This window comes from Cyprinodon tularosa, unplaced genomic scaffold, assembly GCF_016077235.1.
Source record: "Cyprinodon tularosa strain WSP-4 unplaced genomic scaffold, ASM1607723v1 ctg35, whole genome shotgun sequence".
Taxonomy (NCBI): Eukaryota; Metazoa; Chordata; class Actinopteri; order Cyprinodontiformes; family Cyprinodontidae; genus Cyprinodon; species Cyprinodon tularosa.
Window position 1 is genome coordinate 1,680,511 of NW_024039063.1, and position 72,089 is coordinate 1,752,599.

The 72,089-nt window shown below is 37.3% G+C and overlaps 2 protein-coding genes across 4 annotated transcripts in view; one reads left to right on the plus strand and one right to left on the minus strand.

Annotated features, from left to right (window-relative positions):
- Nucleotides 1-3,790: 3,790 nt before the first annotated feature.
- On the minus strand, nt 3,791-42,764 carry tie1 (tyrosine kinase with immunoglobulin-like and EGF-like domains 1). Its single transcript, XM_038295072.1, has 24 exons — nt 42,481-42,764; nt 36,709-36,999; nt 36,511-36,621; nt 36,232-36,387; nt 29,421-29,552; nt 28,957-29,103; nt 28,739-28,867; nt 28,077-28,222; nt 25,191-25,335; nt 24,952-25,110; nt 24,182-24,322; nt 21,364-21,666; nt 20,785-21,075; nt 20,114-20,307; nt 19,874-20,020; nt 19,719-19,782; nt 18,992-19,102; nt 10,871-11,061; nt 9,689-9,802; nt 7,524-7,594; nt 6,602-6,642; nt 5,859-5,955; nt 5,629-5,728; nt 3,791-4,785 (listed from the first exon to the last, which is right to left on the minus strand). Exons 1-24 carry the CDS (start codon nt 42,539-42,541, stop codon nt 4,714-4,716), a joined length of 3,414 nt encoding a protein of 1,137 aa, XP_038151000.1. The 5' UTR covers nt 42,542-42,764; the 3' UTR covers nt 3,791-4,713.
- Nucleotides 42,765-66,170: 23,406 nt separating this feature from the next.
- Nucleotides 66,171-72,089, plus strand: part of cunh1orf210 (chromosome unknown C1orf210 homolog) — a 26,836-nt gene continuing 20,917 nt past the window's right edge. For 2 of the 3 annotated variants that reach the window (XM_038295016.1, XM_038295019.1), the window contains exons 1-2: nt 66,171-66,325; nt 67,822-67,914. The gene's annotated coding sequence lies outside the window, so the exon portion shown is untranslated. The remainder of the gene's footprint in view (nt 66,326-67,821; nt 67,915-72,089) is intronic. The other variant, XM_038295018.1, reaches the window with a different exon arrangement.

Below are 72,089 nucleotides of genomic sequence, written 5' to 3' on the forward strand. Positions count from 1 at the left end.
TTCCAAATCCTTACTTGCATAAAGGTCAAAATACTAAGATTAAGAATTCTGAGGAAAAAAAGTCAGAAATCCGACTTTTTTCCTTCAGAAGTCTGAGTTTTTTTCTAGCGGATCCTCTTTAAAGGTAAGGTCATGAAAGCTAATTTATTTAGCGCATTTTGGTAACAAGGCATTTCAAAGTGAAAGAAGAGAGAGAAAAGTTAATTGTAGTGGCATAGGTTGGATTCATTAAAAAAATTAAAAAATAAATAAAATTATCATATGGAGAAAATCTAAAGAATTTTGACTACAAATTTAAACTAATAATGTTTAGATAGCAGAGTCACAGGCCACTCTAACAAAATACTAAGTTTTTAATTCGGATTTAAAGTAACTCAGGTTTCAGCATTTTTTTCCAGATTAGTGGAATAAAAGAACTAAAACCTCTTCACATTGCTGGGTTTTGGGGATGAAGGGTAAACTTGAGCCAGAAGACCTGAGAGGTCTGGGCAGTTGTTAGACTGAAAACAAGTCTGTAATGTAATTCAGTACTAAGCCATTATGTGATTCAAAGATTAACTGAAGTATTCCTTTATCACCGATGCAAGGGGAAGCCAGGGTAAAGACTTCAGAACTAGGGGGATGTGCTCCAAGGCACTTTAAAGATACAATACAACCAGTTCATAAAGTGACTTTGGTTCAAATTTTTCTATTCAAGGAAAAGCATCCGATTACATCAACTTCTTGAATCTTCAGCAATCCCTCACACCGAGCACGCATTTAGCGCCAGTGGACAGGAAAACTCCATTAGGTGATTGGGCAACTTTGCTACTGTTGTGGCAGTACAGAGTGGCAGGCAGACTTCTAATTGAGGTTTAAGTTCTGATTGGCTTCTTGCTTTGTCTTCCCCGGCTTTCCACTTCCATGTTTATCGGTACCTCACAGCAGACCTAATATATTGCAGACCTGCACCCAACGCCTGTCGGAATTGACTGTAACCTGTATAATAGTCTTTCCCTACTAAGCTAAGCTGGACTGCAGAGTTGGAGCAGCAATAGGGCTATAGACTGCCCAGTTCAGTCATCACAGAAAGGCCATATTAAAATGGGCTAAAGGAGTGTTCTGTTTTCTTTCTTTTCTGTCACACCTGTGGTAATGGATTCCCTGGTAGTAGTTTCTTCTTCTATACAGGTGTTCCTTGACAGAAATACAACCAAACTGACTATATTGCCCGTATAAAGGGAGTTCAGATGGCATGTATTGTGAATTGGTACTAAATAAATAAAATAAATTGACTTTAATTGAATTCTTTCTTAGGTGCAAAAATAATTCCTTTACTTTAGATTTGAGTCAGTAAAAAAAAAAAAGGAAAAAAAATTGCCATATACATGTAATTTTTTCTTCTATGCATTTTCCCACAACTTTAATGGGTTCATAGCCACCTGGTTGCAATGTTGAGCTGTGGGTCATTTGCATATTTATCTCAACTTAAATTGTTGTTTACAGAATGTAACTTAGGAGGATCACTTGTTACTGTTTAGAATTATCTCTAAAAAGAAAACCAAAATTGTTGGTTAAGAAAAAATGCTTTCATGAGATGACTGTTTATGGTAAACTGATTAAATCATCCATGATCTGTTTTCTGAAAACAACACATTTCTCATTGCTATCTTTTCATAAGTTAGGCAACTATCTCTGAAAGGTATAGTGGAGGATTTTTGCGAATTTTTGAAAAGACCACTTAAAGTCCACTTAAAACTAAAAAAAGAAAAATGCACATGCACAACCCTGTGCCTGCTCCAGAGAGGGAATGACTGTTAAACATGTGTAGAGCGTGCACAAAGCCATTTCTCCTCATGCACGCTCTGTTTAAAAGCTGCTGTTTTTATTGCTCATACAAGCTTACTTTCTAAAAGAAGATTTGCAATTTTTCCACTATGTCAGACTCACCACTGGTAAGTGAAAATGGGGACGTGCATGTACAACAGCCTTACGTGAACATATCACCAGAATGATTGAGAATTAGGAGGACCATTAATTTTGATGATCCACTTGGAAAAAGAGCGTCCTCCACTTTACCTTTCAGTGGTTGGTTATCCAACGTAGACGTACTGTTTTACAATATGATAGAACTAGAGGATATTTTTATTAAATGCATTTACGAATGAGATGGCTCTGCTAAAATTATCAGTGTCACCAATAACCCCTTTAGAATCATTTTCTACCAATTATGCTGGTGTCTGTTTCAGTTCCTGAGCTACTTTTTACTTCTTATCTATAAGAATGCTTTCAATTGTTTATTATATTCTGTAAAAGTAAAGGCCTCTTTAACATTTCATACATCACAAACATAATTGTATTTTATTGGAACTCATTCAAGTATTGTAATACTGTGACATATGAAACCTAAAACCTCCATGTCTTAACATGTGGGTGGTCTGTTCATGGCAATGTGCCGTGATGATTTCCATCACACATTTGCAAACGGGTGACAAATTAGGTGTTGGTTTGACCAGAGCCCTCTTTTCCATGTGTTTGATGAGGGAAATGGCTTCAGGCAAACTTTTAAACAGGGAGCTAATGATTTTTTTATGTGGTTTTTGTCCACCCACTCATCCACAAAAGCCAGAATTTTTGGTGTTAAAGACCTATTTTTCTGCCTACTGAATTCCTTTGAGTCTGGGATTTCTGCAGCTTTTCTTATGTTCTTATCCAATCTGAATTATTGATGCTATAAAGCTTTAAGTGTTTACATATAACCATTTTGATTCTGTCATCGTGATTGAATGATGCAACATGGAACCCCCTCCTCACCAATTGTTATTATTCCACTTGCTCTATGAGACCATGTTAATGCAACCTTGTGGCTAGTTCTGTGGGGTTTTCTGAAGTATTTGTTTTCAGCACTTATTCAAACCGCTTAGGTTATTTAAAAAAATTCTTCTACTTTGAACATGCAACTTGTGGTCTAAATCTATTAAAGAAAATATTTTTTAGGCTCAGACTACATGCTAAACAGTTGGTATAAAATATTCATAGAGATAACATCATCAGGGTCAATAGTTCAACTAAACTACTACAAGTTTTAAAACATAGATTCCTGAATGACAAGGGATAACAATAATCCAAGAACCAATGCTGTTTTGTTCACTTGTTAGAAAACCCTTAGGAAGCTTGCCCACAGAAACCATATTTGACAGACAGCTCCATGCATACGGTTGGTGTGTGGAGGAAACCAAGTGACAGATCAGCCTAGTGCAGCTGGGCAGTTTAGTCTTCCTCTTTTTTTAAGTGTCCTGTCTCTGCATCTCAGGCATACTATTTTAAGGAGTTGGTTTCCTACCGATGCCAGGGTAGTTTTGCTCTACTAAAAGAATATCTTAAAATGTAACCCTAATTGTGTAACTTACTTTACTAAATGAAAACTGCAAATCAGTATTATTCAGCACTATACCATCCCCTTGTATTCTGCCTACTTTTAAAAAGAGAAAAAGATACAAACCTTGTCAACAACAATCTTCCATAAAATCTTGCAAGCTCCTGATTGACTTGTAGATAGAATCTAGTGGTTGACAGCTCATAGTGACTTCTGTTTACCTTAGTTCCTCTTTGATTGTTTTTTATAGGTGATTTTGTGTACTTTCCTTTATCCATTAGACAACATTGTGTGTGTTGGCAGGCATTTATTTCACAGGGAACTGTTGAGATTGCCAATAAGTATGATAACAATTCTGTAAAAAAGAAACCAGAACAAACCAAAACAATTACATGTACGTCCTAAAATGGGACCCCAACCCCCCAACCCCCCCCCCCCCCCCCCCCCCCGTTAATTTCAGACTAATAGCTTGCAGCTGCAATTAAGTATAATTCAAAATGTTTTATACATAGTTACCAGGAATGCAAGTCAGCGTGGAGGATGCTTCACCGTATGAAGATTTTGAAACAGCTTTCTCGGTGGCTGAAAATGAATATTTCTACTATTTTTACTAAACTGAATACATTGCTTTAATACTTTTTAAAAAGTCTTACAAATATATAAAAATACAAATAATGGTACTTATTTCCACATGGCAGTGATATGCAGTAGATAGATAATTACAGTATAACATACCATGCTACTGCAAGTGCTACATTCATAATTCACACTCAAAAAAGCTGAGAAGTTCTGTTTGCAATCTAAGCCATCCTCTAATCTCCCTTCTTAACTTTGAACCCTATGCTCAACACTGTTTTTATTTAGTAACAATGATGAGGTACATTAAAAGGTACCTCTCAGGTTCAAAGGGTTTAAGAGATCCCCTCATCCACATGAGTTAAGAAAAAAAAAGAAATCCAGTAAAGACACCCCACAGACCCTTAGGTGTTTCGGCAAATCACATAGCTCCATGTTTGCAATGTAATCAGAGAAGAAAACAAAATCTATACGATCAGCTAGGGCGATTTTAACTGTGAACATTTGCATGTTTTTGAAGAGAAGGTTATTTCCTTCAGACAATTTGTAGCCGGTGCGTCTCTTCACTGAAGGTCAAGACATACTCGGCATCTCCTCATGCTTTTGATGCCTCAATAAAGTGTCCTGTCACAGTCCTACATCTATAGCTGGGAGGTTGCAGCAAAGCGTCCTGTCTTCCTGTGATGTTGCTGACTGGCGGGAAGGTGGCAGTAACGTGGCAGCCTGCCACTCTGCTTTCTCTTGGAGCTACGGCAAATGGAAGGGTCTGGGGGGGCTGGTAGTCAGGCTTCCTCTGCAGTGGCATCTATTCCAGCATAAGTGAAGTTCTCAAAGAGGGCCATGTTAACGTAGGCCTGGAAGACAGGTGATGCTTATAATATCAGGAATGTGATAATGTGGTAAAACAACAAGACAAAAAAGGAAAAACATTTCGACTGAATTTAGATAACTGCAGGGAAACAATTCTCCACTTCTGGCAAAAATATGGTGCCTTGAAAAAGTTCTTATACCCCTTGAACTTCTTTGAGTTTTGTTGAATTGAACCCATAAAATCCTGAGTATGTATCTAGTATGTATCGTATCAATGACAAATTGATATCATCCTAGCAATGACTCAAGAGTAATAAAAAAATCTTTGTCATTGTGAAATCACAATAAAATGTAACAATTGTTTTCAACTCGGTCCTAAGGAACCACAGTCCTGCATATTTTAGGTATATCCCTGCCTGAAGGTACCCAAGTTAAATAAATGGGTGATTAAAAGGCCTTTGCAGCTCTAGGCGGCTGCTAAGGAGGGAATGCAATCATTTGATACAGGTCTGCTGGAGCAGAGACACATCTACAACATGCAGGACAAAGTGTCCTGAGGACTGGGTTTGAAGATCACTGCTCTAGTGCATGTATGGGAAGTGGAATGAAAAGAAAATGTAGGTTTTTGAAAATGTATAAATTAAAACAACAACACTTTTATTTCCTGAGCTTCATTTTAAAATCTTTTCCTTCTTACAACATTTTCTTATTTAGAATTTTCCTCTATTAAGGTCCACCATCTTCCCCTCAACTCTCAAAATCTGCCCTCTCATTGCATGGTGGTAGCATCCCCAGACCATGGTGCTGCCACTACCATGTGTCAACAAGACAAGTATTTTGGCATTATGTATACCATTTAAGGGAACTTTATGTGAACCAATGATTACCTTCCTGGCCTCCTGCATCCTGCTGAGTTGAACAGAGATTTGTGAGAAGGGGGGTCTCTCATAGGGCCGATCCCGCCAGCACTGCCTCATAAGTTCATAGCTTAACATAAAAAAAAACATTGATGGTATTATCTAAACTGTGCTTGAATAAACACATTAATACCCAATCATTTTAGTAAAACATAAAAACCAAGAAATATGCTAGCTGCTATTTACAGCAGAACACTTACACCTCATCATCACAGTTTTTGGGTTTCTCCATTCTGTAGCCCTGGGGGAGTTTTTCATATAATTCAGCGCATGTCATTCCACAGTATGGTGTACCACCTGATTCAGACACAGATTAGAAGCAGATATGTAATGCACATCCTTAGACAATCACACGACTAGTAACTTTTAAAGTATTTCTACAATCTATTCATTGGTATCTGCTTAAAGGAATAGTACACCCAAAACATGATTAGCCTTCATTTTCTACTCACCCCCATGCTGAACAACACTCTGGAGTACTTTTTTGATATCTCAAATGCATCTGGAGATCTGGGAGGCTTCTTGCTGTCTGCTGACATTCAAATAACTTGGAATACATTGGACGAGCAGTATGGAGGAATATTGACACGTTTTTTGTGGACTTTTATGGACCTTTCTGCCTCGGGCACCATAGACCTCCATTATTTGAATGTCAGCAGACAGCAAGAAGCCTCCCAGATCTCCAGATGCATTTGAGATATCAAAAAAGTACTCCAGAGTGTTGTTCAGCATGGGGGTGAGTAGAAAATGAAGGCTAATCATGTTTTGGGTGTACTATTCCTTTAACGGCTAGCAGTGGAGGTTGTTACTCTTCCTGAACATTTGGGTCAGGCACTGACAATTCTGCAGGTTTGCAGTCTGTGCTTAAGAAAAAAGTAACGTAACATCTTATGATATTGTTTGGCAGAATTTTTTAAGCCAAGTAATACAGTTTTCATCTTACCCAGGCTTACAATTTCCCAAAGGAGAACTCCAAAAGACCACCTATGTGGAAGATGAAATATGACAGGTTAGTAAAGTAATCAAGTCTAGATGGGTGAGAAAGAATAGAAAATGTTTTGTTTTTTTGTCTATCTACATTGTCAAAACAACTGTGCTTTAGTGATCATATCTGGTGCCTTGCAAACAGAACACAGCGGTGCTTATCTATGAAATGAAAACTATACAAATGGAAAATGGCCATATTTAACACTAATGTAAGGTTTTACTAAGAAAAATGCACCAACCAAAACTGCATAAATTAACATGTAAAAAAAAAAAAAAAAGATTCTTTCAGGTAAGTAGTTGAAATTGTCTCTTGAAAATTAGTCTGTTTTTGCCATTCAGCTTGAACAACATAAAACCACAATTTTTTCTTGAATCTGATAAGAAAACTCTCTCACGAAAATAACCACCAGTTTTATATGTCACAAGCAGGTGTGGTAGATCACACAAGCAGACAAAGTGTTGTTTGTGCTCAGCCTGTACGTATTTTAGCTTCATATGTACTTCTGCTGCACTTGCCTCCATCTTGCTCCTTTTTTCATTTTTTCCTAAGCCCCTTTCCCTAATACTGAAAACTGTTTTGGTCCACACAGGCATGTTTTTGTCTTCTTCCACATAATGATCTATGTTCTGCAGACCTGCTGCCCTCTGTTGTATAAATAGGTTCCCGTTGATGGAGAAAAAACATCTAAGTCTGTTTCCTTGGCTTCCTTGTTTACGCTTATCAGTTACGCTGTGCACTGTTATCAGTCTAACACTGACAGGGGGATGATTTGTTGTTTTCTGTGGCAAAAGACTGTGGTGTATATAAAAAACTGCTTCTCTTGGTAGTGAAATTCTCTTTAAGTATGATTTTTTTTTAATTCAAATAAAAGACTTACACATCACTTTTGCTAGTATACACGCTGTAATTCAGGGACTCAATGGCCATCCAGCGTACAGGCAGTCTCCCCTAGAATCAAACCAGCAGATTAATGAAAATGCTTTTGTCACACAATTACATTTTTCAGAGCAAACTAAATATTAACTCTAAAGGATCTTTTTAATCTTTTAAAACATTTTCTTTGTTAAAATAATGATTAAAATAATTTATCAAGCTATTTAGTATTAGACACTGTAACATAGTTTAACAACACTGCCCTCTATAGAGAAAATATTTATTATCTGAACTAATTTCTTTATTTGATGATCTCTCTTTAAGAAAAGGGACATAATAGTAAATTAAGAAATGTTCGTTATTTTGTTTTAAGTTCTTGGCCAAACATAAAAGTTTACTTTAAGAGTCCTCAGCCATTCATACTGTATATGCCCTAAGCCTTGAGACTTCACACCTCACAATATACATAAACATGTTTTGTTTTTCCTGGGGTTTATTTTGTTGATATAACAGTAAAAAAAAAAAAAAGTCATTCTATCTTTTTGTGCCCATATTATGCTACTCCCCCCCTTCCACCTACTATTGGGTTATTTTTTTTCTTTGAAGTGATTTTTGTTACTCTGGCTCTACAGTTAGGAAATGTTGTAATACGACTCAAATATAGAATTTCTACCAGAAATAGGCTGGATTTTTGTTAAATTTGTTTATTTAAAGGCAGAGATGGGAAGTAACGAAGTACAAATACTTCGTTACTGTACTCAAGTAGATTTTTCTGATATTTTTACTTTACTTTACTACTTATTTTTATGGTGACTTTTTACTTCTACTCCTTACATTTTTACACAAATATCTGTACTTTCTACTCCTTACATTTTAAAAATTGGCTCGTTACTTTAGTTTTGAATCATTTCAATGGAGTTACCGTTATTATTTTTCACGTCATCAATACCAAATTCAATCTAATTGGATGGGAATCTAAGTTGCATTTGACGCACCACTACAAGATGAATCGACAGATTCGGCGGTATTCATTGGCGGCAAATCATTGCAGCTTGGTGGCGGTGGCGTTAGCATAGTAGCATGGACGACGAGATGATTGAAAATGAACACAACGGAGATCTAGTCCTATTGGCAGACATCCATTTAAAATGTAGGCAACGGCATGAAAAAAGTGGTTTCTACTTTTACTTTTATACTTTAAGTAAATTTACAAGCCTGTACTTTGTTACTTTTACTTGAGTAAAGAAGTTTAATCAGTACTTCCACTTTTACCAGAGTATTTTTTAACACAAGTATCTGTACTTTTACTCAAGTACGGAAAGTGAGTACTTTTGCCATCTCTGTTTAAAGGTCAGTACCTGTCCTTAAAGCTAGTCAACCAGCCTTTTCTGCCGTTAATGTTGGACACTAGGACCAATGCCTATACTGATACTTACTTTGAACATTAGTGGAGGAAGATGTAGTTTTTTTCTGCTGAAGTGTAATTCAGACTTGGATTCAAAACCAGGAGGCCTCAAAGCACTATAGGTCTCTTGGTCAGGCCATCTAAACATAAACATTCCCAAAATATGGAGACGCCTCACCTTTCCAAAATAGAGATAACCGAGGCTACAGCTCTGGCAAATTAAGGGAATACGTTTGTAGCTAAAGAATTTGATCATTTGATGATTATTAATCATTTGACATGTTTGCTTTTGTGTAAAAAAAAAAAAAAGCTAACAAGAAGCTAATGGTGACAAACTTTATTTCGTTCATTGCCAAATATGTTTGACTTGAGTTGAATGATTTTTGTTTTTAATAATATTTTTAATAAATTTGTGAATATATTTCATACGTGTGCTGAGTTAACTGACCATGATTTGAGCTATTGTAATTGATATTTATTGGTGTAATCCCGTGTCATTCAACTTCAGTGATCAAGGGTCAGTGTCCTGCATAATTTATATGTGTCCCTGCTGGAACTCACCAGAATTAAATGATTAAATTAAAATGCAGTGCCTGAACTATGTACTGGATTTTGGTGTGTTGAACTAGAAATATCTACAAAACATGCAGGACAGGTTCGATACGAGACATTGCTTGTCATTCCTTTACAAAAAGGCATGTTCCGTTTCGTCTTGTTAATGCATTTAACCAAAAACACCAAAAACAAAAGTAAATCCAACTCACCATTGTTTTTTTGACATAAACTTCCTCCCCTCTGGACAAACCAAAATCTGCTATCTTTGCCACTAGATTGTCACCTACAAGGACATTTCTTGCTGCCAAATCCCTGTGTATGAACTAGAACCAGGAAAGCAGAGAAAAGCAATGGCATTAGGGTATATTTTTAATTTAACATCCATCCATCCATCCATCCATCCATCCATCCATCCATCCATCCATCATCCAAATGGTGGGGTACATCCTGGACGGGACGCCCGCCCAGAGACATACAACTATGCACACACAAACACACACATACTCGTTCTGCCGTTGTAGTGAGGACCATGTGTTGACTCACATTGCCTTTCATTGATTTTCAGTAATTTTCAACCCTTTCTATACCCTAACCCTAAACCTAACCATTACCAATGCATACCTCACCCTAAACCTAACCAATTGACACCTTAACCCTAAACCTAACCATTAGGAAAATAGCCTGTGAGGACCAGCAAAATGTCCAGACTTTGCAAGAAATGGTCCTCAATTTGATGGTGAAATTGGAAAAATGGTCCTCACTCTGTGGACTACACAGGTACTCACACACACACACACACACACACACACACACACACACACACACACACACATACCCAAGGGCAATTTAGAGACATCAGTTAACCTAACAGTAATGTTTTTGGAATGTGATAGGAAGCCGGTGCACCTGTACAGGCAAACAAAATGGAGAAAGATCTTAGGCCAGGGATGAAGCCCAGGAACTTGTTGCAAGACAACAGTTTTACAAACTGCACCATGATGAAGCCCCACATAAACTTTTGTAAAATGTAGACATCATTTACAACAATACTTGTTTTTTGAGGCAATGAAATCCTAAATAGCATTAGTTAAGTGGTAGGGATGACCATCATATTTCATAATATATGTTTTTTGTTTGGCTCCTTCCTGCAGTTGGTTTTGATCAATCAGATCATGGGTGCTTATACAAGTAGACACAAAGTCTTTTTGCACAGATTATTGAAGTATTTCATGTAGAATATTGCTTAGACTGAAACCATATGTAGTATAATATTCAAAAGATTTCTAAATGACAACTCAAACTGGAATATGGTATTAAAAAGGCCGGAGCTCAATTAAAGATGTATCTTTCAATAACAAGTAAGTATATTATCAAATTTTCCTCAATCTCACCTGCTTATCACTGAGGTAATGCATGCCAGTGGCCACATCAACAGCAAACTGCAGAAGTTGCTGAGAGGTGAGGGTGGATGCGGTACCGTGCTCTTTTGCAAAAGCAGGATCGGTCTCCAACACGCGACTCTTTCTCAGAAAGTCAAGGAGATTTCCGTAGGGAGCGTATTCTATGGCTATGTACAGGTAGCCTGAAAAAGAGACATACAGTTCTGGTTAAAAGTTCAGTTCAGGATTTTAATGATTTATTATCTTATAATAGTTGAAAAAGCAGGGGAAAAGAATTCAGTGACTGCATCTAATTAATAGTAGAGTTTTTTAGTTCATTCATTTTCAAGTTAAACTGGAATGTGCAGTTGCCTACACAATGCATCTGCAAATAAAAGTGAAAAAATGTAACCTCTGGCTACAGGGGTGGTGGTGGCAGTTCTGTTGTGGTACTGATGCACTGAACCATAGAACAAATGTAAGATCTGTATTCAACACAGTATTTGTTGGGAGCTGGAGAAATTCCACCTTTCTCCAGCAGAGTCCGCCGTGGATCCTCTGAGGGAGCCTCCTGCACAGCTGCAGCTCGTCAAGATCATCAGAGGGTCCACTACTTAAGCTGTCTTCAGACCTTGCCTCAACGCCGCAGTGTTGTTCCAGTTGGAAACCTGAGCCTCCTCTGTGTAAGCTCAGGAAGAGCTAACCTGCCGAGCCGACCCTCAGAGCCAAACCTGAAGATTCACAGTGAACCTCCAAGCAGCTCTGGACTAGAGCTAGGAAACCCAAAGCCAAGGTCTGTTCAAATAAGACGTGAGACGCTGAAGCAGCAAACGGACTCTGCTGATGAACTCATCTCCAGAACCAACAGAGACTCTCCCAAAGCTAACCTCAAGAACCCTCAAGGTACAATCAGTAAACTACAGGAAATCAGACCTCTGTTGGCAACGCTAACTGAACTGTCTCTCACGCAGACTCCGGTGAACCAGAATCCAGGCCCCGAACCTGAACCAGTGAATACTGTGTGCTTGTGCATAAATAAACTGTTAAACTTTCATCCTTGTGTCCGTCAGTGGTGTTCTGCATTCTTGGGTCGCTTTTAGTAAACCCATCATGACAGAACACTGCGGCCAAACTCAAGGCCCAGCAGATCACCTCACCAGTCGACTGGAGGAGCAGGATGCCCAAATTCAGGGACAAACCCAGACGCTCCGTGAGTTATACCGTCTAGTTGACACTCATAACCAGATGCTACAGAGCTGTGCTAATTATCTGAACAGCGCTAATGCTGTACCACAACCATTTCCGGGTCCAGTTCCACCTCCGAGGTCACCTGCAGTGACGTCATCAGAGTTCCGTCCTAGTCTCCCAGAAAGATTTTCTGGTAACATGAAAGATTGCAAAGGATTTTTATTTCAATGTCGGTTGATTTTTCAGAACTCCCCTGGCTGTTTTTCCACGGATCACAAGAAGATAACTTTCATTCTCTCGCAGTTAACAGGAAGAGCCTTGGAATGGGCTCAGGCAAGATTTGCCGCTGACGATAGCTTAAACTGCTACTACTCTGATTTCATCTCTGAATTTACCCAGGTATTCAACCAAGAAACTGACCAAACTATTGATTCTAGAGTTCTTTTCAACCTTAAACAGGGAAACTCTTCGGTGGCTGAATTTTCCATTAACTTCCGGGTTAAAGCGGCAGCTTCCGGATGGAACCAAACCGCTTTAAAGGGAGCCTTTTTCATGGCATTAAACGAGCACATAAAAGATGAGCTCGCAACCCTCGACGAACCTGCTACCCTCGAAGACTTAATTCGCCTCTCCATTAGATTGGATAATAGAATTCGTGCCAGAAACAGTTCAAAGAAGCAAGGTACACTTTCTTCTGCCTCACATAACATGACTGTTTGTTCCTGCTCTACCGAGCAGCCGCCCATTCAGAGGCCTAAGTCCCAGTCTCTACCGTTGCCTGTTCAGGCCTCTCATTCGGGCGAAAGGGATGTCGAACCCATGCAGGTGGGACACACCAGGCTCACTCCAGAGGAGAGGCAAAGGCGTTTTCTAAGCAAACTATGTATCTACTGTGGTGAGAGTGGACACTTCATCGCTTCCTGCCCGGCTAAATCAAAAGCCTGGGCCCGCCAGAGGATCTGAGGAGTCTGGCGGGCCAAATAAACACTAAGAAATCTCCTCGACTGTTACTGCCTGCCACGCTTTTCTGTGCTAATCAAAGCCTCTCTTTCTCTGCATTCATCGACTCAGGCTGTGAATGTAACCTAATTGATTCTAACCTCGTCCAGCAACTCCAAATTGAAACCATTCCTCTGTCTCAGCCTCTCAGTGTATCCGCTATTGACGGGAAAAGACTCCATCAAGTTACCCACCAAACTCAGCCCCTCGAGCTACTTCTGTCAGGTAACCACCGAGAGACTATAACATTTTTTGTTTTTCCCTCTGCATGTTCCCCGCTGGTGCTCGGTTTCGAATGGTTGGAGAAGCATAATCCTCACATTAACTGGACTGAACGTCACCTGGAATCATGGTCCATCTCTTGCCATGAGACATGCCTGCGTTCTGCTGCCCCCTTGGTGGGGTCTCCTAGAGGTGGGGGGGAGATGGACTCTCCTGACCTTTCTTCAGTTCCTTCTGAGTACCATGACCTAGCCCCTGTCTTCAATAAGGTCAGTGCGACGTCCCTACCTCCACACAGACCATACGATTGCGCCATTGAACTTTTACCTGGTGCTCCTTTACCTAGCAGCAGATTGTACAATATTTCCAAGCCCGAGAGAGAAACAATGGAAAAATACATCAACGAATCATTAGCTGCTGGAATAATTCGCCCTTCATCCTCTCCATTGGGCGCCGGATTCTTCTTCGTGGGGAAGAAGGATCGTTCCCTGAGACCTTGTATCGACTATCGAGGTTTGAATCAGATCACTATTAAAAACAAATACCCACTGCCTCTCCTTGCCTCTGCTTTTGAGCCCGTACAGGGAGCTACTGTGTTTTCTAAACTGGATTTAAGAAACGCTTATCATCTCCTTAGGATCCGTGAAGGCGACGAATGGAAAACTGCCTTCAAAACACCCTTGGGCCAATTCGAATATCTTGTTATGCCCTTTGGTCTCACTAACGCTCCAGCCTGCTTCCAGGCCCTCGTAAACGATGTTCTAAGAGACTTTCTCAATGTATTTGTTTTCATGTACATTGATGATATACTCATTTACTCCAAGAACCTCGATGAACACAAGAAACATGTCCGTCTTGTTTTACAGAGACTGCTGGAGAACAAACTGTTCGTGAAAGCCGAGAAGTGCGAATTTCATCCATCTTCAGTCACCTTTTTGGGGTTTGTGCTCGAGGGCGGCCAGGTTAAACCATCTGAGGACAAGATTAAGGCAGTTTTAGACTGGCCAGTTCCAGAGAACCGCAAACAGCTACAAAGGTTTTTGGGTTTTGCTAACTTCTATCGTCGGTTTATCAGAAACTACAGCCAGACCGCCCTTACATTAACTTCTCTGACCTCTGTCAAACGCAGTTTTCAGTGGACTCCCGAGGCTCAAGCAGCGTTTGAAAAACTAAAGTCATTATTTTCCAGAGCACCTGTCCTTATGCAACCTGACCCAGCTAAGCAGTTTATCCTTGAGGTGGATGCTTCAGATTCCGGTGTTGGAGCAGTCCTTTCCCAGAGACTCGACTCAGATCAAAAGATACACCCTTTTGCTTTCTTCTCCCGTAGACTTTCTTCTGCAGAGCAAAATTATGATGTGGGTGACCGAGAGCTTCTGGCCATTAAACTGGCGTTGGAGGAATGGAGGCATTGGCTGGAGGGAGCTGAGCATCCGGTTCTTGTATGGACAGACCACAAGAACCTGGCTTACATCCAGTCAACCAAGCAAGCGAATCCACGCCAATCCAGGTGGTCAATTTTCTTTTCTCGGTTCAATCTCATCATCTCCTACAGACCCGGATCCAAGAACGTGAAGCCCGATTCTCGCTCTCGTCTCTACTCCGTCGATCATCCCGAGACACCTGAACCTGTTCTTCCGGCTTCCTGCACAGTGGGAGTGGTCAACTGGGAGATAACTGACCTCATCAACTCAGCCCTGGCCACTGAACCCGATCCAGGTAACGGTCCCACTAACCGAACCTATGTTCCATCTTCCGTCAGGTCCCCTCTCATCCAGTGGATGCATGCCGCCAAATTCTCCGCTCATCCAGGTGTCAGTAGAACTGTCGCTCTCATTTCAAGACGCTTTTGGTGGCCCACTCTCCACAGGGATGTAAAGGAGTATGTGTTGGCTTGCCCCACATGTGCCCGTAACAAAGCCTCACACCAACCTCCTTCTGGCCTGCTTCAACCGCTTCCTGTTCCCTCGCGTCCTTGGTCCCATATCGCCATTGATTTTGTCACCGGTCTCCCAGTCTCTCGAGGTATGTCCACCATATTCACCATTTTTGACCGTTTCTCGAAGTCCTGCCATCTTATTCCCCTCAGAAAACTTCCCACGGCCTTCCAGACAGCCCAGCTTCTCATCAAGCATGTTTTCCGGTTACACGGCATTCCCCAAGAGATCCTCTCGGACAGAGGTCCTCAATTCATCTCCCAGGTCTGGAAGGCTTTCTGTTCTGCTCTCGGCTGCAAACCCTCTCTCTCCTCTGGTTACCACCCCCAATCGAATGGTCAGACTGAGCGTATGAATCAGCAATTGGAATCCACCCTTCGCTGCCTCACGTCAAACAACCCCGTGGACTGGAGCCAATTTCTCCCATGGATAGAATACGCTCATAACTCCCTCAGATCTGCATCCACTGGACAATCCCCATTTCAGGTCAGTCTTGGCTATCAACCACCTCTTTTTCCCGCAGACGAGAGAGAGATTTCGGTGCAGTCCGTCAACCAACACATCCGCCGTTGTCAAAGGATCTGGAGGGAAACCATCGCCACCCTCAACCAGTCTTCTGAGTCAATTAAACGCTTCGCCGACGCCAGGAGACGTCCCGCCCCCGAGTATACTGAAGGCCAGGAGGTATGGCTGTCCACTCGAGACATTCCCCTCAAGGGGATGTCTCGGAAACTCTCTCCTAGATTCATCGGACCCTACAAGATCACTCGAGTCATCAACCCCTCAGCCGTCCGTCTCCAATTACCTCAGTCCCTCCGAATCCACCCCACCTTCCACGTGTCTCAGATCAAGCCTGTCTCCTCGAGCCCTCTGTGCTCACCGTCCGACTCCCCACCACCCGCCCTGGAGGTCGATGGTCATCCGGCCTTCACGGTTCGCCGCATCGTGGACTCCCGTCGACGAGGTCGCGGATGGCAGTACCTCGTCGACTGGGAGGGCTACGGACCGGAGGATCGCCAGTGGGTTCCAGGCTCGTACATCCTCGATCCAGCCCTTATCGAGGAGTACGAGCGTTCCTGCCCATCAACCTCTTCCGGACCGCCAAGGGGCGGTCGTTGAGGGGGGGGTACTGTTGGGAGCTGGAGAAATTCCACCTTTCTCCAGCAGAGTCCGCCGTGGATCCTCTGAGGGAGCCTCCTGCACAGCTGCAGCTTGTCAAGATCATCAGAGGATCCACTACTTAAGCTGTCTTCAGACCTTGCCTCAACGCCGCAGTGTTGTTCCAGTTGGAAACCTGTGCCTCCTCTGTGTAAGCTCAGGAAGAGCTAACCTGCCGAGCCGACCCTCAGAGCCAAACCTGAAGATTCACAGTGAACCTCCAAGCAGCTCTGGACTAGAGCTGGGAAACCCAAAGCCAAGGTCTGTTCAAATAAGACGTGAGACGCTGAAGCAGCAAACGGACTCTGCTGATGAACTCATCTCCAGAACCAACAGAGACTCTCCCAAAGCTAACCTCAAGAACCCTCAAGGTACAATCAGTAAACTACAGGAAATCAGACCTCTGTTGGCAACGCTAACTGAACTGTCTCTCACGCAGACTCCGGTGAACCAGAATCCAGGCCCCGAACCTGAACCAGTGAATACTGTGTGCTTGTGCATAAATAAACTGATAAACTTTCATCCTTGTGTCCGTCAGTGGTGTTCTGCATTCTTGGGTCGCTTTTAGTGAACCCATCATGACAGTATTACTATTTCACTACATTGTCCTATTTGTTTATCCTAAATTCCTGACTGAGGCCTTGGCTGACTTTTCCAAATTTGCACAGAGAGCCAACCTACTACAGATGGTAAGGGACTTGGCCTTGAAAAATTAAAACTTGACTCAGGAGGCAGACCGGACCTTTTTATTAAATCCTCACTGAACTCAACCAGATGGCTAAATCTTTGTCAACAGATGACAGCTTTCAGCCTTTTCCACAGGCTATTAGGCATTTGTAGCTGTTGGAGAGGTTTCATGCTGATTTCACCAGGATCGACAAGCATGCCAACACAATTAGTGAGGACCGTATGGGGAAGGAAGGAATAACAGTTTGAGAGAGAGGTTGGGTAAATATCTCACACAGACTGTTCTGTAGTTTCAGCAGCAAATTCCTTCTGAAAGATAACTTTAACCAATCATCTCTGTAATACAGAAAATAAAATAAAATAATGGAAGTGTCCATGTCACAATATATCTTTCTATTTCTCTCTTTTTTTTGTTTGTTTTTCCTGCCATTTATTAGTTAGTGGCATGGACACTTGAATTTGTCAGAGGTTTAAACTGCAAGGCTAAATTGGGTTAGTACTGCTCGCTTGAATGCACTTACTTCTAGATATCCTCTCTCAAATGTTATCTATCTTTTATCAAATGAAACTAATCCAGTTATTCCACCTAGAATGAAGTTAAGAGACACTGATACATCAAAGTAGGAATTGGCACCGCTTCAGCCCTGTTAAACAGATGCTAAACATGTTTGACTGTGAGGGGCATGGACAAATCAAACAAAGAAGGTTCAATTTAAACTTCTGAAGGTTGAGAAGTATTACTTTTCATTCACTCTGTTTTCCAGTTTCAGATGGTAAAGAAAAACTCAGGAAAAAATTAATTACAATTTACCTCAAAACATCTACATATTTACCTCAAAACATCTATATATTTATACATTTATTTTTAAAATAATTTTTTTAATGGAAAATTGTTGTATATACTCTTATACTTTCTTACTTCATAAAATCCACTTCCTCACAAATGTAATGCCCTCCCTCAAACCTATTCACATTATATCACATTACAAAATCCCTCAGTGTATTAATGCCTCTCCATGCATTATTTTTCAAGGTATGATGCTGCCAGTGTTACGTTTCAGTGAGGGGATGATGGGAGCAGAATGATGGGTAAAGTTACATTTGCTTTACACGGCACTTTGTTATGTGAACCCATACTATGGGCTTTCTGCTTCTTCCATAAATGCTCTACATACTTACTTACATGGCAGGGTACCTTTCCAGCAACTAGACTCTTTTTTTGTAGTTTGAACATACTAAGATTAAAGCTTGCTTAACTGCATAATAGCCAAAGACTTTTCAAACTTCTTCTGTGTGTTTATATTACACGCAATTAGATTCTATTATATTGGCAAGTCATGAAGGTGTTTAGGTGCTCCTGATTTTTCCTAAAGGGCTGCACAATAGAACAATTGCTGGCGCTATTGCTCTGCAGCACTAAGGTCTTGGGTGTGCACCCCATCCTGGGGTCTTTTGCATGGAGTGTCTGTTCAGCTACTCTGGCTTACTCCTTAAGTCCAAGACCATAAATGAAAGGACAAGCAGGTATACATAGAATATAATGGATAACTGATTTTATTTAGGCACCTCAGAATGAACAGGGTTGAATAATTTGCATTCCATTTTTGATAGGATCCACAAAATAACTTAAAACTTTGTACTCTAATTTACCCTTAGGTATGTTGTCCTAACCTGACAAAATGTGAAAGAAAAAAATCATATAAATGCTCAAGGGACATGAAGACGTGTTGTAGTGTTTACTGTAGACACCACATTAGATTTACTGGATACTGTTGATTTGTGTTTTATGACAGATGCTGATCCAAGATGAAATACAACATTTATGAGGCCAGTCAACAAGTCTATGTGACAAAAAAAGGTTTCTCAGTCATGACAGCATCACAGGTGATCAGCTCCAAATCGGTTTAAGACCAAAACACACCAGTAGATGTCGCTCACTCACCTCTGTTCTCACAGGCTCCTATCAGGTTGATGATGTTGGGATGCTGGCCCAGTTTGCACAAGACTTCAAGCTCACCAGCAAAGTCTCTGTGATCATTCTCTGAGGCAAACTCTGCAGGCAGAAAAGCATGCCCCACATTGTTACAAAATATGCAAGCAAAGCAGATTTTCCAGGATAAATTTCACCTACATTTTATTCACTCTCACCATGTGTAAAAGTGAGCTTGTGCATGCTACGTAAAACACAGTCAACAAGACAGAGTCATCCCTTATTTAACTATGTATACCCTAAAAACTGTCTTTTGAATATATTACAAGCTTATCTCTGGATCTTTGCAATGATTCAAAACCCTGTCTAAACATGTTTGGATAAATATGTGTTTAACTTCTTAATTATAAACCATCTATGATTTAGCCATTGAAAAAAAGACTAAATCATTGGTTGCTGCTCTGTTATTTCTATAATTCATTTAAAACTAAGCAAAAAAAACAAAACTATTTTAATCCATTCCAATCTCTATACATTTTCTTTAGATAGTTGTTTTTGATGTGTCATAATTAGTGAAAACAAAACTGAAATGTTTTTAAAAGCAGCTTGACTCAAAAGGAAAACCTGATTTTTGGAAAGATTTGTGGACTCCTTATCAAGAATACTAAACCAATCTGCCTCAGTGATACAATAGTATAAAGAAAATTTGAGTTGATTTAAAAATTTGGAGAGTACTTACCTTTTAACATCTTGATAGCTGCACTCATTTTGTTGCCATCTTTTTTGATCATGGCTTTAATGACCTGTTATGAAACTGTGCTTTAATATCATGCCAAAATTATTGGCCACCATAGGAGAATTATTCAACATTAATTGAATAAAAATTGTCCAAACCTGGCCAAAGTTCCCCTCTCCAATGACATCTTCAAATTTTATGTTCTCCCATTCAAGGATAGGATAGGTGAGGGGTTCAGGTGTGGGTTTGGGTCTTCTTGTGAGGGTTAGGGTTCCTGAGTTAAATTGCAGAATAGTTTCTTCACCCTGGTCATAAAAGGTTTGAAAGTATATAAATAAATATAACTGTGCAAGATTCTGATTCCATAAGTCCCAAGGTCCAAACTGGTGCACCCTTACCGATCCAGATTGATAGGTAAATGTGCGCCGACGGTTAAGCAGCGTTCTCCTGATATAGAAAAGAGCCAACAGGGCGAGGAGAATAGTCACACAGGTAACAGTGACTGAGCCCACCACTGCCACCAAGAGCTGGTTACCGTCACCTGATGGCTTCCCGGCAACACCTTGGGTGGTTGGCGCCAACATTTTTAAGTCTATTTTTATCGAAGAGAGAGAAAGAAAAAAAAAAAGGAAATGGGAGAGGCAGGCATTATTTCTATTTATAAAGTGATAGATGTGGTTTTAGTATAGCCATCTTAACTACTTTAGTAAATCCTATTCCAAATGTAAATTTTTGCCAAGTATGGCATAAAGGTTTTCCACTATACGCTGCTTCTAAATAAGAAGAAAGAAAGAGATATATCTTGAAAGGGTAATTTTTAATTCATATTTGTGTTTTTAGCCTTTTTTGAAAAGGATAACCAAGGACATTAGGATTCTCTCTTTTTCGGTCCCCTGAGTTGCCATATTTTGGTGGCTTTAGTGTTTACGTAACGTTGAAGTCAAAGAATGACGAGTTCATAAAAATTCTTACATAACTTTCAAACACAGCATGAATTTGTCTCACATTAATGCATTAGTGCATTAATACACTAGAAACATTACATTAAAACATTTAAATTTATTCTCACCATCCCCTTGAGTCCTCTCCTCAACAACTGCACTCCATTCTCCTGGAACACTTGAGCAAGCTCTTACTTTGAACTGGTAGAGGGTGCTGCTGTTGAGTGCAATTACATCTTTTGAGGTCTTGTTTAAGTCATCGATGTCCAGCCAGTAATGGGGGCTTCCCTGACCAACTGGTTGGTACTCTATAACATATTTAATTATGCCCCCATTTGGGTTCTCAGGGGGCTGCCATCTCACCTGGATGGCTGATGTGGAAAGAGACTGAGCTTGCACGTTGCGGGGGGGTGAAGGTCCTGCAAAACAGACACACTGGTAGTTATGGAACATTATTAGAAGACTTTAGAAAACAATTGTTGCAAAGCAGGCATTAAACACAAGGAGTATGTCATTTTTTAATATTTATGTTAAGTTTGGGTTTTACATTTTTTGGTGGATCTAGCTTCCTTTAGTGTTGTCCTTGTTATTCATAACACAAAAAGAATGTTTTGGAGCATCTCAGAATATCGGCATGCTGAATTTATTTATTTTACCTCAACCTGCAAAAAATGGAAAGATAAAAGAAGCCAAAGGTTTCCATTTACCCTGGCTGTTGATGCGGAAGAGGAAAGGTTTGGAGGCTGGCCCATGGCTGCCACAGTTCATGAGGCGCACCACCACACTGTAGTCCCGATGGTACGTCAGGTTGTGGAACTCAGTAGAGAACACATTGAGTGGAGTTTTCTTTTCCAAAACTTTCTCATTGTATGGTGGGGGTCCGAAGAGCTGCACTAAGAATTCAGTTGCCATGCCAAGAGTGTGGTCAATGCTTGTGGGCAGTCGCCACCAAACTTTAGCAATATGGCCATCTACTGTCCTATTTTCAATCTCGGGCTGAACTGTGGGCTCTGCAGCAAATAAGAACAGAAAGGAAGGGTTGAAAGGACCAATTATTTATGTTTTATTTTTTCAGTATTTCTTAATTTTCATAATAAGCTGCCTTAAACTGGGACAGCAAAGATTAATGCTTTTAGCTTGAAAAGGAAAATTTTGACACTGCTGCAGTCATTTAACTCCTATTTAAAACATAAACATCATTACATGGCCTCATAAAACCAATTCACATATAGAAAAGTCATATTGAATGTTTTATTAAAAACCTATTATTCTGTGCCAATTGTCTTCGTGTTTTGGGAGTTCAGGAAAGGCTCTAAGCATCATTATGCTGTGAATCATTTCGCATTTTTTTGTGTTGTTTATAGAATTTATTTGACTTGCGTTTAGGCTTGTTCCTGTTTCCCTAATCCATTTGTTTAACTAGTGTTTTTGTTCAGTGATTTACTCCAGTCAGACTTTCTTGATTGTTTTGGCCACTCTCAATTTTTGTTCGAGTTTGAGTCAATATAGGGCTATGTATACAACCGCAGCAGTGTGTCGCAGTTAGCTTATGATGCATATATTTTGGATATATGCCCAATTTTGAAGGGCGGTCTCTGCTATGTTATTCCATGCCATAAAGCAAGAGCTACGGTAACTATGAACTAGCTAGGATTGTCGGTGTTCATGTGTCAGTTTGACAAGCTTGTTAGCCTTCTACAACCACTAATCCAAAGCCAGACGGCACAGAGTTCACCTGTAAGTGTTCCCAAAAGACTGGCCGTGGCGCTGCGTGTTTTGGCTTATGGGTTGGGGGGGGCATATATGCGTTAACTGTGCCACACACACAGATGACCTGGTTTCTGAGCATAAACCAGCCTTAAGGCTCTTGAGGAATAAAAATGATCTTGCTGCTGCCTATGACGGTTATTTTGAGCTTTAAGCATTTCAGCAACAACCAAGCTCCGACTGTTTATCTACTTTGGTACTGTTTCATGCAGACCCGGAATCAAAGTCGTAGTTTAACACACCTCTCCGAGTGTAATTTTATCAAAATTAAAATGACTCAAATTTAGAAATTAAATCAAACAATTAAACATGGTTTATTTAACATACAATGTTTCTTTTCAAAAAGTTTGTACAAATTGATTTATGCTTTCTTATAGAAACCTGGCTGCAGCAAAAGGAATATGTCAGCATAAACAAGGCAACTTCCCTGTCCAGCCATGCTACTGCGCCATCACCTCCTTTGATTATAGACCATAGAGTTGGGCCTGTTTCTTTTTTGCTTTTCTTAGTGTTAGTGCTGTTTCCTTCCAAGACATAGCTACGGGCTCAACTTTTACTATGACTTATTCTATGTCCTCTCATTTATACCTTTGATATTGAAGAAAAAGGTCAGTGCTTGTCTGCTTAACATTTTAGATAGAGTCACATGTGTCACTTTAAAGTTGCTTGAGATGGCATTTTTTGTGAACTGGCTCTATAAATAAGCTGAATTGAATTGAAATTCATATGGCCAACAATTTGTCCTCCAGAGCTAACTCTCTGATCTCTGAGGCCCTAAGTATGTATTATGTATGTCACTCTGTGGTTCTAGAGTTACCAGGCCAGGACAGCCACTACTATTTGTCCCAAATCCTTAATATGGCCCTCCAGTGCTTCATAGTTAGACAGTGTAGCTCCCCCACCAGAATTTCATGCACAGTTGGACTGGCCTCAAGACACCAATCTAAATCTTTGCTTCATTTTCAATGCTCTATAAGAGGAAGGTCAAACTTCTATTTTCTTTTTTTTTTTTTTTTTGCTTTCTTCTTAAATGCTTTGCTTTCACACAGCTTTATTTGTTAATTTTCCAATTATCTTCAAAATGACTGTAGTTTCCTGGGTTTAGGTTTAATACTTTTTGTTTTATTGATGTCCTCTCCTATGTCCTCTCATATGTATGATAACACATATTTCAAGTTAAATACCCATTTCAAGTGAAATCTAACAATGCCTATTTGTTCAGTTGGTATCAATTTAACTCAAATCAATTGTATAAGCAAAATATTCAGTTAAATCCCTGTTTGTAAAGCACAAAGCCTATTATACTATTAGCCAAAATATACTGATTATTTAATAATTAAAAAAATAAATTACATATTGCAAGTACCACCTTTTATTTTCAGGTCTTAAATTACATAATTTTGTTAATTTTGGTATAACTTAATCTAAAAGTGGTGCTAATATTTTACTGAATCAACCTATTTGGTTTTACTACACCATTGTCCTTGGAAATTTACCTTACTAGTCATTCGAAGATATTGAATATTATTTAAAATATAACTTTTTTCCTAAAATCCAGATATATCAGATCAAAATAGTTTAATTGAAATGTATAGTGGAAAACTGTTGAACAAAACAGACACTTCTTTCTTTTTCAAGCATACATGTACTGTACTAAAATAGCCATTTCTGTTACAATCATGGTAAACGGGTTAACATTTTTTTTTTGACATGTGAAGGCATTTTCTTTAATCCAGTACAGTTATAAAATAGTCTCACCAGGACAATCTGTCTGCATGACACTCTCCGGTCCCGGGGCTCCCTCTCCTCCCTCCCCAGGACGACTTAGCTGAACACGTACGCGGTATTGAGTTGAAGGCTCAAGATTCATTAGAGTGATGGGCTCTTTGTCACTATAAACTGCAAGAAAATGAAGAGTCATGTTAGTTTTTGCTGCAACACTTATTTTCAGAGGTGGGCAGCCTTCGTTCTTTAGGTTGTTTTGCCTCTTGAAGACGTTCTGATAAACCTGAATGATGGACTTTCTTTTCAGCCGGTGCTTAAATCTGTGGAAGCTTCCTTATAAATATTTTCAATTTGGAGAGGCAGGGACACATTTGAAATACCCAGAATGAGGACCCTCAAAGAGAAGTGTTGTCCACTCTTGGAGGATTTACTGTAGATATCAATCTTAAGATTTTAATAAGCAAATAACCTAAACATTGGGTCTTTTCCTGGGCATCTGTGTCTGCTTTCTTTAGTTTTCTCACACAGCAACATTTTTGTAAATAATTTTTGTGTTTGTTTGTAACTACTTACTAACTACAATCTTACTATTGAATTTACTTTAATGACATTTAAAGCAACATTTTGTTGCTTTAAACATTCTCTCTAACTTTACCAACAATTTAAAGTCTTCTGTATTTAGTGTTTTACAACTGTTGTGCTTTGTTTTCCTCTTTTTTTCCATACAGAAAACCAAAATGAAGAAAATCCATCTCCAAAAGAAGCAATGGTAATGATTATTTTCTTTTTTTTTCTTATCTTACCTATTATTGAAGACCAAAAGTTTCCGTTCTCCACGGGCTTATATAGGAGTTTGGTTGATATTATGGGGCCATCACCTTTGTGTGACTCTGCTGGCATCACCAGTAACTGCTTACTCCTCTTTTGAAGTAGTTTTGGAGCTGTAGTTGGCACTGGGGGCACTTTGCAAAAACGTGAGATGATTAACCCATAGATCGGACAACAAAAGCCGACTGTAAACATTACCATACCCCACTCAGACCTTTAATGGTGACATTGAATTTGCGGGAGTCCTGGCCTCCATTGGTGGAGACCCTGCACTCCCACAATCCCCCTTGTTGAGCGCTCAGTCTTGGAATTTCAAACAAGGCGGTGCTCCTATTCGACTCCTGGATTGTCTGAGAGGCCTACATGTAAAAGATGGAAAATAGTTAAACAAAGCAGGATGAAAGCCACATGTTCATTTCCCCAGCCCAGTTCGGTTCCTGCTTCATTTTTCCTCAATAATTTCCTCACAAAGAAAAAAAAAAGTTTCTTTCCTGTCAGACGTGCTGGCACAACTTTTCATCAGATTGTTTCTGTTATTAAGGAAACAGAGCAGTAACAATAACAAAGGAACTGAACATACAGTATCAAATCAAGGCAATGACTGGTGACTACTGCAATGTAGAGTGATACAGCCTTATCTGGTTGGACCATTGTTGTGTTTATTTCCTCAAAATGTTACTCAGCATTGGAGACATCAGTTCAGATGTAAAGAAAAATAATTTTCTTATTTCAATTTTTAAGGTTCGGATGCTGTCTTTACTGTATTTGTTCATGCATTGTTTATGTTTATGCATTTAGCAGACGCTTTTAACCAAAGCGACTTACAAAGTTAACCAAATGTTACAGTTATCATCGATATGACGATAAGTTCTCTAGAGGAAATTCCCCACTCAGAATCAGTGGTGACAGCAAAGAGATAGAGGGAAGTGCAGAAAGAGTAGTAGAGAGGTACAGAGCTATGGGTAAGAGTTACAACGGGAGATGCTCTTTGAAGAGGTGGGTTTTTAGGAGTTTCCTGAAGATAGACAGGGATGCTGGTATTCTTGTAGCACTTGGTAGGTCATTTCACCATCTTGGAACAAATCATGAAAACTGTCTGGATTGTCTTAAGCGTGGTGTAGGCACTGCTAGATGACAATCCATTACTGTATATCCAGTGTTGGGCAAGCTACTTGTCCAGTGTAGTGAGCTAACCTATCAGTTACTCAACAATAAATTAAGCTTCACTACACCAAAGCTACCACCTAAAGAATTATAGCAAGCTAAGTTACACTAATGTGTTAAAGAAAGCTTAACTACATCAGAAGCTACTTAACGTTGTACCAACCTAATAACAATTCAAAATGAGTCTGACACACTGGTTAAAATATTTATTAAAGATCAGCCAATGACATAACACAGTGTAAAAATTGTTTTATGATCAGCATAATAAAAAAAAGAAAGTATTTACTAGTAGACAAAAAAAATAAACAATCTGCTGTTATTAGAACCAAATGAAAGATACTGTATAGTGTTCTACACATCGAGACATGGCTATGAGTTTGCATTCAATGGACATCTCTAGGAAAAACAAAACCCTACAAAAGGTATCTTATTTCTTTAGGGTCTCCCTTAGAGAAAACTTCTTCAGACCTCAATTAAACAGTCGATTCAAGTAACAAATGAAACTGTTTACAAAAAAGGTGAAAAAATAAAGAAGTTAATTAAGAGATATATATACATTTATGTCTCACTGTATAACTTAATTTCTACCTACATATTTATTCATTGTATTTTGGGGGGTAATTAATTGAATGTTTATTTATTTATTGAGCATGTATTTATTTATGTATTTATTTTTATACATGGGAGAGCTGTTCCTCCATACCTAAAAAGACCTATCTGTGCAAATAAGCCTTAAAACATCTGAACACGTACTTTTTATCAGAGGATTCAACAAGTTTCAAAATCTCTGAAGATAAGGCGCTCTGCTCCTGTCTCCTCCTCCATCCTGTGTGTGTGTCTGCGTGTGTCTGTGGGTGTCATTCTTTGAGTTCCACTGCAGTGCTTATGCGCATGTTTCGTAGACACAGACAGGAGAGGCAGAATAGAGGCTCATGCGTGAATGTCCAGCAAATAACTCCAATTGTTGTTTCAAAAATAGAAAACCTGGTTTCATTACTTAGTTTTGCCCTGGAATTTGTAGCATTTGTGGACGCTACGTCGCTACTTGATAAAAACAATAACGTCACTACTGGAAAGTTACTTGATAAATAAAGCAGCGACGCTACGGTCAAGCTACTGAAAAATGTAGTTAAACTAATAGCTTCGCTACATGTAGCGGCACTACTGCCCATCACTGTGCATATCACTGTTGGTTTGTAAGCCTTTTTTCTGAACATCGTTTTACTTCAAACTTTTAAATGCAATATCTAACACACAGTGGTAGGTAGTACGGAATGTGAAATTAATAAATTTTTTTTCCAAAACACATTTTGCAGCAGGACTATTTAAACTTCATAGGAATGTGACAGCTTTTTGACAATCAGGAACCAAACCAAAGACACAATCAGTTTTTGAGGTCCATATTGGTTTGAAGGTAAGATGTGTTATAAAACAAACTAACAACAACAACAACAAAAAAAAAAGGTTAATTAATTGAAGGTCTCTCCAAGAATTTTGATTTGAAAGCGCCCCAGTCACGTAAAAACAAACAAGGTCCTGAGTGTTACCGTGCCTCACCCATAAAGCACCTAACTTGTTCTCACTGCATCTACCAAGTAAACAAGCACCCACTCTTTCCAATGGTGCAATTAGAGGCACGGTGTAACGATTTACGCTCAAGTTCGAGATGATGTGGGTCCTTTCACAGCTGATTTACGTAGTGACAGTATCATGGTTTGAGCCAGTGAGTTTGTTGAGCCTTCCTACAGAGGAGCCTAATTTCTTAGACGTAGCGTGATAATATGCTGCAGTGGCTTTGATAGGACATCATAGAATAGGCAGTGCCCACACAAGGCATACATTTTATATTTTTATATTTCATACATCCTTATCTCTTCCAGGTTTATATTTGCTAGGCCTTCAGTATGTTATCTTTGCTTCTTTCTGGTCTACCTACCTTGAGAACAGTGTTGTCCAACTTTCGCAGCTCAAAGTTGTTGTGACTGGGTAAAGGGTTTCCGGTAGCTGAGCATTTGACCTTGGGACTGGAATTCAGATTACACTCTAGGTTACAATCCAAGTCCAAAATCTGAGGAGCCCTTTCTACAACAGATAGGAAGCAGCAAAAAGAAAAAATAATATTAGGATTAAGAATTTATACCTAAAATAAAAACCAGCAGGTTAAAATCAAATGTTTAGCAACACAAAAGAAGCCAATTAGCAGCTTAAAGGTCCAGCTTTAAAATAGCAGTTTTTTATGGATTTAACTTAAATATATATATTCTTTTAATATTTAAAATATATATATATAAAACTCTACTTTTTTATGTGTTGTAGATCAGTGTTTTTCAAACCTGGTCCTCAAGGCACCCTGCTCTGCATGTTTTGGATATTTCTGAGGTTCAGCAAACCTGATTCAGATTATTGCAGTTCAGCAAAGCCTGATAATCTGCTATCAATTGAGAACAGGTGTGTGAAAGCTGGGAAACATCTAAAGCATGCAGGGCAGGGTGCCTTGAGGACCAGGGTTGAAAAACACTGTTGTAGATTATTACAATGCAACATATGTTTTTTTTTTTTTTTTACATAAAGGTTTAATGTATTAGTTATGATGCCCACCCGACTTTTCACAGTTTTGTCCTCTCCATCCTGTTGGACACTGACATCCAATAAAACGGTTGCAAAATCCTCCATTCTGGCATTTGCAGCTCAACCGACAGTCTGGCCCATATGTGTCATTAAAACAAGCTAAAAAAAAGAAAACACATAAACAACACTTAAAATGCATATATATGAATTATGATCTAAAATTCTAAGTGGAGTGAAGTTAAGTCAACCTTCTTCACAGTGCTTCCCAGACCAGCCGCTGGCACATGAACAGCCGTAAGGGTCTGGGAGGCAAAAGCGAATCCCTTTGCAGGTTCTATTCGGGTCAGTTCTGCAGGACTCTTGGCAGTTTCTCCCAAACATTCCTTCCCTGCAGGCTGTTCACCATCAGTGGAGGTAAAATCACAAGAGCATTTATTTGTATTTCTAAATCTGTGCTGCATCATCTCTTTAATATCTTACAAAACACAAAGACTGTAATCAATCTAGATATGTGGCTGGGAAAAAAAGCTGCTTTTTGCTTATTTATTCTTCTGAACATATTTGTCAGTTGCATTACAGTAAAAACAGCAATCAAAAACTTTACAGATCATAAGATATTTATAAAGAACAGCTGTTTAGCTGTTTAGAAGAAATTAAAGCCAGTTTCATTAACTGTATGTTCTTTATCTAAACAACTAAGCATAGTACAGACCTGTTTCACAGCGTGTCCCCATAAAACCAGGAGGGCAGACACAGTCCCCATAAAAATCATGACAAACTCCACCATTAAGACAGTCTGGGCAGTCTCTGTTACAGCGAGGACCCCACTTGTTTCTTGGACATTCTGCAGTAAAGATAAAAAAAAAAAACCTAAGAAAATCTTTCATATAAGACTTTTTTTGTGACTTCATATCTTTTTGATATGGATAAAATGTAATCACATTGAAATACATGTAGACTTTTGAAAATAACTGACTTTAGGCAGGTGATAAAAAAACTTTTCATTGAACTCACATTTTATTGATAAAAAACAAAAGATGTGTCTGTGTTTTTGATTTTTTTTTATTGTAGGCTACTTATTCTAATCATGGATGCTGTTTCTTTGTCAACTGTAGTGTATGTCTTAGTGTTACTACATGGCATCAGTAACTGATTAGGAGTATTAATTACATAAATTATTGAATGAATGAATAAACAGCTTTATTCCAGAAAAAAAAGAACTGTAAAAAAAAAATGATCAAGTAAATATTTTTTTATTGAGATATATAATTGTTATATATATATATAATTTAGAGCTTCTGTCCAAAAAGGGGTATGAAGAAGGTAAACTTATGTAATCATACCCCTTCATCTTCCTATATTCCGTAACAATAGAAATATTTCCATTTCTTAAGTAACTTAGGAGTCCATACTGCTCCAAAAATCAATCAGAGAAGCAACTAAATGTATGTAAATATAAAAGATTTGCACCTTCAAAGGTACGTACACACATCTTCATTCATCTTCATTGCGAAAAATATGTATGCACCCACATACAGAGACTAAGAGAACTCCCTGATGTTCAACACCGTTCTTCCATCTCAGATATTTTTAAGAAAACCTGTTTGAGCTTGTTTCTAAACAGTCTCATGCTTAGACATTGCTTTAATTCAATACTGGATTTGTTCCATAATTATACTGTATTCACTGAGGTGCATATTCTTACCATATTTGTCTGAGCACAATTTATTTTTTGTATGATGCAAGCTGGCTGTTTATATCTAGGTTTAATTTTCTTGGTTCACCTATACTCCATCTATTTTGACATTTATATTTCCTCTCGAATTTCCAACTAGCATTAACTTGGTTTTTTTTCTTAGATTAAAGGAAAATGTGTTTTGTTTTTTAACCATTTTTCTTTTATCTTATTCATCTCCGGTTTGATATCATCCAGGATCATCCAGGAGTTGCCGTAAGCTCTGGACTGTAAAGAAAATATGTGTAATTTGCCAACAAAATAATCTGAATATCTTTAAATATGTAATTTATGTGGAGATAAACAGTATTGGTCCCAATACTGACCCCTGAGAAACACCAACAGCAGCGTCCCAGCATGATGACTTACAAAACTGGAGAAGATTCTCAGTCATCCGGGTCATACTCATTTGTGGTGGATTGTTTTTTTTTTTTAAACTTTTTTGGGATGACTGATTATCTGCCATTTTTACATATTGTTGCCTGCTGCTGAAATTTATCTTTATCCACTCCCTAACTGCCCCCAATACACCATAGTGCTAATTTCCTTATTAATATAATCTGATCAATTGTGTCAAATGTTTATTTTGATCAACAAACAGACCTACTAATTCTACAAATACCTGTGTTGGATATTTTTAATGATTTTCAGAAAGTAGCTTGTGTTTATAGATAGTGCAGCTTTAATTACTTTTTTTTCCAAAATCTTGCAAAAATGTAGAAGTACAGAAATAGTCCGACAGTTTGTGAATTTGTGTATATTTATAGTTTTGTTAAACATACAAATTTTACTGTTTTAATTTTTTCTGAATTTTACGGTTTTGGTAAGATATTTTAGAAAAAAGGATCAGTGCTTTTAGAATAGCATTAACAATTATTTTGACTGTCATATGAATGTCATTTAAGTCTGTGTACTTTTTATTTCTACATTTTTTAACGAAAGCTTTGATTATTTCCTTCTAAACTGGTGCAGGAAACAATAAGTTGTGCTGCTTTTTATGAATACCTTATTGCCACACTCTGTTGTTCCAGTATCAAGAATCTTTTTCTGCTCTTTTGGGCCAACAAATTTCAAAATGCTTGTTGAATTTCTCACCCACTAGGTTTTCTTTTTCCCCCCCCCCAGCTTTTGAATTTTGTTATTGCCATTACACTGTCTCAAGTACAGAGCAATGAAATTAACGCTTTGCATTTAACCCATCCCCTTGGAGAGCAGTGGGCTGCCATTGTGCGGTGCCCGGGGAGCAGTGTGAGGTTAAGAGTCTTGCTCAGAGACCCAGAGCAGCAGTCTACGGGAGTGGGGCTTGAACTCAGGATGTCTGGATTCCAAGCACATTGTCCTAACCACTAGGCTGCCACTCTCCACTACGAACACAACATGAACATCTAAATTTTTTCTTATAAAATATAGTATATTAATTTATTTGAGTCATTTCCTGAGAGCATTAGTTAAAATATTCCATACATGTTAAATATTCACATTATTATTATTATTATGTAATTTACTATTATATTCATGTTTAGATCATTTGTATTTTTGATTAATTTATTCCTGTATATCTTGTATATATGAATAGATTTAACTATGAGTATCAGTACTTTTACTAAGTTGCTACCGCCAAGTCCACTATTGTACAGTATATAATACACAGACATAAGCTAAGAGCAAAAAAAAAAGATGAAAAATTAACATCATCAGAGGACATTACTTTCTATTGGCAACATAAATAGAAGATGTTGCCATTAAATTTGACTTTCTGGTGGTTGTGTGAAGAAAAGTATGGAAGCCCGTTTCCGCCACTCTGTAAAAAAAAAAAAAACTATCTCAATATAATGAGATAGTAACTCAATATAATGAGATAGTATCTCATTATAATGAGATAGTATCTCAATATAATGAGATAGTTTCTCATTATAATGAGATAGTAACTCAATATAATGAGATAGTTTCTCATTATAATGAGATAGTAACTCAATATAATGAGATAGTAACTCAATATAATGAGATAGTATCTCATTATAATGAGATAGTTTTTTTTTATTTTTTAGCAATTTTTTAAGTTAAAATTGAGTATTTTTCGTCAATAGCTTCCAGGTCATGTGACCTATTGACCCAAAATCAGTGTGAAATTGTTCTACTAGTCTCTGTAGATGGGGCACACTCATTTGTTTTTCATTTTAACTCCTTTTTTTTTTATTTTTTAGCAATTTTTTTAGTTAAAATTGAGTATTTTTCGTCAATAGCTCCCAGGTCATGTGACCTATTGACCCAAAATCAGTGTGAAATTGTTCTACTAGTCTCTGTAGATGGGGCACACTCATTTGTCTTTCATTATAACTCTTTTTTTTATTTTTTTTAGCAATTTTTTAAGTTAAAATTGAGTATTTTTGGTCAATAGCTCCCAGGTCATGTGACCTATTGACGCAAAATCACTTGGAAATTGTTCTACTAGTCTCTGTAGATGGGGCATAATCATTTGATTTTCATTTTAACTCTTTTTTTTTTTTTTTTTTTACCAATTTATTTAGTTAAAATTGAGTATTTTTCGTCAATAGCTCCCAGGTCATGTGACCTATTGACCCAAAATCAGTGTGAAATTGTTCTACTAGTCTCTGTAGATGGGGCACACTTATTTGTTTTTCATTTTAACTCTTTTTTTATTTTTTAGCAATTTTTTAAGTTAAAATTTAGTATTTTTCTTCAATAGCTCCCAGGTCATGTGACCTATTGACCCAAAATCAGTGTGAAATTGTTCTACTAGTCTCTGTAGATGGGGCACACTCATTTGTTTTTCATTTTAACTCTTTTTTTTATTTTTTAGCAATTTTTTAAGTGAAAATTGAGTATTTTTGGTCAAAAGCTCCCAGGTCATGTGACCTATTGACCCAAAATCAGTGTGAAATTGTTCTACTAGTCTCTGTAGATGGGGCACACTCATTTGTCTTTCATTTTAACTCTTTTTTTATTTTTTACCAATTTTTTAAGTTAAAATTGAGTATTTTTTTGTCAATAGCTCCCAGGTCATGTGACCTATTGACCCAAAATCAGTGTGAATTGTTGGGTCCCCCGTTACATGGGCCCACCACCCGTGACAGGGGCCATAAGGGTCGTATGCAATGTGTGCTGGCCGGGGGAGGGGACCCTGGTGGTCCGATCTTCGGCTGCAGAAGCTGGCTCTTGGGATGTGGAATGTCACCTCGCTGGTGGGAAGGGACCGGAGCTAGTGTGTGAGGCTGAGAGGTTCCGGCTAGAAATAGTCTGTCTCACCTCGACGTATGGTTCTGGTTCTGGAACCAGTCTCCTTGAGAGGGGCTGGACATACTTCCACTCTGGAGTTGCCCACAGTGAGAGGCGCTGGGCAGGAGTCGGCATACTTTTTGCCCCCCATCTCGGGCCTGTACGTTGGGGTTCATCCAGGTGAACGAGAGGGCTCCGTCTAAGGGTGGGGGGACAGGTTCTGACTGTTGTCTGTGCTAACGGGCCAAACAACAGTTCAGATTACCCACCCTTCTTGGAGTCCTTAGAGGGAGAACTGGAGGGTGCCCCTCCTGGGGACTCCCTTGTTCTGCTGGGAGACTTCAACGCTCACGTGGGCAATGACAGTGAGACCTGGAGGGGCATGGTTGGGAGGAATGGTCGCCCCGATCTGAACTCGAGTGGTGTTCTGTTGTTGGACCTCTGTGCTCGTCATGGATTGTCCATAACGAACACCATGTTCAAGCATAAGGGTGTCCATATGTGGTAAAAAATAAAAAAAGAGTTAAAATGCAAAACAAATGAGTGTGCCCCATCTACAGAGACTAGTGGAACAATTTCATGCTGATTTTGGGTCAATAGGTCACATGACCTGGGAGCTATTGACCAAAAATACTCAATTTTAACTTAAAAAATTGCTAAAAAAAAAAAAAGAGTTAAAATGAAAAACAAATGAGTGTGCCCCATCTACAGAGACTAGTAGAACAATTTCACACTGATTTTGCATCAATAGGTCACATGACCTGGGAGTTATTGACGAAAAATACTCAATTTTAACTTAAAAAATTGCTAAAAAATAAAAAAAGAGTTAAAATGAAAATCAAATGAGTGTGCCCCATCTACAGAGACTAGTAGAACAATTTCCAAGTGATTTTGCGTCAATAGGTCACATGACCTGGGAGCTATTGACCAAAAATACTCAATTTTAACTTAAAAAATTGCTAAAAAATAAAAAAAGAGTTAAAATGAAAAACAAATGAGTGTGCCCCATCTACAGAGACTAGTAGAACAATTTCACACTGATTTTGGGTCAATAGGTCACATGACCTGGGAGCTATTGACGAAAAATACTCAATTTTAACTAAAAAAATTTGTAAAAAATAAAAAAAAGAGTTAAAATGAAAAACAAATGAGTGTGCCCCATCTACAGAGACTAGTAGAACAATTTCACACTGATTTTGGGTCAATAGGTCACATGACCTGGGAGCTATTGACGAAAAATACTCAATTTTAACTTAAAAAATTGCTAAAAAATAAAAAAAGAGTTAAAATGAAAAACAAATGAGTGTGCCCCATCTACAGAGACTAGTAGAACAATTTCACACTGATTTTGCATCAATAGGTCACATGACCTGGGAGCTATTGACCAAAAATACTCAATTTTAACTTAAAGAATTGCTAAAAAATAAAAAAAGAGTTAAAATGAAAAACAAATGAGTGTGCCCCATCTACAGAGACTAGTAGAACAATTTCACACTGATTTTGCGTCAATAGGTCACATGACCTGGGAGCTATTGACCAAAAATACTCAATTTTAACTTAAAAAATTGCTAAAAAATAAAAAAAGAGTTAAAATGAAAAACAAATAAGTGTGCCCCATCTACAGAGACTAGTAGAACAATTCCACACTGATTTTGGGTCAATAGGTCACATGACCTGGGAGCTATTGACGAAAAATACTCAATTTTAACTTAAAAAATTTGTAAAAAATAAAAAAAAGAGTTAAAATGAAAAACAAATAAGTGTGCCCCATCTACAGAGACTAGTAGAACAATTCCACACTGATTTTGGGTCAATAGGTCACATGACCTGGGAGCTATTGACGAAAAATACTCAATTTTAACTTAAAAAATTTGTAAAAAATAAAAAAAAGAGTTAAAATGAAAAATAAATGAGTGTGCCCCATCTACAGAGACTAGTAGAACAATTACACACTGATTTTGGGTCAATAGGTCACATGATCTGGGAGCTATTGACGAAAAATACTCAATTTTAACTTAAAAAATTGCTAAAAAATAAAAAAAGAGTTAAAATGAAAAACAAATGAGTGTGCCCCATCTACAGAGACTAGTAGAACAATTACACACTGATTTTGCATCAATAGGTCACATGACCTGGGAGCTATTGACCAAAAATACTCAATTTTAACTTAAAAAATTGCTAAAAAAAAAAAAAAAAAAACTATCTCATTATAATGAGATACTATCTCATTATATTGAGATACTATCTCATTATAATGAGATACTATCTCAATATATTGAGATACTATCTCATTATAATGAGATACTATCTCATTATATTGAGATAGTTTTTTTTTTTTTTTTTTACAGAGTGGCGGAAACGGGCTTCCATAGAAAAGTGTGTAAAAGTACATGGGTAAAAATTATTTTTTAAGTCTCACTGTCAATAGAATTCATACAGACCACTGATTGTCTTATCACACATACATAAGAGCAACCTTACATTTTCACCCAATTATGCTATTTGAAGAAACTGGTGTTATTCAGTGTGAAGATGCAAAGATTTAACAAACCTCTGATGATAAGTCTCATCCAGGCTCCTTTAAGGGGTGTGTCCCCAACATAGCTGGCACTGTAGATGCCTTGATGGGCCAAAGTTGTATTCGGCAAGGTAAGCGTAGCAGTTTGGTCTGTCACTTCAATCCAGTGAGTAGTATAGTAAAAGTTTCCTTTGCAAAACATTAAGAAAAAAATATGATGCACTGTAGACTGAAGACTTGGTTTTCATTTTCTGGAAGAATTTTGTCAGGCGGTTTTAATTTTCTTCCTGCAGTTTTTGCGTGCTTCCTTACCATTATATTTCCAGGTTACATCCCTCCTTTCAGTTTCCAGCATCATCATATTAATGTTTGCTGTCTCCCCCCTGTTAACAGTCACGGTAAGGTGTTCTGGAATAAAATTAGCTAAAAAAAATACATTAAAGACAAGTTATTTTTAGCATGGTGAATAAACACATACATCAAATCCGGAATTCCTAAAACTGAAAATACCATTAATAACGTTGTTTATCATTGTTAGCCTAAGTCGTGGGTTCTCCTGAGTGGTTTCACAATAGAAGATTCCAATATTGTCAAAATGGTCAAAATCCTTTGCCACAACAACCCTGTGAGATTCTTTGTGCACTTTAAAAGTTGTATGTCCTGATGAGAAAATCCTCTTATCTCTCTTGATTGTCAGGTTGACCTCAGTAGGGCTGTTTTCTCCGTTGATGCAGGAGATGGTAAAGTGACTGGGACTGGTGACCTTTGCTGTTGAGGTCATCGTCAGGTCCATCACTGCACCTGCATTACAGGAGAACATATTAGGATTTTTAGTTGTCACATTTTCTCACCCCTCGTGGGGTGGTATGTGTCATCCTCAAGCTCAGGTTCTCTACCAGAGGCCTGGGAGTTTGAGGGTTCTGCGCAGTATCTTAGCTGTTCCTAGGACTGCGCTCTTCTGGACAGAGACCTCTGATGTTTTACCTGGAATCTGCTGTAGCCACTCTCCCAGTTTGGGGGTCACAGCCCCCAGTGCTCCAATTACCACTGGCACCACTGCTGCTCTTACTTTCCACATCTTTTCTAGCTCCTCCTTCAGCCCTTGGTATTTCTCAAGCTTCTCGTGTTCTTCCCTATTGATGTTGCTGTTGCTTGGGATTGCCACATCTATCACTACTGCCTTCTTCTGCTGTTTGTCGATCAACACGATGTCTGGTTGGTTAGCCATCACCTGTTTGTCAGTCTGGATCTTGAAGTCCCATAGGATCTTAGCTCGGTCATTCTCAACTACCTTAGGAGGTGTCTTCCATTTTGACCTTGGGACTTCCAGCCCATACTCATGGCAGATGTTCCTGTACACTATGACAGCTACCTGGTTGTGGCATTCCATGTATGCACTTTCTGCCTGCATTTTACACCCTGCTGTTATGTGCTGTATTGTTTCAGAGGCATCTTTGCACAGTCTGCATCCTGCCTGGTGTGGTAGACCCTGGCCTCTATTGATCTTGTACTGAGTGCCTGTTCTTGTGCTGCCATGATTAGTGCCTCTGTGCTGTCTTTCAGTCCAGCCTTTTCCAGCCACTGATAGGATTTTTTGATACCAGCCAGTTCTTCTATTTGTCTGTGGTATACGCCGTGCAGCGGCTTGTCCCTCCATGATGGTTCTCCGTCCTCTTTCTTGTCCTCACTTTCGGTTTTCTCCTGCCTGAGGTATTCACCAAGCCATTTGTCTTTGGGGGCCATCTTTCTGATGTACTCCTGGATCTTAGTTGTTTCATCCTGGACAGTGGTCTTGACACTCACTAGCCCTCGGCCTCCCTCGCTACGCTTGGTGTACAGTCTCAGAGTGCTGGATTTGGGGTTATTTTTATTTATTTTTTTTTTTTTTGTGTGAATATTAAACAAAAAACTGTTTAACAGGAAGGTTACTCTACTTTAAGTTAATTTAAGTGAAGTTAGAGGGAGAGGGGGTATGAAAAATAAGCTTTATGTATCCATACCCTTTTTCAGACAATTTCCATTATTCAGTGTAATTTTTCTGGCTCTATACACTGACAGGTTTATTTGGTAGAGGGTTTTGTTTCTATTTATATTCAGGTGAATATAGTTACTGTAGTTAGAAAATTGGTGTTTGGTTTGGTTTATGTTAACTAGTCTCTTTTGTGAGTATTTGGTTGATTTTTTGTTGTTGTTTCTTGTTTGTCAAAATTGTCTGAACTAAATTCCTATTCATTCATTATTCTTTCATTCATTCATGCAACTGAGAGAAAAGATATGAGATGTAATAATAAACACAAATTGAGAGAAGACGTAAAACCACCTGCAGCAAAATAACATCATTGGTGTTTAAAAACAACTGAAAACAAGCACAGGTTAGAAAGTTGGAGAAAAAGCGGAATCAGTAAATTTTCAGGTTTGGACAGCCACGTCCCCCTCCCTCAACCCAGCCTTACAAGCTGAAAATCCCTCACCTTTGATGAACGCCTGCTCTTCTTGCCAGGTCTGCACATCTCTTGATTCATAGCAATGACTCAACCTCTCTACTCCTACAGTAAGGACGTGCATGGATCAGTTTCGTGGCATTATGGCACACTTCTTTAACAACAGTTTGAAGCTGGGGCAGGTCTCACAGCTATAGAAGATCTCCTGTTTGGTGCCAGTGCCTAGACTGCACACCTAAAATACCTCAGCAACTACAAGCCAATAGCATGTTGCAATGTTGTTTTTGATGAAGACCCTTGAGAGGTTAGTCCTCAACAATCTTAACACCTGGTGAAGATTGTCTTCATTGGGTCTGATTCAGTTTGCCTACCAGCCATGAATCAGGGTAAAACAATAATCTACCTCCTGCATCTAGTCTTGACCAACCTGGACAACCCTGGAGGAACTGCAGATATCTCATTAATCCAGTGATTTTTTAAAACAACATTCAACCAGAACTCCTGAGGGACAAGCCAGATGAGTTAGTACCACATTTGTCCCAGTGGATACTTGCTTACCTCATGGACACCCACAGTATGTGAGGACATGAGGCTGTGTGTCTGACCCTATTGGTCTTCAGCAATAGAGCACCAAAGGGAACTGTGCTGGTAACACAGCTGTTCTTCCTCTAAAATGGAGAATTCTCCATCAGCTCCACAACCTGCCACCTTCAGAGGCTCTCAGGTGACTCCGCAATAGTCACCCATATTACATACAACTAGGGGTACAGACAGTGAATACAGAATTTATAGACTGATGCATGAACGAAATTTTGATTACATAAGTGGGGGGACTCAAGTAATTTTTAATATAACTATCATATATAAGTTAAGTGTGGTTTCTAATAGTTCTATGTCTGTTTCCTCCACTTTCTCTTGCATCTCTGCTATCCCTCTGCTGACAAAATATATGGATGTATGACATAAACACTTGGACAATTTGGGATGCAACAATCCATGTAGATTACAAACATATAGTTTTACAATTATTATGAACTTGGATATATAAAATCACATCTATATATTGTATTTGTTATTTTTGATGATAATAATCATATGTAACAATATTACATTTGATTTATCAGAACTTTTTAATAAAGCAAATACACTTTACAAGGTTATTGGAGCTTTAAAATGTGGTGCTGCTTTATGGAGCTAGTTAAGATGTTTTAGGAGGGGTGTTACACATGTCTTTGAATGTAATTTATACTTCAGCTTTAAAGAAGTCTCTTATCTCTCTATTTCTTTTTCAGACATCCTGGCTGCAAGTCTCATAACCAAACACACACACAAAACACACACACACACACAACACCAATTTAAAGATTTGTCTAAATTGATAAATCTTATATTACAACCTATCTAGATTACATGACCCAAAAGAAAAAATACCTAATTTATAGTAGCAGACTCCCTCACCAGCTGTCGTCTTTTGCAGACCCACGTTTTTCTACAAGACTGTAACTCCTGGACCGATTAAGATATCTCAAAAATCCAAGACATACCAGAAAGCAGAGGTAAAGGCTTGCAACGCTACAGTTCTAATTACGGTAGTGCATAGGACATCTGCAAGGCAAGGCGAGGCAAGGCAATTTTATTTGTACTGTAAAGCACAATTCAGTATATGGACAGTTAAAGGTGCATACATGAATAGCAGCACTTTGACTGTCCAATCACAGACGCAAATCAGTGGCATTACATCTTTGTAAAGTGATCTTCTCAGGAGTGACAGTGGTGACAGCCAAACACAAAAGAAAAGACAGAGGGCCAATTGGGAGCTTGTGGTCGTTCTTAACCCAGGGAAGAGTGCTTCAGCTTGAGCTGCGGTTTTTGGCTTGTTCCTAGAGCTCGACGATAGTCTTTGTACTGTGGTGTAACATTGTTTTTGGACAGTAAAAAAAGCAGGCTACATGTCCCCCCCGTGCCAAGATTGACAAAATCAGACTTTGATTGATTCCAACAGTCTTCACAGATTTGCCTAAAAAGTCCATCAGACAGCTGCAGCTAATCCAAAATGCTGCATTGCAATATTTGTAATTAAATAACATCCATTCATAGATTTTGTTGAAATGTTCATTTACCCAACCAATGAGTTGGGTCATCAGTCTACTCTTGTACCATTGTGCGTCAGAAGCTGAAAAGTTGGGTAAGCTGGAAATGCTGCTTCACTGCACCTCAGAAAGAATGTTGGCTAGGAGAGCCAGCTCTGTCCTAGGGTACCCCCAGAGACAGTGCAGATAGTGGAAGAAAAGGTATGTAACAAAAAAATATCATTATTGGGCCATGCATAACACTGTTTCAGAGCAGAACTAATATATATACAGACTCATAGTAAATTCTGTTTTGTTACTTTTGTAAACAAATAACATGTTTGGTAAATGAAAAGAAAAAAGAAAAACCTATTTTGTAAATTGACATAAAAAAATGCAATGCACAAATGAAATTTTGAAAAACCTTTTTGAGAAACAATTATAAAACAAGATCTGAAAAAGAGGAATACAAAAAGGAAATTAAAATCTGTAGAGTTTAAATAATTAAATTTAAAACTTAGATTTCAATTTACAAAATGTGTTTTCTTTACCATTTCTTGTGAAATGATAAAAGAAAGGTGTCTTTTGCCTGCAAAAAATAATGGAACAAAATCCATTCCATAAGCTTCCATCCTATACAAAAAGGATAATTGATTCAATAATAGTGTTTACTGTATGGTTTTCAGATCATTCTGTAAAGTGAACGCTGTGTTCCTCATCTTTTATTTTTAAACATTTCAGTTTTTCACCTAAAGAATTTTTGTTTTTTACTTTTAACTTCAAAGTATTGCCTATTTTTTGTGATGTTTGTTTTGTCTAGTGTAAGGCTTAATTTTAATCCTTAGTTCCTTTAACATTTATTGTAAAAGTGTTGTATGTACCTCATGCATTTGCTGTTTACTTGATTATTTTCTGTTGCCATTATCACACCTACTGTGGGAGAAAAGGTATTTTTCTAACCTATTCCGTCTGACGGCCAACCTTATCAATGATGTGACTGAATACATGCAGGACAAGATGATAATTTAAAAAAGTTATTACTACTAACGACTCAAATATTAAAACAACATATTAAACACTGTGAGTCTGCAGAATTCTGCAAATGATTTAATATGAACCTTCCATGCATGCAGTACAAATGTTTGATGTCACTTCGATTCCTAGCTCCAACAGACCTGGCAACACAGATAATTGAATCGCGGGAAATTAATGGATTCACTGCAGGCAGCTTTTGTTTTAAAAACTCCTGTGTCAGTTGTATTTGTTAGAGATGTATTCTGAGATGTTCATAGGAGAACCCCCTCAGCTGCTTGACTCTAAGATACAAGAAAACTGTAAACCCAGCTATTTAGGATCTTATTTGGACAAACCTTAACTCATAAAATTTTCTAAATACTAAAGCAAAAGACTCATACTTATTATTAAACTGACATCAGATAGAGTTTCAATCTTGCAAAACACATCAAAGGTCAGTTAGTGCAACATTCCTTCTCCCTATATCTAAAACCACAGAAACCATTGAACAATCGCAGGAAACACGGATGAGCTTCCCTTCTCCCTGAGGGTTTATTGAACTAAACTCTATCACGTAGCGCTTTAAAGTCGCCTAGGTTTAAAACAAGATTTAAATACAAAAATGTAAATGACTTTAAATCAGACATTTATATCAAAGCCACACTGTAGAAAGAATAACTGTTTTCTGAAAACATAAAACAAACATTTACTGAGATTAACAGCCGTGAGAGAGTCATCTTAGATATATTGTCACTCACCTGATAATTTACAGAAGCAGAGTATCACCCAAAAGACACCCATGGTTTGAATAATCCACATTGGAAAAGGAAAACCTCTTGGTCACAAACTCAGTTTACAGGCGAACTTTCAGAGCTTCACACCTAAAGCGGTGTCTGTGCGTAACCGCAACGCGCGTTTTTACGCGTAATGTATTCCAAAGCTCGCGGTCTGCTGTAAAAAGAACACGTGTTTGTTAAAAGAGCAGCTTTTCAGAGAAGGTAGACTACCAACACACTGGACACGGTCAAAGCAAAGTGTTGCTGAAGCTCAGCCTCCTCTGGGTGGGAGAGGAAGGAAAATCGTCACCAGACACGGGAGGACTGCTGGCGCTACAGGTCTTCCCGATGCTATTAATTAATTTGTTTGGAGTTTAAACTTTATATACACATCTTAGTCACTGCATTCTTAAGGAAGAAACACATAGAAGGGAAATGGGAATCTAAAAAAGCTAATATTGAAAGCAATCAAATTTCATATTATTCATAGTATATATTGCTTAATCAAGTATATTAAAACAATATGTAACCTTTTCAAATTACGGAAGAGTATTTGGGCAATTGAAAAAAAGTTAACAGATTTTTAAATTTTATTTCAGTTTAACATGGGAAAAAGTTAGAATTCTGGCTTTTTTCTCAAAATTCTGACTTTAATCTTAGAATTATGACTTTTTTCTCAGACTTCTGACTTCAATCTCAGAATTTTGGATCTATGGGCCCCATGAAGGAAGACATATGGGAACAGTCATCTTCACTGAAAAAGATATGAGTTGTTTGGGAGGACCAGTAACACACTGGTGAAAAATTATGGAATTAGGCGACTTTTGTGCCTGAGGGGTCCCCGGTGATGCTATTTCATTAATGGAAGAGCAGAAGGTGATTAAAACAGGAGAGCTATTCTCTAAAACAAACAAGGCTATGGTTTGATGCCAACATGTTTGTTAGCTGTCAGAATTCTGAGAAAAAGGTCAGAATTATGAGATGAAAGTCAGAATTCTTAGAAAAAAGTCAGAATTCTGACTTTTTTCCCATATTAAACTGAAATAAAATTTTAAAATCAGTTAACTTTTTTTTTCCAGTGGACCTAATCCTCTTCTGTATCAAATAGTATTACAAAATAAATTAATATAAATGTTTTGTATTTAACCCACTTTTTCCCACAGTGTTAGTGCTTAGCAAAAAGACCATAAATGCTTAAAAGAGAAGAAAAACAAATCAAGTGGACTTTAGTGCTTTGTTGAAAATATTTTGATTTTCAACTAAGTCAAACATTTACACCTGCACCAACACAACAGGTATGAGTGACTTTCTTTCAGGGACCAAAGTGATCGTTTTAGGAACAGAACACAGATTCACTGTGATCAGGGTGAAAGAAGATTCTCTGAAAATACAAAGGTAAAGAAGTCTCAGTTTTCAAAAATAGAAAGTTCAATATTAGATTAGTTTCAAACCAGTTTATACCTTCTTTCTCATGACTAAATATATTCAGTCAATCTGAAATTAGAACTAGGAATGTACCATTGTTAGTCGAGTCCAATCTGTTTTGTAATTTAAATCCTTTGCATGAAACAAAAAGTTGGGGACTCTCACTCATTAGATTTAGATTAAGAAAAGGATTTTGGATGAAAGAGGAAACTAGGTGAATTAAAATAAATAATTTACTATGCGTCTTCATAATAAATCAGAGAATCTCAATAAAGACACATGACAGATCTTTTATACATGTTCATTTGTAGAACATTATAATAATAATAATTATAATAATCTTAACTTATAACTATCTACTACTTTCAGTTAGTTTATTGTATGAAGTCTGAGTTAAATATATGCCTATTCTAGTTGTAGCATCATTGTGATGTGAAAAAGTCAAAATTTATAAATGCTTTCCACGTCGATGAATCTGTGGACATATTTTACAGCTTTTTCTAAGGTGAGATTTTACAATACACATTGCAGTTTTATAAGTTTACTGCATGATGCTGTACAAATAAGTCAAATGCTGATAATACATCCACTATTAATACACAATGTTGCCAATCTTTTTGTTGAGGATATATCCCCATGAGTAACCATTATTTTGTTTTATTTGATTTAATCTCCAGTCCTGAGCATGTGTCCAGGGAGTTTTGGTCACAGAGGCGTATCATCACTGAGAACACTGCAGCTAGTTTCTCCTCTCTGTTTAATTCCAAATTGTGGTTGGAATTTCATGATGTTGACAGCCTCCTTCATAGCTTTAAGAGCCACTGTGAGCTCATTTTAGATCAGGTAGCACCTGTAAGATTTAATCTGGTGAGTTGTAAAGTAACGTGTCCTTGGAATAATAACGTACGTGATATGAAGAGACTTTGTCGAAGTTATATACCCTTTGTATGTAACTGGGCAACTTGAGTTTGACTGCTAAACCAAGCCTTAGAAATCTAGGCCTTATCTTTGACATAACATTGTCCTTAGAGCACTACTCAAAACTGCTGACAAGGAACTGTTTTTACCGACTGAGGAACATCTCTAAACTTAGAACAATTGTGTCCAGAGATGATATTGAAATGATTATCCATGCCTTTGTTTCTTCCTATTTAGATTACTGTAGCAGTCTATTCTTATGCCTAAACAAAAAGGAGTTGTCTCATCTTCTGCAGATTCAGAACTCTGTGGTGAGGTTACTGACTCATAAAAACAAAAAGGCTCATATTACGCCGATTCTAAACGCTCTTCATTGGCTCCTAGTCTCTTTTGGGTTCCAGTTTAAAATCCTGGTGCTTACCTTTAGGGCCTTTGACAGTCAGGCTTACTCCTACATTGTTGTGTCTTTATACCCCCTTTTGAAGGCTGAGGTCTCCGGACCGGAATTTGGTCATGGTCCCTCGTACTTGTTACAGGACTGGGGGAGATCGCTCCTTTCAGGTGGTCGTGACGATGCTCAGGAACGATCTTCCGTTTTCCTTGCACTTACTTGATTCTTTTAATGTTTTCAATAGCGAACTGAAAACCTCTTTGTTTAAGAAAGCATTTTCATTAAGGGTGGTTTTATGACCATGTCTTTTGTGACTGTAATTGTAAATGTATTTTTATTTGTATTGTAATTTTGTGAAGCACTTTGTGACCTTTATGTCTGTGAAAAGTGCTTTATAAATAAACATTACTTGCTGTACTTACTTACTAGACAAAACCTGGGACCTCCTCATTTGTGTTGTAAAACTGACAGTGCACTCAATTGCTACTCTTCATGTAACTGTGTAAATATTACAGAGAATGCAGCAGCAAGCTTGTGTCAAGTTCTGCCGAATGTAACAGCTTTGTACTCTCACTTGGATGAGCTGCTTACAATCACTGCAGCATTTACAGTCAGCCAGACTCCCCCTTTCCTCCTAATCAGTCAGCCTCAGGAAACGATGAACAATATGCTTGTTGTGTCTATTTCTGCCATGATCTTTTAAATATTCTGCAGTTCTTTTAAATGCGTTGCAGTGTCCCAATCTGAAATGTGTAGTCAGGAGAAATGTCCATGCTTCAATGCTTTATTTGCTCTGCATAAAAACATGCTCACTTGTTTTTATACTACATTTCCTTGTGGCTTCAGACAATTGCCTTGAAGTTCAAATAACTTTTCATTGTTTCAGATTTCCTGTTTTTTAGTTTTGGGATCACATGGGTTTCATTTGCCTGCAATGTGCTTTCTGTTCTTGATTAAGAAAAAGGAAGCCTTAAATGACATGCTAGTGTAAATGGGTTAGAAATGTCAGATATTTCAATTAGTCAAAAATGTATTCATTTCAAAGTGATTACGGAAAGAAAATAGTACAAATATTTATATTAGATTAGTTAAAGTAAAATTGGAAGATAAGTCATAAGATGAATGAGATTTTAAGTGGTTCAGTTTTGGTGGGAATAGCTTTATGCTGCCCTCTTTGCAAAAATGTCTTGATATTTCATATAATCTTAGGTCAGTCAGCCTCAATGTGGGCTGTTGGTGTCAGTAGAGTGTCTAATTTCTTCCAAAACGCCAGAGTTCTGACTGAAAACTAAGCCTTAAATAAAAATGTGTCATACTTTTTTTTGTGCATCTTTTAGCACATTGTGAATAAAACCATTAAATAGTGAGAAAAATATGAAGTTTTAAAGTGTTGAAAACAAAGCTTGCTGAAGCCCTTATAGGGCGCTAGAGGAGAAGACTAAGTGCTGGGTCAGCAAGAGGCTTCAGCCTCAGGCTACAGAAAGTCTGTCTAAAGCCAGAGAATAAAAAAAGGATGTGGCCCTTAGTAACTAATCATTAAAACTCCTAGTTTCTTAACATAAGTAATGCATTTTGAGAATAGAGAAGCACAAAATGGAGAATATATAAAAAGGTGCATTTTTGTGTATCTAAGCATAGAAACTGCTAGTGTCTTTACATGATGGTCCATTTAAAAAATAGGGAAGCAATAGAGTGAAAGCACAAACTAATGAAAGCTAAGACGGCACATAAGCAATCCAGTGAGTTTGTGCTTATGTTAACAAATACAAAGGAAATGGCTCTTGTTGGTTGGATAAAAAGGGTGGAGACGAATATGACTTTCACAGTGACAATATCATCCAATGATCCTAGTTGTAATTATGGAATGTTTTTTTGTTGTTGCTATAGTTATAGTCATTGGCTTAATGAGATTACCAGACGAGGTGGAGGTCACTGCTCTGTCAATGTTTTAACTAGAACAATAGTGCTTCAAACAGGAAATCATCTTTATAAACAACACACTTCATAAACGGTTGTGGAAAGCAAGCATTTAAGCGAGGCCAAAAAATGTTTGCATGAACAAAAAGAATGCATAATACTTTAATTTTTTGAGGTCACCTTGATTTTTTAACTTTAGTCTTTGAATTTAATATTAAAACAATAAGTGAAAATCATATAAAAAAACTAATTGTATGCATCTTATAATAATACATTTAATAATACATCTCTCTCTCTCTCTCTCTCTATATATATATATATATATATATATATATATATATATATATATATAGATCTATTTTTATATATCGATCGATAGATAGATAGATAGATAGATAGATAGATAGATAGATAGATAGATAGATAGATAGATAGATAGATAGATAGATAGATAGATAGATAGATAGATAGATAGATAGATAGATAGATAGATAGATAGATAGATAGATAGATAGATAGATAGATAGATAGATAGATAGATAGATAGATACTGTATATATATATATAATCTCAGTGGCAGAGGGTAGCAGGGTGCCGTCCCACCAGCCCAAGGACCTTGATAATAATTGTTTTTTGTTTTTTTATCAGCTAACTACATGGAGCGATGCTAATGCTTTAAACGTCAGGATCTGACCCAGCACGGATAAATGTAAAATGTAACGTAAATGTAAATTCCTTTATTGTCCCATAATGAGGAAATTCACACTCTCCATTTGACCCATCCCCTTAGGGAGCAGTGGGCTGCCATTGTTTGGTGCCTGGGGAGCAATGTGGGGCAATGTAAAGACAGGTACAGTAGGACTGTTTTATAGCACTTTTTAGAAAAGGCAAAGAATAATGAACAACCTGGGATTCATGTGGAAAACAATACAATATAATTTACTTTTTCTAGGTGTTTGTTAATTTGCATAGTTGCTCTTAATTAAAAATATTCTCAGAAAATAATTAGTTTTTATAAATTAAAAAAGAAAAAGTTGACTAATAGCTTCTCCATTATTGAACTTGTACATTATTTTTTTAGGTTTGTGACACATTGGATCATGCAAAACACAGATTTGCCTTCACAACACCTCAGAAGTGAACAAAAAGTAAACCTGTGCATGGATCCACTGCAGTTAACCTACCGTCCTGGGATTGGGGCAGATGATTCTATCATCTTCCTAGCTTCCAAGCTCTGACTCATCTAGGGAAGCACTGTCAGGATCATGTTCTTTGATTTCTCCAGTGCTTTCAACACCATCCAGCCAGGACTCCTAAGGGACAGGAATGGGCAAGCAAATGTCCAAGTGAATTCCGGATTACCTCACTGGCCTCCTTCAGTATGTGAGGGCACAGGGCTATGTCTCAGATAGATTGGATTTGCAGTACGGGGGTCCCACAGGGAATGGTGCAGGAACCATTGCTCTTCACCCTTTACCATGCAGACTTCTCCATCAACTCCCCACGCTGCCACCTCTAGAAGTTTTCTGACGATTCTGCCTTCTCATCTAGCACATACAGTAGAGACAGTGGATCCAAAACTTTGTGGTCTGGCCTTGACTACTGATGACAGGCACACCTGGATTCATTAGTTTATCAAGTAAATAAAGAATGGAAACAAGAGAGCTGCCCTAAGTTCAGGAAGTAGTGGAATTGTGCATAGAACCCATTGCAGTAGGGTCACTTCTAATGGTAAACTGCACATGCAAATTCTTTGTCAGCCGGGTCATGACAATCACAAAACAGACTTTAAGCCCACATGCAAAATGTTTGAACTGGATGTTATTTAGAGGAATCAAATGAAAAGGTTTGGGGTACTTTTAAGAGGCACTTAAACCAAAAAAAAAAAAAAAGACATTTTCTACATTTTTACACTACCTGTAATGAAACAGATTTTCTGACTGTATTCCATTAGGGATTTGTTTTTTATAGTTACAAAAAAGCAATTAAACTAATGACTCACTTCTACAATTTTGTTTGTAAACAACAAAAATACACCCTATCTTTCTCTTTACCATTTAATTTTGTGCAATGTGTTGTTGGCTACTCACATAAACTCCCTATAAAATACAGTAAAGCCTTTGAGCTACAATGTGAAAAACTTGCTGATTGATAACAGAGGAAAACTCTGTCGCAAACAATTTACAGCAGCACACCCCTCGAAATGTTTATCGGTTTCTGACATTTTGTTGTGGTTGCAGGGCTGTTTGAGGTGTTGATGATAAAGACAGGGCTGAGTGTGGATGTGAAAACGACAACAGAGGCACAGAGGTCTGAAAGATTTTTGATAATGTTTGTATTAAATTCCCATTTCCCTTCATTGTGTGCCCAGCTGGCCTGGTTCCACACACTGATCCTGCTCGGCCCTGGGAACCTGAGGATGGGTCACTCACACCTCTTTAGGTCCAGTTCACCTCATCTGAGTCCTCCCCACAGTTACAAACCTCTGACTTTCATTCCAGCATCTCTGATAAAGAAATCATGTTTACAGTAGTGCTGGCAATGTGCTTAAAAACACAAAACATAAGTGAAAGAGAAGTAAACGTAAGCCCTACGAAATGTGATGATGAAAGACAAGAGGACAGATTGTGAGATAACGCATGCCTGTGACAAATATTAAAAGATCTAAGATACCTCTTTCAGAACAAGTCGGATTTCCTTACTGATAAACAGCTCCAAAAGTCTGATAACACTATTTCTGTGGGAATTTTGATTGAGTTTCTCTGTAAACAACTTCTAAAAGCACATTTTCCTTCACATGCTAAAATATTGAGTAATCAATTACACATTTTCTTTACTGCTGTGTTTTTTAAACCAGCATAGAGTCAAGACAGGGAAGCCTTAAAACTAAAACTACACACGACAACGAAACTGCTTTTCTCATTTCTAAATCAGCGGAATTGTGTCACAGTCATGTTTATAATCAAAATATCTGTGCAAAGAGCCAGTCTACATAAAATCAGAATGACCACATTTTGGATCAGCAACCAACAGATGTGGACCAAATGCTTTTCTATGAAAGTCAACTTTAGATTTGTCAACGCCTTAACACAGATGCCTATGAATTTTACAGCTGTAAAAATATCTGAAGAGATTAAGTCATGTTCTAGGCTTAAATGACATGAAGACGTAAGTTTGTTGAGGGTAAAGGTCCTGAGATTCAAACTGTCACATGCCATTGCCCCTACCATATCATCTCTCAGTTTTCACTGTATAAATTATCTAAAAGAAAATAAACAAAAAAAAAACAGTAATTTGCTCGAGCAGATGGAGCAGCATATGAAATGGTGACTATGGATTTGATACAATGCAAAAGAAAGAAGACTTTTTTAATGGTCACAGAGCAGGCAGAGATATTTTGAAATGAAAAATTTGAGTTTTTAATGCTATTTTTAGATATACCTTTAAAGAATAAATCACTCAAAAAAAACAGGCCCCAAATCTATCAGAAATCACTCTATAAATCCCAAACTGCATAAGAATTATTGTAAGTCTTTCATTACTGCCATCATTACACTTCAGTTATAATATAATATATATTATTTATTTTTTACTAACTTATAATGTAAGTTAGAAAAAAAAATATATTACATTTGTTTTAATTACAAGTACGGTATGAAGGACCAACTCTGCCATATTTAAAAATAAATACAGAAATAAATAAATGCTCAATAAATGTATAAGCATACAATTAATTGCCAACAAAAATACAATAAACAAATAAATTTAAGTAGAAATTAAATTATAAAGTGAGACATAAGTGTATATAACTCTTAATTAGCTTCTTTATTTATTTGCCTTTGTAATATTTACCTTATTTATTTTTCTGTCCTTTATAATCTTCAACTTTATTTTTTAATTACTTATATTTTTGGGTATTTATTTATGTGCATGTTATAATATTTTTGTCTGTTTTATTCTTCCTTTGTATTTTTTTACCTTAGTTATTTCTTCGCCGCTGTTTCTTTTTCTCTGCCCTTTTTACATTTCTCTCTGCCCTTTTTAGATTTCTCTATACATTTCTGCCTCATTATGCAAATGAGGAGGGGGTGTGTCCTAGAGAGTCAACTTCTGCTCATTGGTTGGCTTAGCGGTCCATCTTCTTAACTCACAGAGCTCAGAGTACTAAGTTAAATGTTCTCTTTTCTGTTGCTGTTGTTCAAAAAAAGTACGTTTTAAGATCATTTGAGGCGAGAACCTTATACTTTTAAGCATCACCATATGGCCCATTCAAAGATTTAATGCGTAATTTAAAAGAAAATGTGACGAACTTGGGAGGGCCGCGGCAACCAGCAAAGCTCCGAAGCTGACGGCAGCCAGGTCTAACCACAGCCCATCTGCAGCGGCCCTCTCTTGGAATAGCCGTGTGTGAAGAATCGCTGGTGATGATGGCGATTTTTTTTGTTGCAGCAGCCCTCTCTCGGCATAGCTGTGTGTGAAGCGTGTTGGTTAGCATTTTACTACATCGGTCGAATCTACAGGAGGAGAGTCAGATGACGAGTCTAAAGTCATTAGAACTTGAGTAGGGACTTTGCCAAACTTTGCAAAATACAACAAAAAATCGCCATCATAGCCTGGCTATAGACCTGGCTGCCGTCAGCTTCGGAGCTCCGCTGGTTGCCACGGTCCTCTCAAGTTCGTCACATTTTCTTTTAAATTACGCAATAAATCTGTGAATGGGCCATATGGTGATGCTTAAAAGTATAAGGTCCTCGCCTCAAATGATCTTAAAACATACTTTAATTGAACAACAACAACAGAAAAGTGAACATTTAACTTAGTACTCTGAGCTCTGTGAGTTAAGAAGATGGACCGCCAAGCCAACCAATGAGCAGAAGTTGACTCTCTAGGACACACCCCCTCCTCATTTGCATAATGAGGCAGAAATGTATAGAGAAATCTAAAAAGGGCAGAGAAATGTAAAAAGGGCAGAGAGAAATAAACAGCGGCGAAGAAATAACTACACTGAAAAAAAAGATACTTTGTATCAACTTGAAAAAGTTACTGTAATTTGTTACACCTAAATTTATTACTTTGTCTCAAATTAAGTTTCTGATGTGGTTGAAACTGTACATTTTGATTTACTAGAAATATATTTTTTACCTTAAGCCAAAGAAAGAAACTACATTCATACAAAGTAAAACTATAACTTATAACAGATCATTAACCAGTTTTATGCTTTTTTATAATCTATTTTTTCTATTTGGAAAAATGAAATCTGTACAATTACATACAAGTATAAATGTAATTTGGAATAAAGTAGTGACAAAAATGTAAAACTGTATTTATTTCAAAGAATAAAAACATAATTCTGATCCAACTATATTGACCACAGACAGGATTTATAAGTCATGATAACTTAGAGCTTGACCTTTAGTTGTTATAAGATCATTAGTTTGATCCTATTTTCTTTTTAAGCTAAGTTCCTCTGAGTTCGTACAATCGTCTCCATATGATAACGGAGCAATTTCTCTTGATGACTACAATGCCTGTCCATCATAATCCTTGTTATTCCAAAACTGAGCAGACTGCATTAGTTGGAACAGCTGCCTTGCTCATGGTGGTGCTGTGCTGCTCACACCTATTTTCAATTAGTCAGGTAATGAGGTCACATTCACATGAGTTACAGCATGTGGAAGGATAAATGCCTAGTGACACTATTACCTTTGACTTGAAGTAGATATTTACTTGGAAAATAATTGCTTTAGTTGATTGTTTCTGTGATAAGTGATTTTTAATTCCAGGTAAAGTGAAATTATTGGTTTCAAACCACACATGCATTTTTTAAGTTGAAAAAACATCAACTTTTAAGTTGACCGAATTAAATGGACATTTCACTTCTTTCAGTGTAAGGTAAAAAAATACAAAGGAAGAATAAAACAGACAAAAATATTATAACATGCACATAAATAAATACTTAAAAATATAAGTAATTAAAAAATAAAGTTGAAGATTATAGAGGACAGAAAAATAAATAAGGTAAATATTACAAAGGCAAATAAATAAAGAAGCTAACTAAGAGTTATATACATTTATGTCTCACTTTATAATTTAATTTCTACTTACATTTATTTGTTTTATTGTATTTTTGTTGGCAATTAATTGTATGCTTATACATTTATTGAGCATTTATTTATTTCTGTATTTATTTTTAAATATGGCAGAGTTGGTCCTTCATAGTACGGTACATGTTTGATTACACTTTCTTATCAACTTTACGCAGCATTTTACTTGTTTACATTTCACAGCAAAAAACATTCCTCACTGTGACGGCGCTGTTTGCCTTCCTTAAGGGTACAGTGATGGAAGATGGGCTAATACTTGTATGCATTTGTTTGACTGATGAGCAGGGGATCTTGGGGCATCTTATAATTTATAAAAGCATGAGCCATACTTGTGGAGTTTAAAAATTCTTATGTTAATATTTTGACTGGTTAGTTTTTAGTCTTCCATTATGTTTTGCAAAAACCTGGTGAGTTTAAGGTGTTGCATTAAATCACTACATATAAAGTATTACATAATAGCCATCTAGTCTGTTGTCAGAGGAATATGTTTGTGTGACAAAATTTAAACTAAACACATTGAATAAATTTACTCCCGAGTCGCTTTTCCAATAATATGAGTCAAGTTATTAGTTTTATAATTTTATAAGTAGTGATCTTTTCTTTAACATGTGGTCTAGCAGTATGATAATAGGAATTGAGTGTCAAGGTAAGGCTCAACATATTTCTTTTCTCAAGAAAAGCATTACAGCATTTCCAGTTATGTTCCATTTGATACATGTACTCTTATCCTTACTCGTCATTTTACACCTTCTTTTGGACCTGTTTGGGCAGCAGTTTCCCCAAAGACTTCCAGATCTCCCTCCCCTATACAGCTCCTTCTCCTCTGCTCGAGGAAGCCCAAGCTGCCTTCAGGACAGCCGAGAGACATAGATCGTCCCTCCATCATGTCCTGGGGTGGTCTCCTGGGCCTCCTTCCCCTGGGATGTGCCTGTAACTACTCCCAAGGGAGGTGCCCAAAGGACATCCAACAGAGATGCCAAAGCCATCTCACCTGGCTCCTCTCATTGTGGCGGAAAAGCGACCTTAGTACGAGCCTCACCCTATCTCTAAGTGAGTGCCCAACCACCCTGCAGAGAAATCTCATTTTAGCCACTTGTATCTGGGATCTAATTCAAGATTCGATGACTATATGTAAGGATAGAAACTTACACAAACCGATAAACTTTTGTTCAGCTCTTTTCACCACAACAGACTTGTCCACATTAGCAGCCACACTGATCCTTCTATCGATCTCCCGCTCCCTTCTCCCCTCACTTAGGAACAGGACACCAATATACTTGAACTCCTCCACTTAAGGGAGGAACTCTCCGCTGAGGTGACGGGGACAGGCCACATTTTCCCCGTTGAAAGTCATTGCCTCAAATTTTAGAGGAGCTGATTCTCATCCTGGCTGCTTCACACTAGGCTGTTAACCACCACAGTCCCTTCTGTAGGTCTTGGAAGAAGACACCCAGCAATAACACGTCATCTGAAAAAAGCAGAGACAAAAATACAGCCTAAGAATTATGCAGAAGATATCAAGTTACCATCAATATTAATGTTTTAAGTTATAAACAGTGAACAGAATGTCATTAACCATTTTAGGCAAGTGTCTCGAGGCGGTTAAAGAAAATATAAAGCGAGTAGAAAAATGGCCAATGATTTAGTGAGGCAATGGCAAACACTAATGTCTGTACTCTTTCCACTCTCAATGTAAAACTTTTGCCATTTCCTCTCTTTTATACTGTCCTGTATATATATATATATATTTTTTTTTATATAAATTTTGGAAGAGCCTGTAAGGCAAATGTCGCTTTGGGAACAATGAGGAATAAATCTGAATGAGAATCTCACTGCAATTAGAAACTGGCTAGGTAAACCGCTTAGCTTAATTTAATGATGAAACTTATTAAGCCAAAGAGTTTTGACTATAGTGGATTTTAATGAACAAAATACTTTTAAAAATCAATTTAATTCAATTCAGTTTATTTATGCAGCGTCAATTCCCAACACATGTCATCTCAGGCCATTTTACAGAGACAATTCAATCACCTCATACAGTCAAATTGGTTCAAAGTTTTCTAAGGAAAACCAGCAACATGCATCGACTCATTGACCCAACAGCAATTCCTCACACCAAGCATGCATGTAAGAACACTGGAGAGGAAAACTGTCTTTTAATAGGAAGAAACCTTCAGCAGAACCAGGCTGAGTTTGCAGATATACAGAAAGAAGCAGAGATACAAAAGGTGACTGTTAACTACATAGCTCCACAGGTGGCCCTGTCCAAGTAAGACACAGTCAGACATATGAGCTCCGAGCCAGCTTCCATGTCACAAGATGAAAGAGAGCACATAGAGTTACAGTCACAGTCAGGACACCAGGACTAAACAAAAAAATAAAAGGCCAACCTCCAACATCTATTAACAAAGGTGTTGATGGCAGCAGCACAGCTGATATTTCTTTCCGAGATGGTGTCACAGCCATCCAGGAACAGACCAGATGAAGCTATTATGAGAAAAACTAGAGAGATTGAAATTAGGGGTTAAACAACAAATACTGCAGAATGGGAGAATGGGAATAGAATGAAATAGAATGATGAAAATGGGTCCCTATGTCCTCCAGAGAGCTAAGCCTATAGCAGCATAACTATAGAGATAGCTCAGGATAACCAGAACCACTCTAACTATCAGCTTTATCAAAAAGAAATGCTTTAAGCCTAATTAAACTAAACTAGACAGGGTGTCTGCCTCACAAACTGAAACTAGTGGTTGATTTCCAGAGGAGAGGAGCCTGATAACTAAAAGATCTGCCTCCCATTCTACTTTTAGAAATTCTAGGAACCCCTAGCAAACCTGCAGACTGAGAGTGAAGTGCTCTGTTAGGAACATAGCTACAGCATTTTGGATTAGCTCAAAGCTTTTAAATACAGTTTGTGGACTTCCTGATAGAAAAGAATTGCAATAATCCAGTCTTCAAGTATCAAATGTATCCCCACTTGGGATTAAGCGTGTCAGAAAATGGATGGATGGATGTCAGCAAAAGTAAATCTGACCAATAAATATACCAGCCTAGCGAAGTTCCCTTAAGTCCTACAAAATATTTTTTATATTCTAACAAAATATCATAATCAACTGTGTCAAATGCAGCACTGAGATTTAACAGAACAAGTACGGATAAAAGTCTTTATCTGAGGCCATGTATGATTAGTGATTTTAACCAGAGCTGTTTCAATGCTATGATGAGCTCTAAAACCAGACTGAAACTCTTCATTAAGTTCATCATGGTGAAAGTGGTTGCACACTTGTTTAGCAAATTGTTTCTCAAAAATTTTAGATAAGAAAGGAAGCTTGGATATATGTATATTATTGGCCAAGTCATCTGGGTCAAGATAACTAGTGTTATGAATTCACATGAAAGCACAAGGAATATATCACTCTTTATGTCAGTATTACACATACAGGTGTTTATTTTCCAAGAATTAATTTATTCTAAAATATTTTTGATTATATTATAATATTAACAGATGTATCATTTTCAAAAAACTCACCTAAAAATGTTAAAATGTTGATATGAAAGGAAGGATTGTGTGCTAATCTGCACTATTACTCGGCTGTTAGAAAAATTTTAAGTAAAATTCCCTCCTGTGCTGCGTTTGGATATGGTCAACAAATAAATCTTAACATTTTATGTTCAAACAGAATAAAAAAGAAAAAAAAAAAACAATAACAAAGAAACAAGAAAAGAATTAGATGGATGAGCTGTTTTTGCTTTCCACAGTGTCTAAAGGAGTTAAGCTAGATTCAGGAAGAGGTACGGCTGCTGGATGCTGATATGTGTGTGAAGGAAGTGAAGGGAACACAGGGGCAGGAATCACCCTGTAGTCAGGAAAGGGCCTTGTGGAGGTGATAGCTTGTTTGATCCACGCACACACACATACACAAAAAAAAAAATCCAAACTCAGGCATACCACAAGGCTCTGTAGGCCATGGGCTCTTGTTCCCACCAGCTACTGAGGAGGAGACACAAAGAACGTTGGACTTTGTTGGCTAATGGTGCCAAAATATGCATGCACATTTATTAACTCAGGAAGTTAGTGTAAGTGCATTTAATTATGTGCAAAAGTGCTACTGTAAATATAATGGTGCAATCAGCAATCATGCTCTTGTAGGAAATCCACCTCTTAATGTACTGTAGTAGTATTTAGTCTTTTGAGCTGCAGGAAAGGACTCTTGGCTCTTTTGTTTAATTTATCGCTGATACACTTTTATTCTACTGAAACAAAAAACACTGTTAGCTCTTTAAGTGCTTTGCGACCGCCCTTAAGGCTTGTAGATATTTATGCATATTAGAACAGGGCAGATTATTTAAAAAATAAAAAAAAATGTAGGTATATTACAAATTTGTGACAACATTTATAATGGTCAGTGATGACATACACCATTATGGACCAGAAACAAGAGCTTGCCAAAGGTTCCCAGGTCCACACTGAATGTGTAATAACTGGTACTGGGGGAATGCACATGCATCTCGCCTTTGTACATAATACAAAGGGCTTGTTACATATTTGCAACAATGACCGTTAGGCGGTCAAGTAACAGCTGTTTATGCATTTAAATCCGGCAAGTATTATTCTATGAATACCAGCTCAGTCAGCAATGTTTTTATGACCAGAGTAAAAAGAATGATTTTAGACTGGCATTCTCATTGCCTTTTTTTTGCACAGTGTGCTCTCTATGGGATTGTTCAGTTCTGGCAGGGAGGGGTTCAGCTTGATATGTATAGGCAGTCATGGTAATGGTGCAGCCATGGTTGGTGGTTTGGCTTTAGTATGATGGAGGGATTGGCATGTTGCACTTGCACTTGCCATGTTCAGTTACTTGGCTACCTCTTAGTTCTAAGGATGGATGTGAGCAACAGGCCATATCGGTTGAGTGGATTGCTTATTGTTTTCTTTTAAACAGTTTTACCTGCTATTTCCAGGTCTTTCTGAAGCTTTTTACAAGAGGTCTCTTTATTCTTGGACAACTCTTCTTAAAATGTGTTTCACTCCTCTGTCAGAAATCTTGCGACAAGCAACTAGTCATGGTCAGTTTATGGTGGAATTATGTTCTTTTCACTTCCGAATTATGGTCCCAACAATCCTAACTCGAACATTCAGAAGATTAGAAATCCTTCTGCAACCAATCCCATCATTATGGTTTGCAACAATGAATTTGCAAAGGTCTTGGGAAAGCTCTTAACTTTTACACATCATCAGATGTTTCTTGCGTGATAGCAGAGACACCTTTTTTTAAGCCATCCTTTGGGACTGAACCAACTGATATCAGTTTGCACTGACAAGGGGCAGGATTGCTTTCTAATAACTGAGTGATTTCAGCTGTTGTCTTGTTTCCATGCCTTCTTGGACCTCCCTTTCTTCGCTTGTTCAATACTTTTTTCCTGTGCCATTTCACATTATAGCATAACTTAATTTCTGAACATCTACTGTATGGTTTGATTTTTTTTTTCAGATGTGGATTGCATGGATTGATACCAACATCAAGTGAAAATGTAATGATGGCATGTTCAATACTTATTTCTTATATTTCTTATTTCATCTGTCGTATAAGAAATCCGTGAAAATTTTGCATGTAATGATGCAGAGGCAGAAAGCACTTTACAGATGTTATACACTGTGAGTGAAACATATACATGTATACAACTTCATATAATTTGTTTTGTGTAGATTTTTGCTACATTAATGTAAATATATTTTTCGTAGTTCTTTTGCAAAACGTTCTTGTCCCAGATTCCATGCATGATCATTTATATTTTAAGTTATGGCATCTGATGGGCTAAGGGCTGTTTGAATTCCACACAACAGTCTGGACTTCTTTACCATTGATTCCATGAAAATAAGACAAGTAGGAGTTTTGAGCAGGAGCTAAGAACAGGAGATATGGGGAACAAATTGCTGTATTTGGATCCAGCCATTACCTTAAACTTGATATACTTTTTTTTATGGTTGATCAAATTCAAAGTCTGTATTCACCCTTGCACTCTTATTCTCAGAATAACAGCCCAGCACAGCTGAAAGGGGGCTCACAGATAGCCAGTGTTATAGAGAACCTGACAATTCTGCTCTTGAATCCATTCTTTGTTAAAGATATCCGCAATTCATCTGATAATTTTAAACAAATGACTCTAAACAAATACAAATTATTATCACAAATACCAGATACAACTAATTTCATCTGTATTTATTGTTAAAACATTCTTTACAAGGTTACATTCTTAATGATAAGCCAGATATTGTTCATCTGTTGAGTCCAACATGCAGGAATTAAATTTACATCTGCATAGCACCAACTATTCTGTGTTGTTATATAAAAGGAATCTTGAAAAATCAGCATTGTTTCTCATCAAATTCTAAAACATTTCTGTACTTATCTCCACTTGCTTGTGTAGGGTTGTGTTAGGTTTAAACACTTTAAATAAAGATGAGACACAAGGAGACACCCAGACACGGCTTTCCATTTAACGCTTCTGCAGAAGGGAGAGCAAACAGGAACGTCATTCAGAAACTCTCTGCTCGGATACTCTCTGTTTAAGAACTCTCTGCAGCTCTCACTCCGCATCCGCTTTTTAGTAGAAAGCAAACATGATGTGATTACAAAGTCAGCCAATAGTAAAGCAGTAAACATCTTATACAGTCAAGATAAGCAGAAGTCTTATAGTCAAGATGGCAGAAGTGTTGCTTATCTTTCTCGTGACAACAACACTTCTCAAAACAGTTTCCAACAGCTGAAGTCACACCTTGGTTTAGCTAGTCATGCAAGCATGCAATGTGTGCAGCTTTTATGTGCACATTATGTTCCCTTTGACCTCATACTGACCCTTTAGCGCTGTATAGAGACAAACAAACCTTACAGTTTGTTGTTCAGATTTAAACTAAGCTTATGCTACAAAATAACTTTCAGGACAATTTTATCTCTAAGTACAAGAAGTATTTTCGATAGTGAAATCAGGCCAATTGATGTGCAATCATGCTGGGATCGGATAACTAACCAAGCCAATGCAAAATTAAGAGACTCATATTTTTTATTATTATAATCAGTTTGCCCTGCGATGGACTGACGACCTGTCCAGGTTGTACCCCGCCTCTCGCCCATAGACAGCTGGAGATAGGCACCAGCACCCCTCTCCACCCCGCTTGGGAGAGTGTAAGAAAATAATACAATAATTACAATAATTCTACTAGTTACGTTCCAGCCCTATTTAAATTTTATTCATACACTGTTGGTAAATAGGATTTCTTAAATCGAAAAGAAATGAGTCATTACTCTGGAAAAAATCTAAATCTAGATAAGTCATTTTTTTCTTAAAATAAGCGTATTTGTTCTTGGATTGAGGAGGTAAATAAGACAATTTACGCTTAGAATAAGAAAACACAATTGCATTGTCTTATTTCAAGTGCATATTATCTAATTTTCTCTTTTTAAGAGTAAAAATACTCATTCCATTGGCAAACTATCTCATTTACCTACTCAAATTAAGGGTAAATACACTGCATTTAAGAAATTTTTACTTATTTCTAGATCGTTTATCCAGTGTTTGCCAAGCTTTGCAAGATAAATACAACAATACAGATTTGCCTTCATTTAAATGACTAAACATAAGATAAACTAATTGATATTAAAAGTCCTAAAAAATATTCAATTACTTTTTGAATAACAAAAATGTTTTTTAAGAAACCAGCAGAATACTGGTATATATTTCAGCTGAGTCATGTTATAGTTACATCTAAATAATACGCTTACTATATAGAGTGGTTACCTGCTAAAGGGTTAAAGCTGTATATCATTCATACAGTAAAATCCATAAGAGCATTAGTATTATGATACTGTCTCTGTGCTCTCTCACTTTTCATATTAATAGACTGAAACCTTTAATAACAACATTATAAAAGTGCAGCTGGAGCAGATTAAAACTGTGGAGACTTCTGTGCTTATCACTTGAAGGTAGAAGGGAAATGTATGTTTTATAACCCAACTCTTTGTTTCATCTTCCAAAAGTATGTGTATTTGTAATATTGGGTACAGTTCTGTTTACGATTTTGGTGTACATTCACTAAACACTCAGCAAACATTGACAAACAAAGACAAAATCCTGCATGCATAGTGATTAACATCTTATTAGGCTAAGCAGGCACTCAACTAAGTCATATTGATCAACCAGAGACCCGGATTATGTATGTGTAAAATGTATGCACTTTCAGGGCTGCATGGTGGTACAGTGGGCATTGCTATTGCCTTGAAAAAAGGTCCTGGCAAGGGGTATTTCTGTATGGAGTTAGCATGTTGCATGCCAGCGTTCTCTCCGGGTACTCTGGCTTCCTCCCACAGTCCAAAAGCATGACTGTTAGGTTATTTGGCTGCTCTAAATTATCCTTAGGAATGATTGTGTGTGTGAATCGTTGTGTGTCTTTGTGTGTCTCTGTGTTGCCCTGCGACAGACTGGTGACCTGTCAAGGATGTACCCCACCCCAAATGTATCCATTTGTCCCTTTTTCTTCCTCATTACAGTTGCAAGGGATGGTGGATGATATATCTGAAGAAAAAAAAAAGATTGTATGTTAATGCCTAAAAGGAATTTTATACTGCTGAGCACCTAAATGGTCTTTAGTTATACTAGATACATCTCAAACCATTTCTCTTTGAGAATCTGCACATGAACATGGTACAAAAAAGTTTTTTTTTATTGAAAGGGACAAAAGTTTGGTGGAGATGTGCCACTTCCACTGACACCATTGGGGTTTGAGTTTTGATATGCAAAGCACAATATATTAAAGAAAAAATATTTTAATAAAGTCAAATAGGCAATACCTATATGACTTCCCTATGCTCCTATGCATTTCAAAATTTAATTCTAGGGAAAATTAGAAATACCTACCAATTTCAACCTTTGAAGACAAAGTTAAGGTGTATTTAGTATTTCATACATAGCTTGTGGTTTTTGGTTTCTTCTTTTCTTGAACAATATATAAAATAGAGTCTGCTGACTGTTATATACACCCTTGCTAAATTTTATTATGTTTTTGCCTGATAAAGACCGCATTACTTTTCATGAAAGATAAAATGGTAGATTTAAAAGAAGGGTTTACTTTTCTATCCCAACATCATAAATACATGGGGCCCTCGATATTAATTTTGGATCGAAAGTAAAATACAAGAGAAAAGTCTGAATAAAAATACAGATGTTTTATTCATAGATAGAGAGATCTGAAGCAGATGTGTAGCAACTCTGTCTCACATTATCCTGTTTCCTGACAGGGGCCAAATATGGAAAAGCTTCAAAAATGTGAAAAATGTGAAGCTATCACCTTAACTAAAGCACTCCCAAACTTGTTTTATCAGGAAAATACTTACAGAAAACAAAAAAACCTTAAAATAACACAAAAAAAATGGCATTCACTCTCTCCAGAAAACCTCTTGGGAGCTTAGAATTGTCTCCTTTAGATGACCAATGGCCAGATACAGGATTGTTTGTCACTTACCTTTTCCTCCTCATGTGCAAGTCTCCATTGTTATGTACAATGCAGCACGTGTTGTTATTTCCCTCTCTTTTAAAGACCTTGCAAGGTTTTACAATCTTCTTCACAAAGAGAGCCATGACCTCAGACCTCAGCACTTTTCTTGCAGAACAGTGAGTAAAAAAATGCACTGAAGCAGAAATTTGGAAGGAGGAACTTCCTTTCAAAAACAGTAAGTAGAGACTGAGAGCATTTCTACTGATGCTATCAATTATCTTACCTTTTTTAAACAGAAAGAAAACCAAACAGAGTATCAATATCTAAAGAAAGTATTCTCTCATTCTGATAAAAATATTAAATGTTTTGTCATTTTTTGCCTTTCAGCTTATTAAATCGGTTTAAAACCAAAGTGCATGGCTGACTTTGAAATGCGATTTCACTGACACTATAGGATGGCATTTCAAAGCATTATCTCAGGAAATATTGACAAAGTTTAAACAGCAACAATTTTTAACTTGTCACAACTGATCAGGAATTTGAACTTAGGTTTGACTGGAAGAAAAAAGAAAAAAAAAACACTGTTAACAGTCAAGATTCCTTTCTTACCACAGAGCAGACTATTCTTTTTAATGTGTTCAATGGCATCTGAATTTGGAAGAACCACAGTGCTGATATATCAGAACCTTAGTGTATATGAAATCTGGGTTGGCCTACTTCTTACAGCACTGACCTGTTTAAACCCTTCATGAAGGACAGAAAGGTTTTTGTGTAAGTATACAACTTTACATCACAGGCTGCAAATCATATATGGGGTTCTACAAAGTTCCATATTGGGGTCCCTCCTATTCAATATCTACATGATTCCCCCAAGCTCATATTATAGTAAACAGCAACATGTTACCATAATTATGCAGATGACACACAACTCTACAATACAATGTCCCCAATGTCTAAAAGCATAGAAGAAATCATTGTATGGATGTGCCCAAATTTTCTTTAGCTGAAAGAAGGTCTATGTACTTTTTTGATCTTCAACATTAATAGGAAAACACTGAAATGTTTATTCTGGAGTTGGATTGATCTCTGCAGCGATGGCTTCATGGGTCTGCCTAAAATGACAATCAGACGGATGCTGTTGATGAAGAATGCTGGAGCCTCCATCCTCACTACAACTAAAAACATAGAGAACATAACCTCAGTTTTACATTTAGCACCAAAATATATTACCGTGCACATATATTGTCAGTGTCTCTAAACTGGAACAAACTCACAATAAAACTGTGAACATGCTGTAGCCCAAAGCTTCTTTACACCAAGTTTAAAACCTGATTGTGTACAGATGCCTCTGATTTTTCTATTTAAACTGTTGAATAAAAGATTATTAGTTTAAGTTTGAAGTCAAAATTTTCTTACTATCCTCTAGTATGCCCTTTGCAATGGCAGTTTCTCTGTGGTTACTTTAGTATTTTTTTTCTTTTGTTCTGGTACAACAATATCATTTTTTTCGTTAGAGAAATGAGCTATACAAATTAGCTTTCCTTGCTTTACACCCCGGACAGGTCACCATTCTATCACAGGACATTCATCCTCATACCTAAGGGCGGTTTGGAAATACCAGTCAACCTTATGGTCATGTTGTTATACCGTGGGAGGAGGGCTTGGTCACTGGAGAGAACCCACACATGCATTAAGAGAAGATGCAGAAAAACCCTAGGCTTAAGTTTGAACTCAGCACCTTGCTGCAAGGCAATAGTGCTACAATCTGGACCACCGTGCAGCCCACTCTATCGTATTAGAATAAATATATAAATACATTTTTGTTTTCAGTGCAAGAAACTTAATTAGTAGTAACTACTAAATACTTTTATCCCTCATACAAATACAATTAAATAAACCAACCAAGCAAAGAAACAAAAATAAAAAAACAAAAGCAAATGCCGTCCATAAATTGCATAGCTGTTACCCTAAACTTAAGTGCAGTAACTGTAATATGGTAGAATAGCAGAACAACACAATATACTGTATAAACTGTTTAAGAAAAAAAAAATCTGTTTAATTCTTAACTGCAATATTTTTGTATACTTTTTGCCTGCTGTAGTCTTTATTATAGGGAAGCACATTATCTACAACTACATTGAAACACTCAATTTAATCTTAAAAGACCATACCACCTAAAACTGTAGGGCTAATATCAAATTACCTCTGTCTTCTACCAAATTAATACGTCTAGTATTATTCTTTATTTTTTATTTTTTTTTTACATTTTTTATTGTACCACGTCTTAACTGTAAAGAGTGTATTCACAATAGATTTTATAAGAATTTAGTCATTTCCAGAACACTTCTGTTTTATTGGCATTTGCAATTAAAACTGATTGTAGTTTACTTATTACTTCACAAAAGTCATTAATACAAAAAGAATATGTAAAGGCTACTGAACTTTGCCCTATCCACATGTAATTTACTCTATTTTAACCATAATAGTTTGTCGTTAAAGTATATAGAAGGTCTTGACCCTATTTAATGGTTAATGTCAAAGTTTTTGGCTTTATTTTGTACTCAAAAACTGCAAGTCAAATGCTTTGTCATCAAAGAAGCAACATTTTCCCTCTGCAGTCGGTCTGTACCAGTCATTTTTGTACAGCTTCTGCAATAGAAGTAATCTGAATAAAATCTATAAAGCAGCAACACATATTGAGGTAATAAAGAGCTCCCAGCTTTTCTGGTTTGTTAAACTTCCACAGATTTCAGATGACGTTAAGGTATAATCTTTTTTATCCCTACCCATCTTTGTCCCTGATATTTCCCTCAAGACATCCAACTAAAGCATGTCTTGGAACATAAACAATGAAGGGAATAAGATGGATTAGTATGAGAGTTAAACTTAAAGATACAGGAAGTTCAGGATGTGGCACTATTGTTCCATGGTCATCTCTTTTCCTTTCAGGGCGTCAGAGGCCTTTTCTCCCTGTTCAATGTGGGGATCTGACATTAAACAAAACATCTTGTCGCCTCAAGTATCCAGTCACATTTCCTATCTCAGCCAAACAACAGTGGAGAAAAGGTTTATATTTCTGATCAACAATGTAAGGTCTGTCATCTGAAGGGGAGAACTTCTACCAGACACACCCAAAATAGGAGATAAATGATAAATAAAGCAAATACAAACATGATTCTTTAGATTCTTACAGAAAACATCTGCAAGAAAAAAAAAGACTAGTTACTAATAACCTAATTGTAAAAACAGGCCGTTATAATATTAAGAATCATATACTGCTTTCACTACATGTTGACTTCTTCCTGGTTTGGCACTCCTGCCTCTAACCAGGTCTAATCTGCTATTGGACAGAGAAGGGCAGGAGGAGGCGGGAGTGGAAACACACCTTAGTTACCAAAGTTACTCATTAACATGTTGTTCTGGGAATGAGCTGCACAGCACACCTCCAACAACCTTTGCACAGCACTTCTCCATGTCACAGGCAAATGCAGAAGAAAATGTTAAGGCTGACTTAAAAAGTGTGGGAAGACGGTGAGCCGGTGTAATCTGATGCCGCCTGGATTCTGATAAACAGGCGACCAGGTGAGACTTTATATAAAGAGCTGGGCTTTTAGAAGAGACATTTTTAGTTGTATTTAAGGTCAATAAATGTTGGTCTACTGAATGCAAATATAACCAAATTATGCACAAAGTTGCTGAAAAACCATGTAGCAAGCCTTATATTTGGCTAGAATTACACAGTTTAGAAATGTTCAAAGGAAATTAAGCTAAGAGGTATATATTTTGATTTTATCCTCTTTAAAGGGCCTGACAGAATAAAAAGCAGGCCTGGTTTTTATGTTAAAAACATCTATACTAACGTCTTGTTAGTAAAGATGTTTAGTCTAGTTATGCTATCAATGTGTGTTTTTTTTCTCTCTAATCAAACATATTATTGATTCATAGCTAAAGTTGTTGCACCCTGACCATGTAGTTGGTTTGCTGTAACAAACGTCAGCTTGCTTTGGTGTATTTCAAAAGTCACTATGGGAATATGTCAGAGAGGTATCAGTAAAAGCTGGAGAACTACAACAGGACAGTTTTAGATCTGCATTTAGGAAGATTGATCAGTTACAGACAGTCTAATCTAATTTTTTTTGTCAATTTTGTCTTTCAATGTCAAGAATTTGCTTGGCTGGTGTCAACAGTTTGGGCAGTTTAGTGAAACCTGTAACTCTCTTTCATCTAACCAACACAAAAATAAATACAGTATATTGACATGCACTAGTTAGTATGCTTGAGGTCAGAATCAATCTTCCCTTGACCTTATCATTATAACAGTGCCAAATATTAGAACTTTTTTTAGATTTATCATATGCATTCAATAATCAAACCTAAGAATTAATCTCTTTTATCAAAATAAATGACATCAAACATTTTTTTTTCTTAGTTTAAAAATGGTCAGGGACTTATGTTCTGATGCATCTAGATAATCATGCTTTTCTTAGGTTGTTATCAAACCTCTGTTAAGGAACCTGCAGCAATTTATTCTCTCTCTACTTTTTCTCAGTGTTGCCAAAACTGGAATTGTCAAGTCAGACTGCAAAGAAAACAGGGAATCTGTGTTGTTTAGGAAAAGCCTGTTTGATGCATCACCACATATGATTATTGTTTATTTTCTTTGTTTAGATATGCTTTTATAAAATGCTCTTATCTTATTTACGTACTTATACTTACCAGCATGTGGAAAATAATTATTGATAATGTAATTCTGCACCAGCATCAGCTGACCGTCGTTAGATCAATTCCTTCCATTTTACTGAATGTACAAACAAGTGAAAAAGAATAAATTTACAGAATTTTGTGGCATCCATACCATAAAGGTTTGCAAAGTTTCAATTTGGAATTGTGCTGCAGGTTGAGAAGTATGTAATTTATTTGTATTTATATTATTTGTGTTTACATGAGTCCATATATGGAATCTAAAATGACTCGAGTGTTAAAAAGTAAAAATCAAAACAAATTTTTTAAGAACCTTAATGCTGGACTGAGTTAGATAATCACACATATCAATAAAGTCTCTGTTAACGTTTGCTTAGGGCTCTGCTGCAAGATCCACCTGTTCTTTGCTGCTTTGGGTGCTGTTTCCTGCAGGCCTTTTACCATTTGTTTTAACAACTCTGCACCTCCAGGTGAGAAACTGGCTCTGATACTCTGACCTAAAATTAACACAATCATTACACATATGCAACATGTGCCAACCACAACCAACCCCCCACACACACAGAAACAGACACCCACACATGAATGATTATGAGAAGAAAGAATTCTCAGCACTTAATAGATTCTATGACCAAATATTATCTTTAACTGTAAGTTAAAGATAATAGTTGACTCTTTTTTAACATTCAAGAGCAAGCCTTAGTGCACAACAAGGTGGAGGACTGGGACGAAAAAGAATGTTTATTTTTACTGTAGGGTTTTCGTCAACTGTAGGACTTACTCTGAAACGTAAAAACATTTATAGTTACTATTGACAAAAACTGGATACATGGTTGCCAAGGGTTTGCATTTACTACACAAAACAAACATTTTCTTAAAGTCTCAGGAAACTTGTGCAACACAGGCAATTTAACTACTTAATAAGTGATAATATTCAATATTTGTTTAATAGTTTGTTACACTTCATGTGCATAATATAAAGGCTTTATTTAACTCAGCGAAATAAACCATATATTACACTTCTTACCCTTTTTCTATGTTACTCTCTACAAACAGACATCTAGACCATGATTTATGGCAATATCACACAGAGCAACCTAAACTGTTTCCTTCTTTAACACATTTTTCTATGGATGATTGTAGAAAAATATACATATCCAGATCTTTACTCATACATTCATGAAAAAACAGAACCAACCCTTTTATCTTTTGTTTTTTGTTCATTGTATTCTACAGTTAATATAGTTTTAGACCACTACATTTAAGATAACAAGGGTGGGCTTGTAAGCCCTTCAACTTTGCATTGATTCTCATGCAGTCACATACTGAAGAACACCCGAGGTGCACAGCAAAACCGCCCACACATGAAATGCATACTTCTGTCTCCTGCAGGTCTACGTCCTGCTCTGCCTGATGTGCATATTTTTTTTCTGCTTTGCTTATGTGAAGACAGAACAGGAAGAGATAAAGGCAGCCCTGTTGGCTTGTTTACAGCAAACAGTGCTGAAGAGAATGGCAGGACAAGATGAAGGGGAAAAGACCTAATGGCTGGAGTTGAGCTGCCAGTCCCCCCTCGCTAAGAAAAATCACCCCAGGGTCAACAAAATTAGCAAGACATACTGAAACCTTAAAATATCCATAAGAAAGTAACAGGCACATTAGTCATTAGTCAAGTCATAAACTTAAGATGGAGGAACCAGGAAAGGAACAAAATAAGAACATGATACATTTCTCCAAAAAAAGAAAAAAAAACTACACTATGCTATTGTAAAAATACCCTTAAAGAACATAGTAAAAAGAAGGAAACATAACAAATTACCATAGCATGAAGAGACAGCAGTATGCAGAATGTTTAAGAGTATAGATCAGCAATTGGGCAGCAGACGAGTAAAATTGAACAATTGCATCGTTTTTAGACTTCTGAGCCACAGTTTGAGATGAAGCATGTCATCAGCTGTTCAGAACATTCAGGCTATTCTGGGAACTTCTTCGTTTTCAAAGATTTGCTCTTTCAGGGAACTGTTCAGCATAAAGATAACCCTAAAATTAAAAACGTATGGAAAGAACATAAACATAAAAAAACTATATACCCCACCTTTCATCAAACACGAAACCACGCCCACATTCCAAAGTGACAGCCGGAAGTCCCGCCTTAATTAAACCGGAAGTCCCGCCTTAATTAATATAAAATTAATATAAAATTGATATAAAATTAATATAAAATTGATATAAAATTAATATAAAATTGATATAAAATTAATATAAAATTGAATTAAAAAAAGAATAAAAAAATTAATAATTAAAAAAATTATTAAAAAATTTATAAAAATGCATATAAAAAATTAACTATGTTATTTTAATAACGGTTATGATGATTAAATGATTATTTTTAATTACTTGTATTGATTTCTTATATAATCACTGTTAGCACACCGTTTCAATCTCTGCCTGAGCAGCTGTGTGATGAGTGCAGTCATTCACACAGCATCCCATCCACCCCCCCCCCCCTAGGTGCAGCTGCTGTAGCCCCCTCAGTCTGCCTTACTATGAGATCCGTTGCCTCATAGGATTCTGCAAGAGATATATATCTATATATATATAGATATATCTATATATCGATATACACGATAAATAATGATGTACATGTATATGTATCGGTCTATTAAAAAAATAAATAAAAATAAAAATAAAACAAATGTCTAATTTTGTCCATTCATACGGTTTAAGCGTCCCACATGCGCAGTAGAGACTTTAATAACGTCACAAGCGGTCTTGCTCCTTGTTTACTTCCGTGAAAATGGAGGGAAGGTTTAGATCGCATCTAGCTGTCTTTCCCAAGCTTAAATACACAATCTTTTTTAAGATGGTTAGGAAAAAAATTAAATAAATAAAAATAAAAAATAAAACAAATGTCTAATTTTGTCCATTCATACGGTTTAAGCGTCCCACATGCGCAGTAGAGACTTTAATAACGTCACAAGCGGTCTTGCTCCTTGTTTACTTCCGTGAAAATGGAGGGAAGGTTTAGATCGCATCTAGCTGTCTTTCCCAAACTTAAATACACAATCTTTTTTAAGATGGTTAGAAAAAAAAAAAAATAAATAAATAAAATGCTCTCCCACCTTATCATCCACCATGGTTGTTGTGTTTCTAGCCGCTTCTGTGCTCGCTCAGACACAGGTTGCAGTGGAAAAGATCTGGATCACTTTAGGCTGCTGTGTGAACCCAACCGTTCTCCAGCAAGGTTGGGTGACTTACTGAGGGTTGACCAGAGCATTCTATACAAAGTGAGGGATGACCGGAGCATTCTATACAAAGACGATACTGTCCGTCTTAAGGGTCTCATGATGTGAAAGGTCACACTATGAGGAGCTCACACCACGCCACACGGTTAGGGTCACCTGATGTGAACGGTTAATTAAGCCATCAGGTGTTTGGACCTTGGGAGGGGGTGAAAAATACACCACTTAGAAAAAAGAGGAGAGACTCTTTGTGAATCTCCTGACCGTGGTCTGAATCAGAGTTCTTTTCCCACGGAAGAGGATTTGGGAACAACGTGGCGTAGCATTATATAAATTCAAAAGTCGCGGTATCTGTCTTTGGTAACTCCTGATTCGATCAGCTGATAAGGTGGAGCCACAGCGTCACAATCTGAGCCACAAAGCGTCTGAAACACAATATGTTTAAAGTTAGTTTTTGTTCACTCATTTCACTGCCTGGGTTTTTTAAATAGACAGAATCCTTTTTTTTTTCTTTTCACTATTCAGTCATTGATGGAAATATATATCGTACAAACCTGATAGATGACAGTCTATGGATTGCAAATGTTTTGTAGCGTTCTGCTGCCTGAGGAAAGATTTTCTGCTTTTCTCTGCTGTCCACAGAGAGCAACTTTGACAGAGCTGTTTTTCAGCTCTAGTAAAATTGTATCAATAACTGGATAGTGATATTCGTATCTAAAGGCTTATCTATCCATATGTTTGATTATATTCTTAATTTGAAACCAACCGATTGGGAAAACTATAGCTTGTTAAAACAAACTGTCCTCTTTTTTTATAATTTTTTGTATTAATCTCTTAATTTTTTCAAACATTTATTTCTCTACTGAATAATTAATCTTTTTTTTATCTATCCCTAGATTTTTGATTTTTTTTTTGTAATTCTAATAATAGGTTTGATATAGTGGCAAACTGATAAATTGTTTAACCCTTTCCTGAACAGAAATCAGAGAAACGCTGTAGGTAATAGCACCTGAACCTTGTTCACGTAGATTTAACAGATATATCAGCTATATGGTAATTTCACTTTTATTACTGAAAGGTTTTCAAATAGCATAGATTAAGAAAAAGTAATTGCATACAGTATTCAGCCTATAATTTTTAGTCTGCCAAGACCAAGCAGTTTTTAACACATCTCAACCTCCAAATGTAGCTACTGTCTTCTTAGTAATTATGTGAAAAGAGCCTAAAAAGAAAATCAGAAAGTTTCTATTCCTGTTTATCTTTTTTTTTTTTTTTTTTTAAGAAGCACCCTTGTCAGATGGCCAATTCTGTAAAACGGGAGGACATTTTAAGTGCAAATTTGATGGAGCCATCTAGCAATTAGAACTTTTGCTCTATCTAGCGTCATTGTTCTGAAGCAGGGG

Coding starts and splice junctions, on each gene's coding strand:
- tie1 (XM_038295072.1), bottom strand. CDS start 42,541: ATGTGGATTATTCAAACCATGGGTGTCTTTTGGGTGATACTCTGCTTC. Junction 24,323..24,951: donor CTTTTGGTCTTCAATAATAG/GTAAGATAAGAA, acceptor ATTTTCTTGCAG/TTTATAGTGACAAAGAGCCC. Junction 9,803..10,870: donor ATTACCTCAGTGATAAGCAG/GTGAGATTGAGG, acceptor TCCTGGTTCTAG/TTCATACACAGGGATTTGGC.